This window comes from Ziziphus jujuba, chromosome 4, assembly GCF_031755915.1.
Source record: "Ziziphus jujuba cultivar Dongzao chromosome 4, ASM3175591v1".
In the NCBI taxonomy this organism is placed as follows: Eukaryota; Viridiplantae; Streptophyta; class Magnoliopsida; order Rosales; family Rhamnaceae; genus Ziziphus; species Ziziphus jujuba.
In genome coordinates, this window is record NC_083382.1 from 4,017,025 (window position 1) to 4,069,704 (window position 52,680).

General features: G+C 33.2%; 2 protein-coding genes across 3 annotated transcripts; both read right to left on the reverse strand.

Moving 5' to 3' along the window:
- Positions 1-17,472: 17,472 nt before the first annotated feature.
- On the reverse strand, positions 17,473-41,148 carry LOC125422180 (LEAF RUST 10 DISEASE-RESISTANCE LOCUS RECEPTOR-LIKE PROTEIN KINASE-like 2.8). Of its 2 annotated transcripts, none has more exons than XM_060816900.1 (3): positions 32,938-33,802; positions 18,977-19,006; positions 17,473-18,878 (listed from the first exon to the last, which is right to left on the reverse strand). In XM_060816900.1, exons 1-3 carry the CDS (start codon positions 33,707-33,709, stop codon positions 17,764-17,766), a joined length of 1,917 nt encoding a protein of 638 aa, XP_060672883.1. In that variant the 5' UTR covers positions 33,710-33,802; the 3' UTR covers positions 17,473-17,763. The 2 variants fall into 2 exon arrangements, with proteins under 2 accessions (XP_060672883.1, XP_060672882.1); XM_060816899.1 differs by lacking the exon at positions 32,938-33,802 and adding an exon at positions 40,157-41,148 and having other exon boundaries at positions 17,484-18,878.
- A 5,964-nt stretch (positions 41,149-47,112) lies between these two features.
- Positions 47,113-49,127, reverse strand: LOC107416038 (putative glutamine amidotransferase GAT1_2.1). Its single transcript, XM_016024486.4, has 4 exons — positions 48,860-49,127; positions 48,019-48,749; positions 47,704-47,910; positions 47,113-47,616 (listed from the first exon to the last, which is right to left on the reverse strand). The coding sequence occupies exons 1-4, from the start codon at positions 48,948-48,950 to the stop codon at positions 47,362-47,364; spliced, it is 1,284 nt and encodes a 427-aa protein (XP_015879972.3). The 5' UTR covers positions 48,951-49,127; the 3' UTR covers positions 47,113-47,361.
- Positions 49,128-52,680: the final 3,553 nt, after the last annotated feature.

Below are 52,680 nucleotides of genomic sequence, written 5' to 3' on the forward strand. Positions count from 1 at the left end.
TAAATAGTTGATTTTATTTCCACTTTAAATAACAAGTGAAAATGTTTAAATATTTGGGAAAATATTTTTTTGATATAAATGACGTATACACACTTTTATGCGTCGCCTATTAGGGTAATAAATTTTGTTTTTTTTGGTTTGTTTGTAAGTATTAAACAGTTGATTTTCTTGCAACTTTAAATAACAAGTGAAAATGTTTAAGCAGCATCACAGTGCTTTTTTTATTGTTTTTTCCAACAAAATTTTTGGACGACATATTAATGATATCAGGCGACACATAAGAATTATGCGTCGCCTATTAGTGTATTATTATATATTTTTTTATGATTTTTAGTAAGTATTAAACATTTGATTTCTTTCAAATTTAAATAACAAGTGAAAATGTTTAAGCTGCTTCAAAGTGCTTTTTTTTTTTGTTTTTCCAAAAAAGTTTTTGGAAAAAATTTTATTGATATAAGGTGACGCATAAACACTTTTATGCGTCGCCTATTAGTGTAACATTTTTTTTTTTTTGCATTTTTTGTAAGTATGTAATAGTTGATTTTCTTTCAACTTTAAATAACAAGTGAAAATGTTTAAATATTTGGGAAAATATTTTTTTGATATAAAGCGACGTATACACACTCTTATGCGTCGCCTATTAGGGTAATAATTTTTTTTTTTGTTTGTTTGTAAGTATTAAACAGTTGATTTTCTTTCAACTTTAAATAATAAGTGAAAATGTTTAAGCAGCATCACAGTGCTTTTTTTATTGTTTTTTCCAACAAAATTTTTGGACGACATATTAATGATATCACACGACACATAAGAATTATGCGTCGCCTATTAGTGTATTATTATATTTTTTTTTATGATTTTTCGTAAGTATTAAACAGTTGATTTCTTTCAAATTTAAATAACAAGTGAAAATGTTTAAGCTGCTTCAAAGTGTTTTTTTTTTTGTTTTTCCAAAAAATTTGTTGGAAAACATTTTATTGATATAAGGCGACCCATAAACACTGTTATGCGTCGCCTATTAGTATAAATTTTTTTTTTTGGCGTTTTTTGTAAGTATGTAACAGTTGATTTTCTTTCAACTTTAAATAACAAGTGAAAATGTTTAAGCAGCATCACAGTGCTTTTTTTTTTTGTTTTTTTGAAAAAAATTTTTTAGAAGACATATTAACGATATCAAGCGACATAGAAGCATTATTCGTCGCCTATTATTGTATTATTAATTTTTTTTTGGAATTTTTAGTAAGTATTAAACAGTTGAATTCTTTCAACTTTAAATAACAAGTGAAAACGTTTAAGCTGCTTCACAGTGCTTTTTTTTTTGTTTTTTTAAATAAATTTTTTGGAAAATATTTATTGATATACGGCGACGCATAAACAATATTATGTGTCGCCTATTAGTGTGAATTTTTTTTTTCCCTAAGTATTAGACAGTTGATTTTCTTTCAACTTTAAATAACAAGTGAAAATGTTTTAAACTGCTTCACAATGCTTTGTTTTTTGTTTTTTCAAAAAATTTTTTGGAAAACATTTTATTGATATAAGGCGACGCATAAACTCTATTATGCATCGCCTATTCGTGTAACAATTATTTTTTTTGGTTTTTTCCTAAGTATTAAACAGTTAATTTTCTTTCAACTTTAAATAACAAGTGAAAATGTTTTAAACTGCTTCACAATGCTTTTTTTTTTTTGTTTTTTCAAAAAATTTTTTGGAAAACATTTTATTGATATAAGGCGACGCATAAACACTTTTATGCGTCGCCTATTAGTGTAACAATTTTTTTTTTTGGTTTTTTTCTAAATATTAAATAGTTGATTTTCTTTCAACTTTAAATAACAAGTGAAAATGTATAAGCAGCATCACAGTGCATTTTTTTTTTTTTGTTTTTTCCAAAAAGTTTTTTGGAAGACATATTATTGATATCAGGTGACGCTGAATCATTAATGTATTGCCTATTAATGTATTATTATTATTTTGTTTTTGTGTTTTTAGTAAGTATTAAACAATTGATTTTCTTTCAACTTTAAATAACAAGTGAAAATGTTTAAGCAGATCACAGAGCTTTTTTTTTGTTTTTTTTTTCTTATTTGTATCAGGCGACCCTCAAGCATTTTGTGCATCGCCTGTTGACCTTTTATTTAAATATTTTTTTTTCCTTTGGTTTTGTGAAAATATTTATCAATCTGGTTTACTTTTGGCATCAAATAATCTGTTAAAATATTGAAGCACATAACTGTGATGGTTTTTGTTTTTTTTTTTTGCATTATTTGTATCAGGCGACTCTCAAGCATATTGTGCGTCGCCTGTTCATCGTTTATTTTAATTATTTTTAATATTGTTTGAAATTTTGTAAAATTGGTATGTTTAAAACCAAAGTTCATGCAAAACAAATACTACCTTATGAGCGATTTTCACAAATTTGTCTACGATATTTTATATGTACAAACAAAAGCTATTAACAAAAGCTAGCTATTTCACTACCATGCATATATATTCATTGGTTTGAGATACTTGTGATCATCGCTGTTGCCCATTCATCTCTAAATTCGTTGACATTTTCAGCTTGTAACCAAGTGACACCTTCGTACTGAACATGAGAAACTTATGTTAATACATATACAAATAATCATAAATATTAATTATTACATAATAAAATTATGATGAAATCATTAAATTAATAATCATTTACCATTCCTCTTAAGTCCCGGGAAGGAACTTTGCACCTAATGATATCTCGCATTATCATCATCATATAGTAACCGCATTCCGTATTCCCGGGCTGCATCGGTGTCTAAATTTGCAAACAGTAAATTATGTGTAATATTAGATATGAATATATACAAGTATTTAAATTAACTAACAACTAACAATGCTAAGTTTATATATAATAATTACCTTAGTATTTTGCCACCGAAGTTTCTTTTCAAATATCTTTCCTTGGTTCCATGCAACGAAGGAACTATATAGAAATATAAATATTGTATAAGATTATACAGTAGCTAGCTTCAAAAGTACATACAAATCCAATATAAGAACAATTAATTAAAAATATTAGAGTTATTAATTAACTTACTCGTCGATCAAAGATTTTAGATCCTTATCAATTATATTCTTATGAGTCTTCAAAGAATCAAAAAACCATGCTACTGCTTTGTATAAATCAACAACACATAGCATCCAATGATTCCTAAAAACACCAATAAATATTTTAGTTAATATGATGTTTCTCGAAATGAATATTTTCATAACATAATTCAATAAAACTAACACAATATTACCTTGCACAGTAGGGAAATAACCATAGTTGATTATTTCTTGCATCTTGCCATCTACTCAATATATTTAATATCCGTTCATGAGGGTTTTGATGACCAAAGCAATATTTCCCTTCGAAGGAGCCCGTCAATCCCTCACATAAATGCCTACATAATCCGATTACAAGTAATTATAGTGTTTAATTAATTAAATTATTGAATTAGTTATAAAGACATCCAAATTTAGTTTACCTTATGTAGAACAAGATGCATTCGGAAGATAATTCTTGCATATAACAAAAATCATTTATATCGCTACTCGCTATGCCCAACTGTTGTTCTTCCCCAAAGATCTCTTTTTTCATATTAAAAAACCATAAATGATCGCTATCGACATCCTTGATCCGACGTAGCAACTCTCGGATCGTTGGGTTAACGATTAAGGGATCAACATTATCATCTTGATCATTCTCAACATTTGACCTGTTCGAGCTTCCCTACAAAATATCAACAAACAACATTTAAAATAGAACAAAAATGAAATTATTTTAAACTTCATTAATATATAGCTGCATCGAACAATACCTCCTCAGATGGCAAGATAACAAGATCTCTTGGCCATGCAACAAATGCACCTTCAGCATCACCGACACGTATGATGTCAAATGACGGAATAGGCAAAGGTGAAAATCCATCAATAACGTCATCAACAGTGACCTTATAATTTGCTGCACCTAGCTTCACACCATGGCACATATCCGTTGGCAGCGAAGGTACCAAAGTGCCACGTGCTACTATATGGCCAACATTGCCTTGTGCAAGATTGCATTTTACACCCTGCAAAGTTTAAAAAAAAAAATAAAAAGATTAATATATGTTCACATGACAATATTCCTTCAACTTAAAGACTCGATCCCACGACTTCATGGCGCTAGGTAAGACTCTTCAACCATGGGAGCTATATAGATAGTAATAACCCACTTAAACATACATACATATATATATATATATGAAATAATTACCTCAGGATAGATCCGAGGAGCATCAATCCAAGATGTAGATTGGGTCCCATGAGCAGCAACATCATCGAATTGGGTGCCCGGAGCATCAACATCATCGGCTGGGGGGGTCCCATGAGCAGCAACATCATCAACTTGGGTCCCAAGAGCATTAACATCATCGGCTGGAGGGGTCCTTTGACCAGCAACATCATCGACTTGGGTCCCAGGAGCAGCAACAGTATCAGCTGGATGAGCGAGTGACGGAATCTGAATACCACATGCCGATATGAGCGCATCAACTTGGGCAGCGCTGCCGCTACTTGAATTTCTGACGATCGCCACCAGACCTTTGAGTAGCGTCTCATAGATTGAATTGTTTCCACTTCCCTCCAACTTGGTCTTTTTTTGTGAACTCGGCTTAGGAGTATGGAAAAAGTTATTCACCATGTATCCTTTGCCTCGACCCCTAAGCCTACCTCCATACTCCTCTTTTCCCAAAGCTTGTGTTAGGATATCCACAGGAGGTGAAGGCCGAATTTCTCCTTCTGTTGCCTTCTTCTTTAAGTCGTTCTACAATATATTGTTTAAATGATTGAATATATCAGTTTATATAATAATGAACTAAATAATAATATATGCAACAAATATTCATATAAAATACAATACTCACAATTTTTTCCGCTACATGTTCAGTTTCTTCATTTGCATATATTCCATCCTTCCCCATACGTGCCCGTATCCACAGGTCATCTCGGTCTACATAATCTTCAGTGCCTCTTTCAAGTTGCTTCAAAATTACAAATAAATTAATTTTAATAATGCATGCAAGTGATCAAGTAACAATGACAAAATTAATATGGTTAAATGTAAATAAAAATAAATTGCATACAATGGCTCTTTCTAATCTCGCGTAGCCCATTGCACCCATCCTATGCGGATACTTGTTTAATTGCCGTTTTTCCGAATAGTTTTTACTTAATGCCTACAAAAGTTATAAACAAACATATTAGAAAACCCAAATAACATAAGTCACCATAACAAATTTTAATTTTTATATAAATAATGGCAGCGCAATTTAATACAATAGTACCGTGCGTTAAATAAAACTATACCTGGAATTTATCCGACAACCTTTGTTGTACAAAATCATCCCACACCTCTTGGCTTATGAATTCATAAATTGAGGGTCGATGATTCAACTTTTCGGGTGTGTCAATATATGGTCGAACAAAAGATCTATATAAGTAATTCTTGAATTTTCTCCATTTGTCACAACAATCTTTTAAAGTTGCCTTCCTAAAACTATCATCTTTACCCGTATATTGCTGCAAAACTAAAATATATATATATATATATATTTAGTAACATTGATTGACAAGTAAATGCGGTAAGTTAGAAATGCAAGTAAAATGCATATATACAAGCTGCAAATGCAAAAAAAGAATTATAAAATCTCCATCAATTAAATATTATTCATAATAAACAATATCTAACAATAATGCACTCCGTACCTTTATTGATGCCCATAGGTTATCTTTTAACCTATCGGACACATCTCTCCAATTAGGTATATTAATTGGTATTGTGCTCCTAGCCAACGAGCCCTCCAAATTGTTTAGTCGAACGGCCTCAGAGTTAATAGCAACTCCAACCTCATTATATTGAGGTTCCAAGCTTTTGTTTCCTACCAAATGCTTCCTAAGGCCTTTCATTGTTGTGGCCCCTCGTTTTCTACGCCTTGGGGATGATGTATTCGGCCTTTCCATATCACTGGATGGTGATCCAGCGCCATCCCCATCCGAGAGGACATGTTCATTAAAAGGATCCATAATTCTACATACAAAAAACATAAACACAAATTAATATTACTAACAATATGAACATAGGGTGTAGTATAATGAATAAACCATTAATAACAATAATAAACGATAAATTCATGTAATTTATTTACCAAGTGATGCAGTAATAGTATCTTCTCTTAACATCTATCCTCTTTAACAGTCATTAACATTTTCAAACTTTGCATCCGGCGACTAAATCACTAATGGATTTTGAGTCGTACAAACGACGTCGTTTTAAGACCCACAATAGAGCACCACCTCTGACATTTCCCACGCAATTTATAAAGGCTAGATCTTGAATTTAACCATATAAAAACATAATACAAATAATAGCATATCATTTTGCTTTACATACAATCAAACCCCACTCAATAAATATAGCTATTTTTCCAAACAAAATTTAGCTAACCCATTGTCGACAACAAGCCATGATTTTGACAACATAAAACCCCACCAAAATTACAGTAATGAACAAATATTTAAAAAAAACAAAAAGACCAGCAAACAGAATTTTTTTTCCAGCAAACACATACACCACCGAACCCCAAAAGGGATGAAAAACAGCACACATACACCACCGAACCCCAAAAGGGATGAAAAACAGCACACAAAAACAGCACACCTTTACAACCCAATCCCGGCAACGAGACGGCAAAAATCCCAACCACCACAGCAGTGACGGCGACGGCACGGCAGAAACCCAGCAACCCAATCCCGGCGACGAGACGGCAAAAACCCCAGCCACCCAGTGCGACGGCGACGGCGATGACAAGAAGGTGAAGTTCTTCCAACCCAACCACCGGCAAGAAGGAAGAAGCAGAGGAAGAAGGAACTTTTAAATTTAGGAAAGAAACCCACAAAATCCTTCAAACCCTTGAAAGAAACAAGAATGCATAATGAGAGTGTGATCCTTCAAAATCTTCTCATACCCCCTAGATTGCTTCCAACTCTCAAGTTTCCGTACTTATGGTTAATTGTTGAAAAGAAAGCCCATAGATTAACGTGCCACCTTATTTCTAATATTTCATGAATATTGGGGAATAAAAAATGGTTATTAAAAACATTTTAGGGGCAAATAAAAATATTTAAAGACACTTACAAACGAAAAAATGGAAATACAAAAAAAAAAAAAAAAGAAATCAGAACGAGCGACGTATAAAGCATATAAATTTTAAGTGTTTTGAAATGTTAAATAAAAAATAAATATACTTGAAAGAAAATCAGACTGATTAAAAAATATAAAAAAAAAACTCATTCATGTTGTTTAAATATTTTCACTAGTTATTTGATGCTGAGAGAAAATCAGATTGATTAAAAAAATAAAAAAACAAAACTCATTTATGTTGTTTAAATATTTTCACTGGTTATTTCATGCTGAAAGAAAATCAAATTGATTAAACAGGAAGACAAAAAAAAAAAATATAACTTTGGATTATAGGCGACGCATAAGAGTGATTATATGTCGTCTATTACAATAATTTTAAAAAAAAAACTTTCTTTATCTTGTTTAAATATTTTCACTGGTTATTTTATGCTAAAATAAAATCAAATTGATTAAAAAGGAAGATAAAAAAAAAATAACTTTGGATTATAGGCGACTCATAAGGGTCATTATGCGTCGCCTATTACTATAATTTAAAAAAAAAAAATTTTCTTTATCTTATTTAAATATTTTCACTGGTTATTTAATGCTCAAAGAAAATCAAATTGTTAAAAATGAAAGTTTAAAAAAAAAAACTTTGGGCATTAGGCGACGCATAAACAGTCTTATGCGTCGCCTATTACTATAAATTAAAAAAAAAATGCTCTTGATCTTGTTTAAATATTTTCACTGGTTATTTGATGCTCCAAGAAAATCAAATAGTTAAAAAGGAAGGTTTTTTTTTAAAAAAAAACAAACTTTGGGTATTAGGCGACGCATAAGACTGTTTATGTGTCGCCTATTACTATAATTTAAAAAAAGAAAAAAAAACTCTCTTTATCTTGTTTAAATATTTTCACTGGTTATTTGATACTCCAAGAAAATCAAATAGTTAAAAGGAAAGGTTTTTTTCTTAAAAAAAAAAAAAACTTTGTGTATTAGGCAACGCATAAGACTTTTTATGCGTCGCCTATTATCATAATTTTAAAAAAAAAATGCTCTTGATCTTGTTTAAATATTTTCACTGGTTATTTGATGCTCCAAGAAAATCAAATAGTTAAAAAGGAAGGTTTTTGTAACAAAAAAAAAAAACTTTGGGTATTAGGCGACGCATAAGACTGTTTATGCATCGCCTATTACCATAATTAAAAAAAAAAAAAACTCTCTTTATCTTGTTTAAATATTTTCACTGGTTATTTGATGCTGGAAGAAAATTAAATTGTTAAACAGGAAGATTTAAAAAAAAAAAAAAAAACTTAGGTATTAGGCGACGCATAAGTCTGTTTATGCGTCGCATATTATCATAATTTAAAAAAAAAAAAACTCTATTTATCTTGTTTAAATATTTTCACTGGTTATTTGATGCTGGAAGAAAATGAAATCGTTAAACAGGAAGATTTAAAAAAAAAAAAAAAACTGTAGGTATTAGGCGATGCATAATACTGTGTATGCGTCGCCTATTATCATAATTTAAAAAAAAAAAAAAAACTCTCTTTATCTTGTTTAAATATTTTGATTGGTTATTTGGTGCTGGAAGAAAATCAAATTGTTAAACAGGAAGATTTAAAAAAAAAAAAAATTTAGGTATTAGGCGACGCATAAGTCTGTTTATGCGTCGCCTATTATCATAATTTAAAAAAAAAAAAAAAAACTCTCTTTATCTTCTTTCAATATTTTCACAGGTTATTTGATGCTGGAAGAAAATCAAATTGTTAAACAGGAAGATTTAAAAAAAAAAAAAACTGTAGGTATTAGGCGACGCATAATACTATGTATGCGTCGCCTATTATCATAATTTAAAAAAAAAAAAAAACTCTCTTTATCCTATTTAAATATTTTCACTGGTTATTTGATGCTGGAAAAAAATCAAATTGTTAAATAGGAAGATTTAAAAAAAAAAAATTTAGGTATTAGGCGACGCATAAGTCTGTTTATGCGTCGCCTATTATCATAATTTAAAAAAAAAAAAAAAACTCTCTTTATCTTGTTTAAATATTTTCACTGGTTATTTGATGCTGGAAGAAAATCAAATTGTTAAACAGGAAGATTTAAAAAAAAAAAAAAACTGTATGTATTAGGCGACGCATAATACTGTGTATGCGTCGCCTATTATCATAATTTAAAAAGAAAAAAAAACTCTCTTTATCTTGTTTAAATATTTTCACTGGTTATTTGATGCTGGAAGAAAATCAAATTGTTAAACAGGAAGATTTTTAAAAAAAAAAATTTAGGTATTAGGCGACGCATAATACTGTTTATGCGTCGCCTATTATCATAATTTTAAAAAAAAAAAACTCTCTTTATCTTGTTTAAATATTTTCACTGGTTATTTGATGTTGGAAGAAAATCAAATTGTTAAACAGGAAGATTTAAAAAAAAAAAAAAAAAACTTTAGGTATTAGGCGACGCATAAGACTGTTTATGCGTCGCCTATTATCATAATTTAAAAAAAAAAAAAACTCTCTTTATCTTGTTTAAATATTTTCACTGGTTATTTGATGCTGGAAGAAAATCAAATTGTTAAACAGGAAGATTTTTAAAAAAAAAAATTTAGGTATTAGGCGACGCATAATACTGTTTATGCGTCGCCTATTATCATAATTTAAAAAAAAAAAAAAACTCTCTTTATCTTGTTTAAATATTTTCACTGGTTATTTGATGTTGGAAGAAAATCAAATTGTTAAACAGGAAGATTTAAAAAAAAAAAAAAAAAACTTTAGGTATTAGGTGACGCATAAGACTGTTTATGCGTCGCCTATTATCATAATTTAAAAAAAAAAAAAAAACTCTCTTTATCTTGTTTAAATATTTTCACTGGTTATTTGATGCTGGAAGAAAATCAAATTGTTAAACAGGAAGATTTAAAAAAAAAAAAAAAAAACTGTAGGTATTAGGCGACGCATAATACTGTGTATGCGTCGCCTATTATCATAATTTTTTTTTAAAAAAAAAACTTTCTTTATCTTGTTTAACTATTTTCACTGGTTATTTGATGCTCCAAGAAAATCAAATAGTTAAAAAGGAAGGTTTTTTAACCAAAAAAAAAACTTTGGATATTAGGCGACGCATAAGACTGTTTATGCGTCTCCGATTACTGTAATTAAAAAAAAATAGCTTTCTTTATCTTATTTAAATATTTTCACTGGTTATTTGATGCTGAAATAATATCAGATTGATTGAACAGAAAGATCACAAACCCAAAAAACAAATTATTTGCTCATAAGCGACTCATAAATATTTTAATGCATCGCTTTTTATTTGAAATGTCCTTCCCAAATGTAATCTATTAGTTTATTTGGGTTCATATAAACTATCACTGATAGCCGAAAACATGAAAGTGCAACTCGTTGAACATACTTACTTCGAGCAATTGGACTATGGGTTCTTGCTTTAGACCAATTTACAATTGTTATATCCTATCTCAAATTATGTCGTGAGATGTGTTTTTGTGTTTGTGTATACTCATATATGAGAATAATTGAAAAGAGCATTGATAGAACTGTTTTATATTTTTAGATTAATTGACTTGGTGTTCATTGGAATGCTATGTGAAAATTTTTTTGGAATGTAATTTTATAAAAAGTAACACAAATTAAAAAATAAATTTTAATTACTATTGGATAAGGCGACCCTTTTATATGTAAATGCATCGCCTATTTATATCAATGAGTCGCTAGATCATCTACCTTTTTAAATGTAAAATTACAATTTTAGAGTTATTGCCAAAAGTTTAAGAAGGAAATAAACAGTACTTGGAGAAACTTATTTGTTTTAAAAGAATTAAAAAAAGAGCGTCTATGAAACTGTTTATCCTTTAGCGACACAGTTTATCTGAATACGTCGCCTGTTTATCCAATTTCTTAAAATTTTTGGCGCGTTTTCAAAATTTACGCGGGATTTTGAATACCATTTCTTTTCACAAAATATGTGTTAGTACACTTCATAATAGGTGTTAGAATTGGAAGCAATCTAAAAGAGACTTAAAGAGTGGGATATTTCATGTTTAATTTTCCATTTGCTTGCATTGCTATCTGGAAGTTGGATTTCTTTCTTTGTGGATTCTTCTTTCTTCGTCTCCCTCGTGGTTAGCTTGGATTCTTCTTTCTTCGTCTCCATGGTTTCAGTGAGTTTCTTTTCGCTTTATGATTGGCGGTGACATGTGGTGGATTGGGTTATTTTTTATTTATTTATTCATTATACCCGAAGGTTAGGTTCGCTGGGTTTTCTTAATCTTGTTTTTGTGGATAATTTGTTTCCGATGGGTTTTCTTAATCTTGCTTTTGTCGATAATTTGTTTGCAATGGGTTTTCTTAATCTTGCTTTTGTCGATAATTTGTTTGCGATGGGTTTTCTTAATCTTGCTTCGATGGGTTTCTTAATCTTGCTTTTGTCGATAATTTGTTTGAGATGGGTTTTCTTAATCTTGCTTTTGTCGATAATTTGTTTGCAATGGGTTTTCTTAACCTTGCTTCGATGGGTTTCTTAATCTTGCTTTTGTCGATAATTTGTTTGCGATGGGTTTTCTTAATCTTGCTTTTGTCTCAAATTTTTTTTTATGATATTGTTTGATATTGTTCTGTTTAGATTGGTAGGGAAATGGATAAATCGTGGATAACGAAGGATAGAACCTCAAGTGATTTTGCTAAGGGAGTGAGTGAATTTTTGAAATTTAGCATGGAGAATGCCAATGATTGTAATGCCATACGGTGTCCTCGCATGCAATGCGGGAATATGAAAATCCATACTATTTTGGATATTAAAGGCCATATATATTAGAATGGGTTTGATGTCAACTATCGGCGATGGATTTGGCATGGTGAGTCATGTGCTGATGGTATTAGACCATCTTCTCATTTTGGGAATATTAATGTAGAATATAATGAAAATGATAGTAGTAGTAAGGAAGACGTGGCTTTCAATAGCTTAGACATGACCCGTGCTGCATTAGAAACTTTTGATAATGATCCTAATGAATTTGCTACCTTATTGGAGGATGCGGAGAAACCTTTGTACCTAGGTTGTACCAAATTTACCAAGTTGTCGGCTTTGGTTAAATTGTACAACTTAAAGGTAAAATATGGATATTCTGATAAGAGCTTTGATGTACTGTTGCAATTGTTATCACAGATGTTGCCAAATGACAATGTGTTGCCAACCTCCATGTACAATGTTAAGAAGACTTTGAGTGCTTTGGGAATGGAGTACATCAAGATTCATGCATGTCCTAAAAGTTGTATTCTGTTTAGGAAGGAATATTTGGACCTTAATGAATGTCCTAAATGTGGATCTGCTAGATGGAAAATTGATAAGAATGGAGTTGCTAGCAATATTCCAAATAAAGTTTTATGGTACTTTCCTATTATTCTGCGTTTTAAACGAATGTTTCGTAGTGTTGAAACAGCTAAGAATTTGACATGGCATGCCAATGGGAGAAAGGTTAAGACAGGGGAAATGCAACACCCTGCGGATTCTCCATCTTGGAAGTTGGTTGATCGTTTATGGCCAAACTTTGCATCCGAAGATAGGAATTTGAGACTTGGGATCGCAACCGATGGAGTTAATCCACATAATATGTTGAGTAGTAGGTATAGTTGTTGGCCTGTGATGACGGTTGTGTATAATCTTCCTCCTTGGTTGTGTATGAAGCGGAAATTTATGATGTTAAGTCTTCTAATTTCTGGACCAAAGCAACCAGGAAATCAAATTGATGTATACATGGAGCCGTTAGTTGAAGACCTGCAGCGGTTGTGGAATGAGGGTGTTACGGTCTTCAATGCTTACCGTCAGGAGAAATTCACATTGAAGGCAGTGTTGCTATGGACAATAAATGATTTCCCAGCTTATGGTAACTTGTCCGGTCATGCGGTGAAGGGATATTATGCGTATCCAATTTGCAGTGAAAATACTTTTGCTACAAGGCTAAAGCATGGAAAAAAAAATGAGTTTTACCGGTCATAGAAGATTTCTTCCTCCAAATCATCAATATAGAAGGCAAAACAAGGCTTTCAATGGATTTCAAGAATTTGGAGTGCCTCCAAAACCGTTGACTGGAGAAGAAATCTTAGATAAGCTTAATGCAATGAGATTTGATAACTCACATAAGAGGAAAAGGACTGTTGATTCTGAAGAATGTTGGAAGAGGAAGTCCATTTTTTTTGAATTGGAATATTGGAAATTTCTCCATGTGCGACATAATTTAGATGTCATGCATATTGAGAAAAATGTTTGTGAGAGCATATATGGTACATTGCTCAATATTCCTGGTAAGACAAAGGACGGAGTTAATGCTCAGTTAGATTTACAAGAAATGGGTTTGCGGAAAGACTTGGCCCCTAAGCCTCAAGGAAATCAAACTTTCCTACCACCGGCCTACTATACATTATCAAAGTATGAGAAGAAATTGTTTTGTAAGTGTTTAGCGGACTTAAAGGTTCCAGATGGTTATTCTTCAAACTTTAGGAATCTTGTTTCAATGGAGGACTTAAAGATGGTAGGATTGAAATCTCATGATTGTCATACATTGATGCAACAACTCTTGCCTCTTGCAATTCGTGCAATCCTTCCTAAACATGTGAGACATGCAATTGCAAGACTTTGTTTTTTCTTCAAAGCAATTTGCAAGAAGTCTATCATTGTTGTTGAATTGGAAAATATTCAAAATGATCTTGTCACAACTTTGTGCCTTTTAGAGAAATTCTTTCCACCATCATTTTTTGATGTAATGGTTCATCTAACTGTACATTTGGTTCGAGAGGTAAGATTGTGTGGACCAATACATTTCAGGTGGATGTACCCGTTTGAGAGGTACATGAAAGTATTAAAAAGTTATGTTCGAAACAAAAATCGGCCAGAAGGTTGTATTGCCAAGGGTTACATATGTGAAGAAGTGATTGAGTTTTGTAGTGAATTTCAGAGAGGATTAGATGCAGTTGGAAACCCAATTGGTAGATATCAAAAGTTAAATGATAAGGATGATGTTGGCGCCCCATTTAAAGGTGGAAAAAATCAATCAGTTGATCAACAACTTTGGGAGCAAGTTCATAGATATATACTTTCGAATACACCAGAAGTGGAACCGTATGTCAGGTGCGTATAATATACATGTTAATGTATAAATTAGTTGATATTTTTAATATATATATATATATATATATCAACATGTATAATTTAATTGATATTTTGAATATATTAATAGCCATCGATTAGTTGATATGTTGGATATTTTTATTAATTACAACAACTTTTATTTGTTTTAGTATTCATTTTGAAGTCTTGAAGTCAAGCAAAAAAAATCGAGGAAAAAAAGCAAAATGGTTTCAAGACGAACACAAACGTACATTTACGTACTGGTTGCGTGATAAGGTATGGGAAAGTTAAATATTCAATATATAATATCATTGTTTTAGCTTTAATTTTTCATATTTTTCTATTGACTAGATTGCACAAGAGCGAAGTCAACCTAATCACACAGTGTCTGAAACATTACGATGGTTAGGCCATGGTCCGCAATGGGTGGTAACGAAACATGAAGGACATGTCATTAGAGGGGTTAGATTCAACACTATAAATATGGATAATAAGAGGGTCACCCAGAATAGTGGTGTCAAAGTTATTGCCAAAAGTGAGCATTTTGCTAGTGCTAAGGATAATAACCCAATTTTAGCCGAGATGACATACTATGGGATCATAAGAGAGATTTGGGACGTCGATTACACTATGTTTCAAATTCCAGTGTTCAAGTGTGATTGGGTTGACAGCAGTGGTGTGAAAGTTGATGAGATGGGGTTTACATGTGTTAACTTTAGTAAAATTGGATATAAATCTGACCCATTCATCATGGCTTCACAAGTTCAACAAATATTTTATGTTGAAGATCAACTTGACTCGAGATGGTCTGTTGTTTTAACTCCACCACGACATTGTACTTTTGTTGAAGAAGAATTGGTTGAAGAAGATGTTCTTGGCGATACTACAATGGCTCACAATCCATTTGCCATACAATTGCCAAGTGTTGATGAAAATGATCATGAGGATGAATGTGAGAGTGGCTATGTTCGTAATGACTGTGAGGGGATATGGATAAACAATATCTTCTAAATAAATTGGTACGTATATTTATTAACTTATATTTTAAGTAATATTTATTTATTCATTATGTGTTTTTTTCTTATGTGTTTTCCACTTTAATTAGGAGAAATGTGCCACGCCAAACCTTAAGAAGTAAATATTCATTAAATTTTCATTTGCCAAATTACAAATTAATTTATTAATTATGATTAAGTTTTTATTAATTTATTTTGCGTCAGTGCTAACAAATTTTTTCATTTTTCCATATGCAGTATGAGGGCGTAATATCGTCAACACGAGTACATCAACTTCCATCTCAATAAGTATGCATATGTAAAAATATGTCAATGATATGATATTTAATTATATTGATTATTGTTTTGTTATGAACAAGTATTTATTTTAAATTTTTATATTCTAATTATTTTGGACGAAGTTAGTTTGAGTTTTTTGGTATTATAATTAATTTTATATTTTAATAAATTTTTAAAAATTAAAAAAATAAATCTAAAAAAAATATAAAAGAAATGGCAATTTATGAAGATAACTAAAAGTCGCCTAAAATATATAACAACATATAATAAGATCAATTTGGCGACTCATAAATTTCGCGACTCTACACAAAATGTCGCTTAAAGAATTCTTCAATTTTTAGCGACATAAATATATTGCTGCATATGTCGCTAAATGGGTAAATGAGTCGCTAAAAATTAATAAATATGCGACTCTTATAATTTGTCGCTAAAACATGAACGTCGCTAATTTCGAGACACTAAAAACACCTCGCTAATTTATACGGGTCGTTAAAAAAGGGACATATAAAATTTGTCGCTAAAAAATAATGAGTCGCTAAATAGGCGACAAAAAAGCGTCGCTAAAAATTCATGAGACGCTAATTTGGAGACACTAAAAAATAGTCGCTAAAAATATATGGTCGTTAAAAGAGAGACTCACATAATTCGTTGCAAAAAATACTGCGTCGCTAAATAGGCGACAAACAAATGTGTCGCTAAACATGAATGAGTCGCTATTCAGGAAGTATTTTTAGCGACAGAATTATTTGGCAACGAATTATGTAAGTGTCGCTAAAAATTTATTAGCGACTTTATTATAAAGAGTCGCTATTTTATGAGTCGCTATAAGTACATTACTGTATGAGTCGCTAAAAATTAAATGTACGTCGCGAAAATTTTTTATTAGGCAACTGTTTTTATACGTCGCCTATTATCTTATATATTTCGCGACAGGATATTTGGCGACTCCGTCGCATGCGTCACTGTTTATTTAGTGCGATGCAGTACTTGTGTCGTGTATCAGCTCGATTCTAGTAGTGTAAGATAAATAAATTTCAAACAATTAGATTAAAAAAATAAAAATCAACTATGTTATCAAATGACATTAACTTTACAAATTGCCAAATGTCTTATGAAACTGATCTCCATATCTCTTACTTTCAATGAAACCAAAATCTTTTTTCCCAATTGAATGGAACTTGGGAAATAAATTTTATCATCTCAACTTTCCATCGGATGATCAGGCCAGGCGAGAAACTCTACATCGGGGTCAAATAGAGTAAAGACAAAAAAAATAAAAATAAAAATAATAATAATAATGAAAAAAAATCCCCTGCTACTTTAACCGTTACAACGGTGTTCAAACTATTTGATACTCCACCAAATTCATCAATATTGCTATTGCCAACTGCAATGCTGCTATTTGTTTCCATCTATCTTCCCCATATTTTGCATCAATATACACATTCACTCTTTTATTAACGGTAGCACAACCGCAAAATTGATTGTAGGATTAGGATGCTTCTTGGGCACAAGGAAATCCAAAATCATCTTAGAAGGAAGACTACTATTTGAATAAGACGATGACCTTAGAACGAAATAGAGAATCAGGTGTAGGACTCATATATACGTAGGCATATTATGTACCTTAAAGATAAACTTCTAGCCATCTTTAATCTACGTAATTTATAATTAATTAATAGATAAAGTTTTCATATGATTTTGTTGTACGAACTTCAGTTACTAAATTATTGCTCCTTGCTTAATTATTACTAGCTGAAACTATATTCCTTTTCTGAAATTAAACACACTAACTACTTTATGACTAATTTATATTCAAAGCATGCATACACTGTAAAAATTTTAAAAACAGAGTGAAAATAAAATTGATACAATAACATGTTGAACCATGAATATAAATTTAAGAAACAGAGTCAAAATAAAGTTGATACAAAAACATGTAGAGCCATGTTTTTTAATTATGAATCTTCTTCGAATCGATTGATGGATTACAACAATTGGAAAAAAAAATTAAAAAAAAAAGGTTCTTATACATCCCAACCCCATCCTTTGGAAAGAAGAAGGTAGCACCGAAGAAAGGAAAGAGCGAGATGGTGGTTAACATGTAGAAGTCGAACCATGAAAATGATCAGACATATGTTATATAATTTACCGTGGTTGGGATAGAACTGATGGCAACAATGAGGTTGCAACATCATCACGATTTTCTTCCCGGTGGCCAAATTGTGCTTCGGTGAAGTCATAGTCCATGTTATGTTCAATATCCATAACACCCTCCAACACCTTCACCACCATTGACATGGAAGGCCTTTTTACAAAATCACTTTGCAAACACCAAGCTGCAACTTTCATCATATTTACAACTTCTACTTCATGTGATCGCATATCCACACAACATTTATCAATCAGTCCCACCAGTTGGTTTTCTTCACATTTCTGCTTAAACAGAGCAAGTAAATGCATTGCTTCCTCAGGTTGAGAGCGATCCACATTTCTACGTCCACACACTATTTCCATTATCACAATTCCAAAGCTGTAGACATCTACTTTCTCTGTAATTGCTGAACCTAACCATTCAGGAGCCAAATAGCCCGGTGTGCCTCTCATGGTTGTCACAACTTGACTCTGGTCCCTTTCAATTAGCTTAGACAATCCGAAGTCAGAAAGTTTTCCGTTGAAATCTTCATCTAACAGAATGTTTTCCGGCTTGATATCTAAGTGAATTATCTTCTGCCTGCAATCTTCATGGAGATAGCTCAATCCCTTGGCTATGTCCAGAATGATTTTCTTCCTCTGCTGCCAACTTAATAAAAGTTCATAAGTTTTGTGGAAAATCCATTTATCCAAAGATCCATTACGCATGTATTGGTAAACAAGAAGCCTGTGTGATTTTTCAACACAAAATCCAATCATTCTCACCAAGTTAACATGGTGGATGCTGCCGATAGTTGCAACCTCGGCTAAAAATGACTTCTTGATTTGCCTTAAACCGTCGAGACGTTTCACCGCAACTTTCATGCCATTGCTCAGAGTCCCTTCAAACACTATTCCAAATCCACCCTCCCCCAACTTGTTATGGAAATTCTGAGTCATGGCTTTCAAATCCTCAAAGGAAAATCTCTCAGGCATCCCTGGTACATGATCTAAATAATCCTCCTCCTCCTCCTTAGCTACCATTGTACGCTTCTTCCTTCTTTGTAAGAAAAAGCAAATACATAATCCTATGATAATGACAGCAAGGCCTCCAGCTCCGACTGCAATGCCTGAAGATGAAACAGAAGATTGCTCAAAATTTTCTTTTCTTTCTGTGATATGATCTCATTGAAAACAATACACGTAACCATAAAAATTAAAATTTTACCTTCTCCAACTGAAAGTTTGTTGTTACTCCCTGAAACAATGATGAGATGAAAGAATGTTAGGGGAGTAAAAGTTTTCGATAAGTAAGATAAACACTTTAAAAACTTCCATATGATTAAACATTTTCTTGTTCAACAATAATTTTATTGAGAGATCAAAGAATGTTCTGATTAAAACTGAACATAGCACTTACAGTAGACAACAAGCACAGAGGCATAATTAACTTCTTATGTTTAACGTCAAACATGAAGTTGGACAATATGCGACCAAATTGAAAGAAGTCAAAACGAAAAAGAAAAGAAAGGGAAGCAAGATTCTGACCATCGAGTGTTTGCAGACTACCTTAAAAAAATAAAAAAATAAAAAGCAGAAAACCATGAAAGGTGAACTGTACGTAGTACGTGAGCAAACCAGGCCAGCAACAAAGTTACCCATTAATATTACCCAAAAAAAAAGAACAAGGTTACCCATTAGGGTAGCAAATTTGACAATTCCGCATTTTCAACTACTGAGATTTTTTCCAATCCCTATTACAGTTCCCAAGTAAAAAACCCCAATTCAGGTTCTCTAAAATCCTAATGGAAAAAAGCACAAAATACCAGGAACGGAACAAAGCAGAGTGCCACAAAGGCAACCGGTTTTATTGGAACCGGAGTCAAATGCACACCTGAGCCAATTCCATGCACTCAACGCACCGATCGAATTGGGGAATAATATAATCCACCTCGAAACCATTCATCAATGCCTCACATTGCTTGTAAGATTGGCAACCATGGATTGCAGAATTGGAACCCTAAGACTATCATTATAGTTCACTATATTGAGAATCGGGTCGTTCGAAACCGGACCCAGTAAGTAATAGCCCAAAGAACCCCTGTTTTCACAACGAAACCAATTATCGGCCTTTCTCGTGGTATCCGTAGCATTGCACGAGTAGAACATGGTCAAATCGGTGTTGTTCAGGCCGTACCGGAAAATTGCGGGATCAAATGTTGAATTTACCACTTTGTCCGGGCAGGTCTCGTTCTAGAGGTCTAAATCGGGCAAGGGTCATGGATTGCTGAACCGGGTCGAGTCGGAGGACCCGGTAAGTTAACAACATGATGGTAATCTCCGGCGATTCGTCGACGCAGGTGGGTCTGAATTCCGGTAGGCCGCAGTAGGACGGCCCGTCGCCGCCGGTGAAGGGGTAGGAGACATTCCGAAGAGCGCCGCAGTTGAAGGGACGGTTGCAGTTGGAGATATCTTAAGCATCGGAAGGAAACGACGCCGTAACGTCGATGGAGAAGTAGAAGTAGAAGAAGAAGAAGAAGAAGAAGAAGAAGAAGAAGAAGAGGAGGAGGAAGATAGTGTGAGAGAGAGGGATGGAGTGCATTGCGGAGGTGGTGGGAAGCTGAAGGAAGAGTATGACATGGCATTTGGCAACAGGATGGCGAGTGTAGGAAGAGAGTCAGAGAGGCTGGCTTTCGTTGACTTGGAATGTCATCATATAAATTGGATGGATATAGATTTTGAATATTTCTTTTCGGTGGATGCATGCATGTGTGTGAAAAATGACAACTTCTCAATGACTGTATGCTGGTCTTACGTTTTTTTTTTCTTTTTTTTTTTTTTTTTGGGGAAAAGAAGAGATTTCATATTTTACGACAAAATATTACACATATCAATATGAGGCAAATTAGTAAGCCATTGTGGGCCATCCTCAAGCCAAGACTCAAAACCAGAAAGATTTGTGGCATATTTTGCAAGACCATGGGCCACTTTATTTGATTCTCTGGACTCAAAAGCAACTATAAAACCTGGACAAGACGAGAACAGCTCTTGTAAGCTTTCTACTAAAAGCAGTGCTGGTCCAAATTAACACCTAGTGTTACATCATTTACAGCACGAACAGCCCTAATACAGTCACTTACAATTTCACCATGAGAGAAACCTGCCTCCATACAGAAATCTAGTGCCACATGAATGGCTGTGAGTTCCGAATATAGGACTGACCAGCAAGCTTCAAAAGGTTTTGCCAGGGCTCCCATTAACTCAGCAGAAGAATTCCGCACCATCACACCAATACCTACTCTGTTTGTACCATCCTTAACAGAGGCATCCACATTTATTTTAAAATTGCTTTCTTGAGGTGGATGCCAGTGTTCATTTACTCGGTTCGGACGTTGCATGCTCTCCCTCTGCATAGCTTCCTTAAACTCCACATGTAATCGTGAAATTGAATCCAGAATTTGAATATCAGATTTAACAAGATCACCATGTATGAAATCTTTTCTTCTACTCCAAAGACTCCAACACATCCATGAAAATTTCTCTCTTTGGAATTCAAAAAATTGTGTAAAAACATGAAAACACAAAGCAGTAAAAGAATCATAAATACCATTCTTAAGTTGCTTGTAGAATTCCAAGTGTTTCCATATTCGGCCTGCATGCACACGACTCAATAATGCATGTAATGTATTCTCCTCCCCTTGATGACACAATGGACACTCCTTATCATTGGTAATGTGACGTGAAGCCCGTAATGATAGACAAGGAATAGCATCATTACAAGCCCACCACAATAATAACTTCACTTTGTTTGGAATTGTTAACCGCCAGAGACCTCTCCACCAAGTATTAGAGTGAGAATCACTTGGTCCACTAATTTGGTTCCCAATTTTCCTAGCTTCCCAATAACCAGTCCTAACCGTATATACACCTGTTAGTGTAATGTCACTTTTGTTGCTGTCATAAGTTGTTTTGTAATGATTAATTACTGTACTTTTAGTTTTTGATAAAAACACTGTTGTATTAGGTAGCCAAAGTATGTTTTGTCTTTTGGAAATATGATTACTGCAGTAGTAGGTGAAAATTAGGTAGTTTACTGTTTCTGAAAACTTGTGGTTATATGCTATGTCCATAATGAACGAGGGTGTCGAAACCACACCAGTTTAAGCTTCTTTCTCTTTCATTTTTGCTGTGTTTTTTGTTCTAAAAATCTAACAAATGGTATCAGAGCTCTAATGATCTTAGAGGAGCTATTAGTGAAATAGCAAAAAATACAAGAAACCTTCATTCTGCCTTTTCTTCCTTTTAAATGGCTTCAATTCATTTTTCTGCTCCATCACCTCCTATATTTTCTGGAGAAAATTATGTCTATAAAAATGAAAACTTACCTTCAAGCTTTTGACTTGTGGAAAGTTGTAGAGACCAATAGAAATCGTCTCCCTTTGACAGCAAATCCCACTATCGCTCAAATAAAGCAACATAGTGAGGAGGTTGCAAAAAAGTTTAAGGCTTTATCTACTTTACATGCTGGTGTTTCAGAAGTGATGTTCACCAGAATTATGGCTTGCACTACAGCTAAAGAGGTCTGGGACAAGCTGAAAGAAGAATTCCAGGGAAGTGCAAGAACAAGACAGATGCAGGTATTGAACTTAAGGAGGGAGTTCGAAACTTTAAGAATGAAGGATTCTGAGTTGGTAAAAGACTTTATTGACAGACTTATGAAGGTTTTAAACCATATCAGAATTTTTGGAGAGAAGCTAGGAGATAAAAGAGTGGTGGAGAAAGTGCTGGTTAGCTTACCAAAAAAGTTCGAAGCAAAGATATCATCCTTGGAGGAGTCAAGAGACCTGAATCATATTTCTTTGTCAGAGCTTGTTAATGCTTTACAAGCAACTGAACAAAGAAGATCTATAAGACAAGAAGAAACCTCAGAAAGTGCTTTTTTAGCATTACAAAAAGGTAAGGCTCCAGCAAACAATAATCAAAGGAAGCAGCAAGGTGGAGGAAGTAATGTCAAAGGAAAATATGGTGCTGGTACAAGTAGAGAAGGTGAAAGAAAGAAGTTTACGAAGTGCTCTTATTGCAAAAAGGACCATCCTGAAAAATATTGTTGGTTTAGGCCAAATGTTCAATGTAGAGTTTGCAAACAACTGGGACATATTGAAAGAGTTTGCAAAAGAAAAGGAGGACCAGTGCAACAAGCACACCAAGTACAAGTTTTTGATGAAGCACGACAAAGTGAGGAAAGCCTGTTTGTTGTTACATGTTATATAGAAAATGGTAGCAAGGAAGCTTGGTTGGTGAATAGTGGCTGCACTCAACATATGACTCATGATGCTGATCTCTTCAAGACCTTGGATAGAAGCTTTGTTTCCAAAGTGCATATAGGAAATGGAGATTTTATTCAAGTTCAAGGCAAAGGAGAAGTGGCTGTGGAAACTTCAATAGGTACTAAACTCATTTCAAATGTGTTATATGTACCCGAAATTAATCAAAGCTTGTTAAGTGTGGGTCAAATGCTTGAAAATGGATATTCTTTGAATTTTCAAGATAAGTCTTGCATAATATATGATCAACATGGAAGTGAAATTCTAAATATTGGAATGAAAGATAAAAGCTATATGGTAGAGTGGAACAAGAAGGAAAATAATGTTTTTCATGCCAAAACTAGTGATGAATTTAAGTTGTGACATAAAAGACTTGGTCGTTTTAACTATGACTCCTTGAATCTAATACATGAAAAGAAATTGGCGGAGAATATGCCTATTGTTAGCAAAAACCTGGAAGTGTGTGAAGTGTGTCAGCTTGGTAAGCAACAAAGGCTGCCATTCCCTTCGCAAGGCACTTGGAGAGCCTCTGAAAAGCTTCAGTTAATTCATAGTGATGTATGTGGACCTATGAGTGAGAATTCTATCAACGGTAGTAGATATTTTCTCTCATAGACGATTTCTCCAGAATGTTTTGGGTGTATTTTCTAAAACAAAAATCTGAAGTTGCTAAGATTTTCACCAGCTTTAAAGCCATCGTAGAAAATCAAGCAAAATGTAGCATCAAGGTGATACGATCTGATAATGGGACTGAATATACAGCTCAAAAGTTTAAGTTGCAATGTACAGAAGCTGGAATTCAACATCAGCTGACCTCTTCCTATACTCCTCAGTAAAATGGGATTAGTGAGAGGAAGAACAGGACTATTATGGAGATGTGTAGATGCTTGTTGGTTGAGAAGCAATTACCAAAGAAGTTTTGGGGTGAAGCAGTAAATACCTCAGTATATTTGCTAAATAGATTACCAACTAAAGCATTGGAGTTTAAAACTCCATATGAGGTGTGGTATGGGGTTAAGCCTACTGTGGAGCATTTGAAGATATTTGGGAGCATTTGTTATATACATATTCCTGAAATTAAGAGAGACAAGTTGGATCAAAAAGCTGATATGGGAATTTTTGTTGATTACAGCAGCAACTCAAAAAGGTACAGAGGAATCATTTGAAAACTAACAAGCTAATTGTTAGTAGGAATATTAAAGTTGATGAAGCTGCTGTTTGGAATTGGGAAAAGAGTGAAGTTCAAGCCTTAGAAAAGAATTTTATCCAAGAACATGACGAGATTCAGGATGAGAATGATTCAAATGATGAAAATACTGTTGGAATCCGAGGTATAAGATTCTTGACTGATGTATATGAGATAAGCATCCGAGGTACAAGACCTCTAACTGATGCATCCGAGATAAGCATCCGAGGCACAAAACCCTTCACTGATGCATCTGAGAGAAGTGTCCGAGATACAAGACACCTATCTGATATTCGAGATACAAGATCCCTGTCTGATATCCGAGCTACAAGACCCCTGTCCGATGTCCGCGTTACAAGAATTCTGTCTGATGTCCGAGCTATAAGACCCCTGTCCGATATCCGAGATACAAGACCCCTGTCCGATGTCCGAGATACAAGATCCCTGTCCGATGTCCTAGATACAAGATCCATGTCTGATGTCCGAGGTACAAGATCCTTGACTGATGAATATGAAAGATGCAACCTAGCATTGTGTGATCCAATTACTTTCAATGATTCAAATCAGTTCGAGACATGGAGAGGGACCATGAAAGTGGAAATCAATATGATAAACAAAAACAAAACTTGGGAATTGGTGAACAAACCCCAAGACAAAAAGGCCGTTGGAGTGAAATGTGTCTTTAGCACCAAGGTCAATGTTGATGGTACAATAAATAAGAATAAAGCAAGATTGGTAGTTAAAGGTTATGTGTAGCAACCTGGTATTGATTATGGAGATACGTTTGCACCAGTTGCGAGACATAAAACAATCAGATTTTTACTAGCACTTGCCGCTCAAAAAGGCTGAAATGTTTACCATTTAGATGTGAAATCTGCATTTCTAAATGGTTACCTGCAGGAAGAAGTATATGTTGAACAACCTGAATGTCAGGACCCGTCCAAGATCCCTCATCGAAATCCTAGACAAGCCCTGATCCCAGGAAAACCCTACCGAACCTTCTAATGGAAAATCTGGCAGAACCTCCCCTAAGGGTTGGACTTACCACAAATTTACTGCACTGAAAACATACTTCTATAAACACCACCTTATTCCTCCCATCTTACTACAATTTGTTTCCACAAATTTACAGCACTCCAAAATGATAACAGGAAATTAATGCAGTATTTAATAAACTGTGTCCAATACAATATACATAGCATTATATAAATAAATATGAAATTAATACAATGTCAGATAAAGAAGCAATACAAGATGAAGAGGAAAAATGGAGGAAATGCTTCTTGGATTTTCGGCAATGAACGGAGACATCAAGCTCGTCTCGGACGATCAATGTTTCCCAATCCTTATATCTAGGGGAACGGAATTTAGAAATATGAGATGCTAGTCATCTCAGTGAGTGACCCTATCTACTGTACAATTATAATAGTAACGATAATTATAGCACATTTGATTAATTAAGAATAAATAAGTAAATAAATAATAATTAATTGAAAATAATATTTTCTCTCAAAACCCTCACCATTCACTCCATTGGAAAAGTTTCCCTTTTAAAACATTTTCGCAAAACCCAATCTTTTATGTCCCAAAAATCAAGGAATAATTAATCTAATAAATAATTAAATAATCCAAATACGAATAAAATGTAATGAAATATAATAAAATAAATTTAGAATACTTGCATGAAAGAAATATAACATAAAGGAAAAATTCAATATATAATTCATAAAATTTGATTTAATAAATCAAAATAAACAGTATCAAAAATATAATTTAAATAATTACAAACAATCATGTAAAATAAGTGGTAGAAAAATACTATAATATTCATTTTGAAATATTCAACCAATCTATATAATATTTTTATGGCAATATGCATTTTAAAAACATTAATTTAAAATAAGTGACATAAAATATGAATAAATACATTTTAGAAAATAGTAATTGGAAATAGATGATAAAACAAATTAAATACATTTAATTTAAATACGACTTTAAAACTTTAGGATTTAAAATTTATATCAGAAAAATAATACTTGACGCATCACACTATATACCAGTGATGCCCTATGATACCCAGCGTTCCGAGTACCATCTGGCGGAAGGTTAAAGAGAGAAACTTGCATACGGTGGCTTCGGCATCCCGACAGCGCCGTTGCTTAAACTGTCATCCCGGCCCATGGAGGGGGACGGCTTATGGCCAATATCAAACTTGCCTGTCCTTGGTCCGATGGCAACTCACGGGAGACATTATAACTTGCGCGCTTATCCACATATACAGTACAGAACACCAATACTGTATGAGAGCCTCTAAAACAAATAACCATATTATTTTTAAAAATATAATAATTTTTCCAAAACTCACCGTGGGAATCATACCATTTTTCAAATTCACAATCCCACATTTTTTCTTTAATATTTCCAGCATAAAACCATCAATAATAATATACAAATAACTTTTCCCAAATCATAAAATCAATCAAATAATATTTCAAGGGCATAATTATATAATTTGAAGGCACTAAACTTAAACCAATATTTTTCTTTAAATATTTAAAATTGAATCATGCCCAAAAATAATATTAAAAACCACATAAAATTCATATATACTTAAAATAATGTAAACGCATTTATTATGCATCATAAAATCAACATCAAACTCAACAATAATTAATTAAAAATCTTAAACCATAATTTCTTTAAAATCCCAAATACATTTTTCGCAACAACACATATATTAAAAACCATTATAAATTGGCATTGTAAAATTAAATGGAAATTCCTTCAAATATTAAACATCTATTAAAATTCACATGAAAACTTTCTAATTACACAATATTCCAACAATAAAATTTAACAATTATTAATAAAATTCCATATCCATAAAATTCTTAAAATCACAATATTTTTTGATGCACAAATAATTATAATTCATTCAAATTTGGCATTAAGATTCCAAATATAAACTTACTAAATATTCAACATATAAAACATATTCTTTAAATAACCAATTAACACAAAATATATATATTTTAACATCTCAAAATAATTTTGAAGGTGGATCACTCACCTTGAGCACGCAATTAACCCAAGATCCTCCATGAGATAAATTTCACGACGCACACGTGCTTCTAGAACAACAATATTACATAACTCAAATAAATTAATATTTTATTCGGGTAAATAATACCCGGTACCCGGGGGGACTAACACAAACGATAACAAAAATTTACGAGTAATATACCAAATCAAAGCTTGTGAAACGAGGATTACGAATCTAGTCTTACTTCCCGGAGATCGGACCCAAGGTGGCTGGAATCTCGCCGAAAAGCTTTCGGATTTCAAATCCTCGATTCTCTCAATCCGTCGCTAATTGAGGAAAACGACCTCGGATTTGGGTTCAAAGGTTTAGAATTAGTGGGAAAGGATGGGCGGTGCAACTGGAAACTCATCGGAAAGTCGATTTCCCGACGAGCTGCCATGGTCACCGGAATCCGCCACCGCCGGCAGCACGTCCGATGGCCACTGGCCGTGATTTTTGGTGGGAAGGTAGATCAGGGAATAGGTGACTCAACGGGATTGGCGGTGAGACAAACGAAGGTCGGAATAGGAAGAAATCTGGGTTTGAAGTAATCGGCACCGCCGCCGGAAAAAATCTCGATCGGGGCGCGTCGGCGGTCGATTGGCCGTGATTTTTGGCTGACCGAAAGGTTTTCAGGGGGACTTCAAGCTAGGGTGGTGCATTTACTGTTCTGGTGGCCGAAAATGGATGAACATCAGTTGGCCGGTTGGGTTTCTCTCTCTAGCTCTCTCTCTTTCTCTCTCTCTCTCTCTCTTTCTCTCTCTCTCCTCTTTCTCCTTCTCTCTCCTCCCTCCCCTTCTCAGCCAGTCAAAACGCCCGTGGGTGCCACTGTGCACTCACGGGTGGATCCATTTTTTTGACACATGGCACCACTGTTCACACACATACAGATCCATGAATAGTAAATGTTGTCTCGGAAAAACTTCACAGTTCCACAACTTTCAAACCACATGTACAAATCAGACATGCTACTAGTCTATAAACTCGTATCGATGAGTACTTCACAACCATGCATGAGTCAAAGCTCAACCTTGCATGAACAAAAAGTCAACTCGGGCACCCCTTAGACAGTTTGGACCTCAACTTGTTTTGCTCATAACTTTTAAACCGTAGCTTCGTTTTCGACGTGCTACTAGTCTATGAACTCGTGACAACGTGTACTTTTTAATGGTACCTCGATCAATGTGAAATTCCAGCAGGAACAAAAAGTCAATATTTGACCCATTCTCGGTCAATGATGGTCAAACCTGGTCAACCTTGGTCAAATTTTAGAAATTCCGATGTACTTCGGGATGGGATGTCACACTGAAGGCTTTGTTGTTCAAGAAAAGGAAGACAAGGTTTATAAATTGCATAAAGCTCTTTATGGCTTGAAACAAGCTCCTAGAGCTTGGTATAGCAGAATTGACTCGCACCTTATTGGAAAAGGATTTAAAAGGAGTGAGAATGAGCATATTTTGTACATGAAGTCAGGTTCAAATGATGAAAAATTGATTGTTTCTCTATATGTTGATGACTTGTTTGTTACAAGAGGAGATCCACAAAGTGTGTTGGAGTTTAAATCTGAAATGCAAAAAATGTTTGAAATGTCAGATTTAGGAGTGATAAACTACTTTCTTGGCATGGAGATATATCAATTTAGTCGTGGCATTTTTTTATCCCAAAAGAAGTATGCTGTGGAACTACTCAAAAAGTTTGATATGAAGAAGTGTAATCCAGTTGACACTCCAATGGTTTACAATAAAACATTTGAACTTGAAGATGGTGCTGCCAAGATTTAAGTTTCAACCTAGAGAAGCCTTATTGGAAGTTTGTTGTATTTATGTGCTTCTAGAACTGACATTATGTTTTCTGTGAGTCTGCTTTTCAGATTTATGCATGCTTCATCACATATGCATTATTCTGCAGCTAAAAGAGTGCTAAGGTACATTAAAAGCACCATAGACTATGGTGTTTTGTTTTTGAAGCAAGAAGAAGGCAAGTTGATGGGCTATGTTGATAGTGATGGGCTGGAAGTATGGAGGATTCAAAAAGTACTTCAGGGTACTTATTTTCTCTTAGTTCAGGTCCTTTTTCATGGAGCTCACAAAAACAGGGTTCAGTTGCTCAATCCACAGCTGAAGCTGAATATATTGCTGCTACAGCTGCTTCAAATCAAGCTTTATGGCTAAGGAAGTTGCTTGTTGATTTAAATGAGAGGCAAGAAGAAACTACCACAATATACTACGATAACAAGTCTGCAATTTCCATTGCTGAAAATCTAGGTCAACATAGACGAACAAAGCATATTCCAGTTAAATATCATGCTGTGAGAGAAGCTGAAAGAAATGGTGAAGTGAAGCTGGTTCATTGCAATTCTGAGGTCCAACGTGCTGATATTTTGACGAAAGCTTTGCCAAGAAACAGGTTTGAGACATTAAGAAATGATCTTAGTGTTTCCAGCAAAAACGCCAAGGAGGAGTGTTAATGTAATGTCACTTTTGTTGCTGTCATAAGTTGCTTTGTAATGATTAGTTATTGTACTTTCAGTTTTTGATAAAAATACTGTTGTATTAGGTAGCTAAAGTATGGCTTATCTTTTGGTAATATGATTACCGCAGTAGTAAGTGAAAATTAGGTGGTTTACTGTTTCTGAAAACTTGTGGTTATATGCTATGTCCATAATGAACGAGGGTGTCGAAACCACACCAGTTTAAGCTTCTTTCTCTTTCGTTTTTGCTGTGTTTTGTGTTCTACAAATCTAACAACACCACTGGGATTGAATTTCCATGCAAAATGATCCTCACGTCCTACTCCATCAACCGGAATATTTTTTATTATTTCAGCTTCATCAGCTGAAAAAACAGCATGTAAAACTCTTAAATTCCAAGTACCAGAAGCTGTAAGCAGACATTCAACTCGAGCATCTTCATCTAAGACTCTAGGAGACAAAATCCGAGAAGAACCCGAATCCTGTAGCCAAGAATCCTTGTAAATTTGAATTGATTTACCATCACCCACCCTCCAAATCCCACCCCTTTCCAGAACCCTTCTCCCCCATAAAAGACTACGCCAAGAATGTGACGGTCGTCTACCAACTCCTGCTTCCCATAAAGAACATCTTGGAAAATACGTTGCTTTCATAACTCTTGCAAGTAGGGAGTTTGGATATTGAATAATTCGCCAGCATTGTTTTGCACGTAGAGCACGGTTGAATTCATCTAGAGATCGAAAGCCCAGTCCACCTATTGAATTCATCAGGTCTTATGGATTTTATTTCCTTTTTTTATTATTATTTTAATTTTAATATTCTTAAATAATTTAATGTGGGTTTTAATAAATTAGTAGCTTTATTTTGACCTTTTTGGTCATTCCATGTGGGCAATTTGAAAAGTCGTTGGATAGTTTGGGCAGGTTAGGAAGGTCAATGTGGACTTGCCCGGAGTTTGAAGACTTATTAAAAAATAAAAAAAATAAAAAATAAAAAAGTAGAAAACCATGAAAGGTGAACTGTACTTGGTACGAAAGTAAACCAGGCCAGCAACAAAGTTACCCATTAATATTACCCAAAAAAAATTTTTGAAAAAAAGAACAAAGTTACCCATTAAAGTAGCAAATTTCATACTTCCGCATTTTCAACTACATGAGATTTTTTCCTATCCCTATTACAGTTCCCAGGTAAAAAACTCCAATTCAGGTTCTGTAAAATCCTGATGGAAAAAAAAGCACAAAAATACCTGGAACGGAAACGCACAAATCTGACCCAATTCTATGCACTTAACGCACCGATCGAATTGGGGAATACTATAATTCAGCTTGAAACCATTCATCAATGCCTCACCGAGCAAAGACCGATTATGTATTTTTTTTAGGTGAATATAATTAATTAGCTAGAAGGAGACACAATAAAAATATAATTAAGAAAAATGAATGACATATGGTAATATAGGAATCATTAGGGCATTTTAATCAACAATCAAATTGTTTTTAATGCCAGAATAGGATAGTTTTTGTGGTTGGGACTCACACCCGTATATATATATATATATATATATATCCTACATATGTTCGAGTCATATTGGGTGGGGCCTCAGGTAGATCTTTCTAGGTAATTAGACAAAAGAAAAGAAAAACTATTGTCTTTTATAAGATTTTTCGTTGAAAAACTATTCAGATTTCACAAAGTTTCTAGACTATTGACTTTCTCAAAATTCATGGCATTTTTTCACAGCCTTACAAAATAGAAAATTTAACTAGATTTCTGCAGACCTGTCAATTTGAGTAGATAAAATATCAAATTTGTTTTAATAGTCTTTAAGATGAAAGTTTGACTAGTTTACAATTTAATGGATTAAAAAAAATTATAAATTATAAATTCACAGACGAATTTATAAAAATTTAAATGAAAATTTTGAATAAAATAATATTCCATAATAAATTTTTTTTTCAGAATTTTATTTATTCAAAAACAATAAAATCTATTTTTTTTTATTTTTTTTAAGTTAATAACTTTTTAACTACCTATAAATTTTTAAAAACTTCTTCAAAATTCTAATTAAATACAACTAAATTTTGATAAAATCTATTAAAACCTAAATAAGATTATTTAATTTGTATGAACTTTTTTAAAATTTAAATTAAATATCTATATATTTTTAAATTCTTTTAAAATCATTTAACTTCTAAATTAAATACACCTTTTTAATTTCTAGCAACTTTTACAAAGAAGAATTTTTTTTCTTTATTTATTTATTTATTATTATTATTATTATTTTAATTCTTAAGTTTTTACTATAGCTAAAAGCATTTGATGCTAATTTAAAACCAACTCTATGCTTAATTTTTTACTCCTATAACTCATTTATGTTTATTTTCATAATTTTTAAAATAATTTTTTTCAACATTTATTAGCTCCTAATAATACCCTTAACTTTGTTCTGTTATGTGTATTCCTTCAAGAAATTCTCTGCACATGGGGACAGAATTTTTCCTAAGAAAAAACATGTAAATATTGTAATAGTATTGACCCAGCAGCCGCCTAGTTTGCTTAATGAATAAAGATAGCATATGGATTCGAAAAAAAAAAAAAATGTTTTTCTTAAAACTACTAGCTAAAAATTTAATTATTGCTATTAATGGAGACAAAGAAAAAGTAGAAGTGATTTTAAAATTCTGATTTTATATGTTAAAAGCAGCCAGACAAACAGGAATCGTAACTGTGAATTAGAATAAGTTGAATGATGGAATAAACAGACAAATAAAAGGCAGAAATGTGGGACCCAAATGATAATCATAGGTGGAATGGAAGAGGAGAAAATATAATATAGACTAAAAGAGGTGTCTGAAACCGAGGAATTGAATATGGCAAGGTAGACTAAATCAAAAAAAGCTTGGGGTTTAAAGTCAAGGCAAGGTAAAGGTCGGTTTGGCAAAATTCCTCCTAAAAACTTAACAATGAGTCGTATTGAATTCCTATTTTGATCTAAGTCACTCCCTCTAATCGGCAAGAGTCTTTAGTTCATCATCGATCGCAATGTTTCAGTTCTATCTTTCAATTAGCAACTTAAAATTTAAAAAAATAAAAAAATAAAAAAATAAATAATTGCAGGCATATGTACCTGTACTGTTTTGATTTTGATAGCAGACGAATTCTTCAGAGCCGCGGTTGTAGCCACACCGGTTACCATTGCTTTCACAGCCATCGCACAAAGAATCGTTGGCATTCCATACCAAACCAAACCCAGCATCCACCGCTTTTATGAGAGTCTCAGTCGACGCAGTCGCAGGGTTTCGTAAAGTGGTGGCTTGTGTTTGGGAAATATTGAGTACCACACTTCCCTCGCACGTTCCAAGTCCGCTAGGGATGTTGCCCGGTGTCTCGCTGAGGTTTTCGACAGAGCAGAAATTAACAGTATTTGATCCTCCGGACTCGCTGCAATTGAAATGGGGTAGAATACTGGTAGCAACGGAATCACATATATAGAACAGCGTCAGTGGTTGAGTATCTGAGGTGTAATTAAACACGGTGGTATCTAATAAGGTGGCGTTACGGAGCTCTGTTTTACAAACATCTCCAAAGTAATCAGCTCTAACAGCCAAAAGAGTACGCGTATCCTGATTGATTTCAAGCACTCGATAAGCTTCGGTATTTATTGAGATCTCTGTGACTCCGTCAGCGCAGCGTAATTCGAACTTTGGGTGGCCACACTGTTCTGGCCGATCGGAACCCCAAAATGGATAGCTTATATTCTGGATATTACTTCCACAGTTGAAGGGTTTGCCACAGTCGGCGTAATTGTCAGCGAACGAAGACGATGGACCATGGATTAATAAGACTAAAGTGACAATCAAGAGGAAGGCCAGATTTTGGTACAGATTATTGGGATCCATTTTTTTTTTTCTTTTTTCTTGAAGGTGGGGTTGAAGAGGGTGTGAGACGGTGATGAAAAAGGGACAAAAAAGTGGAGATGAAAATGCATATGATATTTTGTGATAGGATTAAAACATTGGTGGGGGGTTGGAAAACTGAGATAGAAAGCGTGGGTTGAGTAGGTTGTTTTTCTTTTCTAATGGAGGGCATGGCGGTCAAAACGAAACTTTATTGGGTCAAAACTAAACATTTATATTGTTATATATATATCATTCTATTTTTTTTTTTTTTTGGGTGAATATTATATATATCATTCTATGTTTCCACGAAATCCCCCGCCGTGGAGCTCAAGTGGCAGAGTTTCCGAAAGAAAAAGTCGCCGACTTTAGGGAAATGTCGGCGACAATATCGAATGTCGACGAGCTTCGACACCAATGGTGGGGGAAAAAATGTCGCCGATATCAGAGCCTCTCTCCTTTGTTTATTTGGGTTTTTTATTATGATTTTGTGGCCTTTAAATGGGTTTTGGAAGAAGAGGCTTCTAAAACTTACGGGTTTAGAAAATGCCAGCAAAAAACAAAGGAAACATCGAGAGAGAGAGAGAGAGAGAGAGAGGAAAAAAAAAAAAAAAGAGGATGAATGGGTGACCGGCGGTGACAATCTGAAGAAATGCCGCTGGTGTGACTCACAAACAGAAAACAAAGGAACCATAGAGAGAGAGAAAGAGAGAGAGAGAGGATGGACGAGTGGGTGACAGACGGTGCGCCAAAATGGTTTGCTTTGCATATTTTAATATCAAAATGTTATTATTTAAATTTTCAATTTTAAAATACATTATAATGAATATTTTATATTTTTAATTTAGTGCACATTATTAATTTAATGCATATTGATTTAGTTATTATCATAAAATTTTTCAATATTAATAAAAAAAATTATGATCTAGATGATTTCTATAATTTAATAAAGTACAGAACATTTAATTAAGTTTGGTGATAACTTATATTCTATTATTATATTAGAAATTAAAAATTATAACTATTACAATTATAAAAGGTTCAATTAATACCAAAATTAAAATTATAAAGCTTAATATGATGGAGTTATAAATTAAATATCTAAATTGCACAACTAAAAAAGGATATCAAAATATAATTAGCTTTTTAATCTAATAAAGTATAAGTGAAGCTTTCAATTATGTAAATCATCGTAATAATGTAACTAATAATTTATAATTAGATATGTATATAATACGGTTTAAAATATTTATTAGATGTATAATAAATATTGTATTTTTTTTATTTACAATCATTTTTAATATTTATAAATTATTTTATTTTTATTATATTTTAATTAATATATTTTTTTATATTAATTATCATATATGTAAAAATATATATTATAAATTAAATATTTATAATTTTTTTAATTTTATTGATATTTCCATTGATATCAATATTTTCATAAAATTATATATTCGATATTTCTATCTATATCAATATTTTTACCTTATATACATTGGAACTTGTGTGTGCTTGAGATCGAGTCTTTGGGAGGAGAGGAGTCTGGGCCAGCCACACTAGTACCAAAAAAAAAATAAAAATAAAAAATAAATAATCCCTCTTTTGTCATTTTCCTAAACCTTTCTTCTATGTTTTCCTATTGTTTCCATAACTCGACAGGAACACGTATCTTTTAACTTGGACTAATATTGGCGATCCCAACTCAGTCAAACAAATGAGCCTAAGCATAAATTTGAATAATATGGTTGTTGATCTACATAACCTCCATAATTTAACAATTAAAAATTTTACGGTTAAAATTGATTGTTGTCCACATAATAATTTAGAACTTCCTCACCACTATAATATTTTCATATATATATATATATATATATATATATATTAGACTAGAACCATATTCTAGTTGATTATTGTAATTTCAAATCACCGACATGCCCCGCAACACCATTATAAAATATATAAATAAAGCTGAGCAATGTGAATTTGAAAAAATAGTGGTTTTAAGCATTTAAAATGTACAATTAATATCAGAGGCCACTAGGAAACTCCAAGCATAAATAATTCAATAGCTCAAAATCTATTTCACCAAATAAGAATATCGGCACGTAGTAGGAAAGCGTGCAAACGAATTAATTTATATTTACATTTTGCAAATTAATTTATATTTACAATTTGCAAATTAAGATTGTGGAACTATACAAAAAAATTATAAATAATTGGATGTCTACATTAATGTGTAATTTGTAAATTAAAATGATTAGTTTATTCAAATGTGTGTTTCATAAATGCAGACTTTAGACTTCCTAGTACCTACTGATCTGATGGCACCTAATTACCCCCAGTTAGTTCTGTTGCAGCGACCAAAATAATTAAATTTTTACAAGTCATTTAGATTTACACATAAAACAGAAAAATGTTTATTAGCAGTAGAATTGTGAGACGAAAAAGAACCATATGCATCTTCATGAGTAAACCCAGATGAAAAAACAACTTTTATTTTTTGAAATTGATGAAGAAACAAATTAAAACAACCAAAATAAAAAATAAAAAAAAATCTTAAGGAATAACAAGAACAGTTCCGTGAAAATAAGTTCTCGAATATATATATATATATATATATGTATATATATAATTTTGTCAGGATTTATTAATTTGTGCTACGATACTATTTTAATTCTTCTTTGTTGTCCTTTTTGGGCAAATTTCGCTAGAGTTGTTCTAGAGAGATTCTCTATGCAAAGAAACCAATTACTTCCTTAAAAATAAAAATAAAAAAAGCATGTAAATTAATATTTTATTACGTTGACTCGTTGGCCGCCAAGCTAGTACTAACTAGATAGTAAGAGATGGCTTCTCATAAGAATACCATGTTAGGATCCGTCCAAAATTCTTCATCGGAACTCTAGACAAGCTCTGATCCCATAGAAACCCTATCAGACCCTCCAATGGAAAATCCGACAGAACCTCCCCTAAGGGTTGGACTTACACAAATTTCCTGCACTGAAAACACACTTCTATATTCATCCCCTTATTTCTCCCACAATACTACAATTTGATTCTACAAATTTACAGCATTCCAAATGAATAATAATAATCCAATACATAATTAATATATAAATGTCCGAGACCGTATACAGAGTTTCCTGAAATACTATTAAGTATAGAAATTACACAACAAGGATGAAAAGGAATATTACAATAAAATAAATGAAGACGAGGACTTCTCAATTTACGACAACGATGAAGATCAAGTTTGCTCCGGATGAACACTGACAAAACTTGGTACCTAGAGGAACGGAATTTAAAAAATATGAGATGCTAATCATCTCAGTGAGTGACTTTATCTATTGTACAATTATAATACCATGATAATTAAGTAGATAAATAATAATTACCTGGAAATAATATTTTATCTCAAAACCCTTACGATTCTCTCGGTTGGAAAAGTTCTCCTTTTAAAACATTTTCATAAAACCCTTTATTCGTATTCCCCGAAAACCAAGAAATCAATTTATTCAACTAAATATCAAATAAAATATAATAAATCAAGCATTCAAAATTCATAATTAAAAGAAATTAATTTATTGAATAATTAAGTAAAAGGAAAAATTAAATCAATTTAAAATCCCCATTCAAATAAATAATAAAAACAGCATTAATTATATTCTTAATTCCAATACAATTTCAAATATTTATTTTAAAATTCCAATTCTGAAAATCACTTGATGCACCCACTATATACCAGTGGCGCCAACAGTACCCAGCGTCCCAAGGTACCGCCAGACAGGAGGTTATAGAGAGAAACAGGCATACAGTCGCGTGGCGTCCCACCGCGCCATTGCAAACACGTGTCCCTGCCATGGAGGGGCGGCCTACCCTCATCCGATGGCAAACACAGGACAACCCCATAAATCATCTGCGCGCTACTCACACCCATCTGCGCGCTAATCACATCCATGTGCGCACTAATCACATCCATATACATAGAACACCAGTACGTGTATGGTGCATCTAAAAATCATAAATTAATACATCTCAAAATCTCAAATTTTCCATAAACATACCGGGTTTATTCCATCCAATTAAATCCGTAAATTTTCCACAATTCCTATATAATCATCTTCATAAATTCATCGCATAAATACCATGATTTTCAAATCCACTAGCTCTTAAATCCACCAATTTAAATATTCAAATTTTTCCAATGGCATAAATATTTTTGAAATATAATAAATTAGATCACATAATGTTCCATGGGCATAATTATAAAAATTGAAGCCACCAACTTAAACAAATATTTTCCTTGAAATATTTGAAAATCAAATCATGCCCAAAAATAATATTAAAATCCAAATATAATTAATTAATTGAAACCACCTTGCTCATACGTGATAAATACAATTAAATCACAATAAAAATCAGAAATTCATTTCTAACCCAAATTTTCATTTAGGAGCAATAAACAGATGTATACATATAAAATAATATTTTTTCCACAATTAAATTCAATTTCCATCACATGAGCATAATTCTGGATATCAAATTAATACAAAATAAATATAATTAATCACCCCAAAATAATTTAAAGGTGGGTCACTCACCTTAAGCACATATATCAATCAAGATCCTCCGCAGGATCGACTCCACTACCCACACGTGCACCTAAAACATCCACAATACACCAAACCAATTATATTAATATTTTAATCGGGTAACTCCCAAATGGGTACTCGGGGAGCGAACACAAACGACAACCAAAATTGACGAGTAATATACCGAATCGAAGCTTGAGCGACGAGGATTACAAATCCGGTCTTACTTCCTGGAGATCGGACCGGTGGTGGAGGGAATCTTGCCGGAAAGTTTTCGGGATTCAACTCTTTGATTCTCTTAAATAGTCGCGAATTGGAGGAAAAGGAGCCCGAATTTGGATTCAGGGGATCGGAATTAGTGGGAAGGGACCGGAGACGGGAATGGGTACTCGCCGGAATAGGGATTTCTCCGGTGAGCCGTCGCGGTCACAGGCAACCGTCGTCGCCGGCGGCGCGTGCGGTGGCTGATGGCTGAGATTTTTGGAGGTTTTGTAGCTTGAAGGGAGAGGGTCTCAATGGTACCGGCGGTGGCAAGAATGGAGGCCGGAATGTAGAGATCTCAGCAGTTGAAGGAATCGGCGCCGCCGTAGGAAAAAGCCCCGATTCGGGCGCGTCGCCGGTCGATTGGCCGTGAAATTTTGGGGTTTGGCCGGGAATGGGGAGGCGCTCCTGGTTGGCCGGCGCGTGTGGAAGAATCGGCCTGAAAATTTGACAACTCCGATGGCCGGCGATTTTCTCTCTCCCTCTCTCTCTCCTCCTTCTCTCTTTCTCTCTCCTCCCCCATCGTTTTACCAAATAAAAGCCACCGTGGGTGACACTGTTCACCCATGTGGACCACTCAGATGTCGACACATGGCGTCACAGTGCACTTAAGCCAGATATAATAAAATATTACGGTATTCGGAAAACTTCACATGTCCGTAACTTTTTAACCAGATGTCCAATTTAAGCGTGCCGCTAGTCTATGGACTCATAACAATGAGTACTTTACAACCATATGAGAGTCAAAACAAAATTTTACAACAATAAAAAGTCAACTTTTGGACAGTTTGCACCTCGACTTGTTTTGCCCATAACTTTCAAACCGTAACTCCGTTTTCGACGTGCTACTAGTCTACGAACTCGGGGCATCATGTATTTCGCCACGGCATCACGGTCAACTAGAAATTTCAATCGGAGCAAAAAGTCAACTTTTGACCCACTCGGTCAATGGTCAACCTCGGTCAATGTGCAAGAATTCCGATGTAGTTTGGAACGGGGTGTTACAACTAGCTGCCAAAGTTAATAATTGTTACAAACAAAGACAAGGAGTATAAAAGAAAAAAGAAAAAGAAACAAACAGGCAGTAGTTAGAACTGACTTTAAAAATAAGGTTTTAATCAGATTTTAAACAAGAGACTAAGAGGAGTTGTAATTTGGAATTAGTACCCAAAAAAAACAACTATTCAATTTCAAGCGCACAAAGGTAATCATAAAGAGAAAGAAGCAGCGGCGGGGGATCCACGATAGGAGGAATATAAGGAGAGCAGAAATTTCATAAATAGGTCTGAGAACATATATGTTTTAATTGTCAAAAAGAACTACTAATATGGACCAATTCAAAGAAAGTGAAAGCTGGCTTTTGCAGGCAAATGAAGGTAAAGGTGTGTTGGGCAATTCCCGGCCGGATTTCGCCTAATACCAAAGTTAGAATTAAAATCCTATTCCAAACCTAAGAGACCTGATCTCACTAGCTAGCGTTCAAAGTTGTACAAACAACCTAATTCCCTCTAATCGATTACTCTTGGATTAATTTCTAAATAATCCCCCTTTTTTTCCAACAGAAAAACAAGAAAGATAAGAAAAAGCATACCTGGGCTGCCGCCTAGAGCTTCATAGCAGGTGAGTTCATTTGAAGTAGTACTGAAGCCGCAGCGATTAGTACTGCTTTGGGTTAGGCAGCTATCACACTGAGCTCTAATAGTGGCATTCCACGACGACCGAAACCCAGTACTCACAGCCGTTATCACATCTGCTATTGGTAGAGCAGTCATATTCGCCGATTGTAAAATGGTGGCTTGTGTTTTGAAAATGGGGACTAAAACATTTTGTGCACAACTTCCAAGGAGACTCTCAATTACAGTAGGTCCAGTTCGAAGGTTACCCTGTGCGTTCTGTGTGGCTATCTGGGCTTGTGTGAAATAGTAATTAATAGATGAACTGCAATTGAAATGGTTTGGCCAAATTGCACCCAATTGGGAATTGCAGGAATAGAAAAGCCTCAGCTCTTCAGTATCTGAGTTATAGGTGAATAAACCGCTCTGTTGTATGGTGGTGTTTTTGGGCTGTGTTTGACCATCAAGACAAACATCGGTCCGGTATTCATTCCTCACAGCGTCCATGGTACCCGCATCTTCATCGATTTTAAGAACTCGATAATCCTCAGAAAAGATTGAGAGCAGTGTCACGTTGGCAGCGGGGCAGGTCAACTGGAAATCAGGGTAGCCACATTGTTTCGGTCGATTGGATCCCCAGAAGGGATAACCTACCCGGATACTTCCGCATTCAAAGAGATTGCCACAGTCGTCGTATTCGTTGGCGGACGAAGATGATGGACCGTGGATTAAAATTACAGCGACCATGAAGATTAAGAGGTTTTGGTAGAGATGGTGGAGATCCATTTTTTTTTTTTTTTTTTTTTTTTTTTTTTTTTTTTTTGTGAAACAGAGAGAGCGAGAGAGCAGAGATGGTGAAAAGCAGGGGACGAAGATAGGAGATGAATGGAAGTTAATAGTATTGGTTTTTTGTTGACTAATAAAATCCGTGGAGAGGTTGAAGAAAATGATAGAAAGCGTAGTAACTAGTAGTTTTCATGGAACATATTCAACTTTATATATCGAACTGGACTTATTTACGCGATCCCAACTAATCGGTCAGACAAGGCAGCCCCACTTTCCAGAAAAAAATTAGCCAAAAAGACTTTATTAAAATGGTATAGATATTGCTAGTGAAACTAGGGAAGAACCAGGTTCTTGATATTTCTTTTACAACTTCGAATCCTGGCATGCCAAAACAACATCATTTATAATAAATAAATAAAGTTGAGGCTTGAGAATTTGAAAACCAGATATGGTTTTAATTTAAATTTAATGGGACGGATGCAATAAAAAAAATATATATAACATTACTATATAAAATGTATTAGAGACCAATAGGAAACTCTAAACCACAAAAGGACAAAAAAAGAGCAATTGGAAACATTGACTACCAGACTAAAACTATTTGAAGAACCAATCAAAATTTTAAGAAACACTGACTACCAGATAAAAACAATCGTAAAAAATTCAAAATTTTAAGAATACACTGAGTTTTATTGTCTATTACAAGTTTTGAATTTTGCTTTCCATTTTAATATATAGTTTCTATATTTAATGCACAACATATAGGTTATGCATATAAAGCAAAAAATAAAAATAAAAATAAAAAAATAAAAAAAAACATATAGGTTATGCGTAAATGTTATCACAATATTGAAGGATTCGGTTGAGTGCATCTACAGCTAAACCTTGTACCAAAGAAGTACATGTTCTCTCGTGAACATCCACCGCTTTTTTAGTTTCTAATCTACTGTACTTCTACACATTAAGATAGCCTATATATATCTAGAATCTAGATATAGTGGCATCTTTTGCTAATTTTAAATGTGAACTCATATAACTTCAAGATGCTACAGACCTATTATAATGTTTACTGTAAACTTTGCTACCATCTACCTACCTATCTATACTGTTCATTAGGAGAGAGTCTTGTAACAAGATTACTGTTTTTTTTTTTTTTTTTTTTTTCAAACAATAATGAAATTATTGATAGTTACTAACTATCAATCTATAAATTTCACATTGGGACTCAATAATGCTAAATATTTAGGTATTGTAGACATATTGCCCTATCAAGTAAGCACGAAACCATAGGATATTGAGATTTTAATTCTACTTCCAATTACTGAAAGATTGAAAAGAATGGTTAATTGTATCGTAAATAAGTACCTTGTCTGGTTGAACATGGAGCATTTGGTTGATCAAAACAAAAGCAAACGAAGCGGCTCTCACTCGAATTAAACCCACAACCTCCACCTGATTTCTCACGTCCCTCACATTCAACCTGATAACCAGCAATTTGCCACCTCCATTCAAAACCTTCATCCAAGGCATCAGTGACAGTTTTATTCCTAACTTCAACACCCTGAGCCGCCGATTCGAACACGGGAACGAAAACGCTGCTATTACAACTCTCAACTCCCGGATCAATCCTAATCTCACTCGTGGCCACCAACACATTGCTCGTAGCGTTTATATCGCAAGCAATCAGACTAGATAACTCCGGAAGCACTACAGAGAAACTGCATCTGTTTAATAGACTCAAGTTTCGAAGGCCGGAACCAAAAGTGCAAAAAGAGAAGTCGACAGTTGTGTTGGCTAGATGCGAAGGACAAATGGTGTCCCAGAAGTCTTCCCTAGCAACTTTGAGAGTTCGGACATATTGGCTCATTTCTAGAACTCTGTATGTGTTCGACGAAATTGAGATTCGTGGAATTTTGTCTAGACAAGTGAGTTCGAACTCGGGACGACCGCAATGTTAAGCCTGCTTGATCCCTAAAATGGGTAGTTGAGATGTTTGAGGTTTCCACAGTTAAAAGGTAAACCACAGCTAATGTACCGTGGATCGTCAGCACAGGAAGAGAAAGAGAAATGAAGAGTGATGGAAAAGAAATGGAAACATTTCGTTGGTTTTGGGAAAAAAAATATTAAGGTGAATTTGCATTGTCTAAGTGGAAATTAAAGGAACCTAGCTCTTATGTATTTGTTTTCTTCTCTTCAATTTAAGGCTATTTTTGATCGATATGACCAGCAAGTGAAGATATCTAAGGAGTATGTATTAGAAAGACATTCCAAAAAATCGAAATCTTCACCAACATATAGAAAAATTATGTCAATTGACTCCTAGACATGGAATATATGATGCCAAAAGCTATAGCAAAGTAGTAGTAATGACAAAAAGACAATAAATCAATAAGGATCAAGGAAGAGAAGAACACGACGAGAGAAAAGGTACACAAAAGTTTATTCACATTTTTAGTACTCCAGGAAGGCTAATCTAATTGAAGTATATAAAAATTTTGTTTTGTAACTCCGGAAATATAGTCAAAATTCAAGAGACGTACGTAAGTCCAAATTAACACACGTACGAAAGATGAATTATGATCCTAACTTCAGTTCCAAATGCAAACAAATTTATGGTGTGTATAACACACACACACACACACACACACACACACAACACACACAGAGACAAATCAAACTCAAACTCAGGATGCAAAAGTAACAACTATTTATATATATGTATCGAATGCACTGTGCAATTTTGGATAATATAAAGGAAAAAAAAGAATTGTGTAATTAATTTTAAAGTTCATTAATATTTCACCAAATAAGAATATTTGGTACATTGTAGGAAAGCGCTAACAAATTAATTAATTTTTAATTTGCAAATTAAGATTGTAATGGATACTATACAGGCAAATTATAAATAATTGAATGTATTTATTAATAAGTAAATTGTAAATTAAAGCGATTAATAATTTAAATGTGTGGTTCATATATGTAGACTTGCATGCATTTCATACCTCGCTACTAATCTGAAGGGCCCAATTCACCCCCAATTAGTTCTGTTGCAGCGACCAAAATAACTAATTTTTTACAAGTCCTTTAGATTAACAAATAAGAGAGAAAAAATGTTTATTAGGAGTAGAATTGTGAGAGTGACTAGCGATCTCATAACCCCTAGAAGAAAATGGTAGTAGTTCTTTGACCCAAAATAGAAGGCCCGAGACATGATTGAAGGCTAACATCGATCATATATAGATACAAAGTTTATCATCGGCTGTCTCCCTATTAGTTTATAATTATAATGTTTTTTCTTCGACTAATTATTAATTCTTAATTTTCTCAGCAAAATTATTGATTCTCAATTTATGACAATGAATAAATTATGAATGTTGAAGGCGGCACGGGGTCCACATAATAATATCAAACATTAATTTTTTATTGAACAAATAATAAAAAATTAATAGCAATACTGTAAGTTGTAATTTTTTTCCTTCAGAGATGATACCTTTGGAAAATAAATAAATAAATAATACTAGAGAAAGGTTATCATGATTGCTCTAGACGAAAACTAATCTCTGCTTAGAATTTGACGTACAGTTTGACATGGACTAAATTATCGCTTGATTATCTAAGAACATTTATAGTTTTTTATTTATTTAAAAATTATTTATCACATTAAAAAAATAAATAAGATTTTATAAAAATTTTCTCTAATGATTTTATGTATTAATTCTGTTAAGCTGATATAATAGAAAAAAAAAATTATGAAGGATATTGTCTATTTGTTAGACATGCTGAATCAGCATTTTATTTATTTTTATTAATTTTTATTAAAAAAAAAAACTCCTGCATGAGTTTTTGATTTTTTTAATTATATATAATTTAAAAAAATTATACATTAGCATTTAGAATATTTTAAAAAGAATCTATTGAAGAAAAATTGTCTAAAATATTATCTATTAAATAAAAAAATATCATATCATTTTTAATTGAAAACGAAAGATAGGTAGGACGTATGCCGGTTTTTTTTTTTTTTTTTTTTTTGAGTTAGATATTTGGTCCTGTTAGTCAATCTACCGCTCCAAGTTGTTAGGGGAAACCTTTCTGGTTCTGTTAAGAGTTTTCATATCAATTCTCGATTTGGTGTAACCTATCGACTGGTGACATATGCTAAGTAAATAATCATGAATACGAGCATGTGACTGTTAGATAATCATGAATACGAGCAAATTCATCCTAATTAAGCTTTAGCAGTAAGCACACAAAAAAAGAAAAAGAAAAAAGAAAAAAGGTACGAATTGGAGTTAGAAAGTGTTAAAAAGTCGTCGTGATGTATCCCAAAGTACCAAATTATCCGCAATCTAAATGAAATTAAATCACTAATGGCGTGTCCATTTAATTTTTAGTAGATATATTCTTGATAATCTTTAAAAGAAAAGTTTAGACGAGGAACCAGCATAGTATGTCACCATTCAAAGAAAGTCGCTTCAAAAATTTAAAAATAAATAAATATTGTTAGGCGTAAAAACAAAACTTAATTAAAAATTTATTTTTTAATTCAAATTCTTTCAGAATTTATTTTATGTTTAGATTTTTTATGGAACAAAATTTATTATTAGAATGTTTTATTTGGATTGAACTAATTTGAGTTTTTTTATTATGTTTTATTTGGATTGAACTAATTTGAGTTTTTTTATCTAAAGGATATTTACACTATTAATTCCTAAATTATATTGTCATTTACATTTTAAATCCTTATTTATTATTTTTTTTTTTAACAAAACATTTCTCAATTTCAAACTCATAAAACAATGCAATGTAGATCTCTTTTCTAGTTGAGAGAGATCGAGTCAGTTAGAAAAATCTCTGACACAGGGCGAAAAGGAAAACTATTTTAAATTATAAAGAAAAAAAAAAAAAAAAACCCCTTTTCCTTCTTATTAATTAATTAATTATTTATTTATTTATCGTCTATTTTCTAACAGAAGTAGCACCGAAATGTTTTGGACCCAGAAATGAAGGTTAACAAGGTCTTTTCAGTTCTGTATCCCATTGCCCTTCGTTTCTCCCTTGTGTGGCTCATCAGAGTCATCAAATCTAATCCCATAAAGCACAATCTAGCAAAATAGCCATTTCTTCTTCCTCAACAAGCTTTGTTATTCAATAACCATTTTTAATAACCAGTTGAACATCAACAAGCTCATATCTTTTCAATGACAACAGAGCTTAGCCTAGAGTGGCTCAAATCAGTCTTATGTGTATGTATTTTGATTGATGAACACCATATGATCAATCTCACAAATGATGCAATTGACTGTGATTGAGGCTACGAAAATTTCCCCCAAAAAATAAAAGTTTACAAAAAATTTCATGGGCGGATCACGTGGCTCAGATTCTTAAAAGTTAAAACCAATAAGTGAGTTTTTGTAAAAGATAGTGGTTTGGCTTTCATACTAGACTCAAAACACAATTAACACGATTAACAATCACACACCGAGTATTTGCTCTTTTTTTTAACTCCATTGAGGAGTAAAAATCTTCACCAACTCTAATATATCAATAACGACAAGATCATATCGTTAGCATTACCAAAAATAAAATAAAATAAAATAAAAAATAGAAAACTATACTGTTTGCAATTGAAGAAGCCCAACAGATTTGGCCCTATTCATGAGGGATGTTTGCAACTAAAGAAGCCCAACAGATTTGGTACCTCATGAGGGATGTTAGAAATTTCCACTTATGAACCAAATTTGACCCAAGGAAAAAACGAAAAAGAGGCTATCAAACAATGTTAATTGTGACAACAACAAACGAACCTATTTATTTCTAGTTGAAAAAAAAAAAAAAAAAAGGGGCCCAACGCTAGTATAGATGATGTATGCATGATGTGGTGTAAAAAACAGAGTGCCACATAACGAATTCCATAAACCTTTCTTAAGTTTAACTTATCACTTTTACCATATAGTTAACTGCCATTCAACTGAAATTACATAAAACCTTTATTATTACTCATTTTATTTGGTAATTTTTATTTTTAGTTTTTTAATTTTTCATTAGTTGTGAATTTTCACGGTGAAAAGTTGGAGTAGAAGCATAGTATCTGTCAACTTCCTATCCCCATGTGAATAAAATTTCTTTTCAACTATCTGTGGAGTTGGAGTGAGCCATGAAACTACAACTTTCTTATTTCATGTTCAAGTTTACCAAACAGAAAAGTTTTACACCTTTTTCAATAACTACAAACTAAAGCAATAGATAAAATATAAAATAAAATAAAATAATCAAACAAAAGGAAAGATAGAGACATAGGTCCCATCAACCAAGATTCATGTGAATCTTTTTCAACAACAAAAGCAAAATGCTATGCCCCAAAAAACCAGATCATACACCAAAAATATGTTCAACAAGTTCAAGAACCAAGCTGCTCATGTACAATGCCATTTAGCTTTCTTTCCAAAACTTCAGAGCAAATCTGCTCCATCATGTGGTAGAAAGACATTAGATCAGACAACTGCTCCACTGACATTTTCCCCATCACATTCTTTGCTACTTTCTCTCTCTCCTCATTCATCTTCAATCTCTCTATGTATGAACCTCCATTTCTTACTGTTGCTCCCATTTGCTTCAACCTCTTCTCTTGCTGCAGACTCAATGCTGTATTTGACTGCAAATTACATTTCATACTATGGATGATTAACTTAGACTAATTAAGATAACTATCAAACACTTGGTTATCTGAAGGTTAATATACCTGAAGGAAATCTGCTCCTATTTCAAGCTCAGATTCATTAACCAGATGTGTGCCTCGGCCAGTGGTGTAAATATTCTTAGCAAGTGAGAAACTTCGGATAATTTTCTTTCTCTTCTTATCCATTTCTTGATCAAGCTTCAAAGCTTTTTGTACTGATATGGAGCTGTTTAGCTTCTTCTGATATCCAATCACTGCCTTTACAAATTCCTGTTCAAGAAAACCAATTTAACATCAATGGGGCCAATTTTTACTATGTTTTTACATTAAATTTCTAATAAAGGGAAAAAAAAAAAACAATTAGACATAGATTTATACCTGATAAGCAGATGGGCAACCAGGATAATCAAATTCCTCAGAATCTGGCTTCCTCATTCTCTCAGGATGAAATTGTAAACCCATTATAAACTTCCCCTCTTCAGGATTATAAGCATCAGGATCATAAAAACCTTCAATTAGCCCATCAGGAGCAAAAGCCATTGGAACAAATCTCTCTGCCAATCTTTTAACTCCTTGATGATGATAACTATTAACCCAAATATCCATTTTTTCTTCTTGCAAAGAATCCTTAAACCAATGATGCAAAGGGGTATTTTCCACCACCTTCACAACATGTCTATGACCATCATAATTATCATAATCAATGTGTTCAACTTTTTGTCCAACTAAGCAATTCTTGGAGAGCTCTTTCTCTACGTCCAAATAGAGTGAACCTCCGCATGCAACATTCAAAACCTGAGAGCCTCTGCAAATTCCCAAATAGGGTATGTTCCTTTCGAGGCAGAGCTTTGCAAGCCTCAATTCGATCGAGTCCTTTTCTTTGTCGATTGCGGTATCGCTCGCGTGAAGTCTCCTGATTTCTTCCAACTCTTCCGGTGAAAGACCTGAAACTTCGGCTTCGTAAAGAGACGGATCGATATCTTCTCCTTCACAGAGAAGAACTCCATGGATGGGTTCGAAGCTATCTAATAACATATGGACGCCTGAAACTCGGGGTACAATAACGGGTACTGCACCATAGCCCACTATAAGATCGAGATGATATTCGCCTGCAGATCATATATAGATTAGACTATTAAACACACATGAAAAAGAATAAATAAAATGTAACAAATATCAAAAAACTCTGTTTTGGTTTCATGGGAAAAAGAGAACGAACCCACGAAATCTACAAACTTGTTCTTGCGAACGCTACGCCTGGAGACTATGAGAACTCGAGGAAGGATCACGGAGAGATCGGAAGCCACCATGGCTGAGATTTGATTTAGTACGGAAGGTGGTGTTTTATGGATGTTTTGATTTTGGGTTTTTAGCTTTGATTCCTACTTTCAATCTATATTTATATATAGAGGAAGAAGAGGAAGTGTTTGTTTTTAATTGCAGATAAGAACTCTCTGATTAAACTAAGAAGGAATATTCAAAAAAAAAGAAAATGAAAAAAATTCATAGGCTGGCGCCGCGTATGCTTACCTATTTCCAATGGACATTGAAAATAGTCTTAAGAATTATTATAATTTAATGTTTTCCAAAAACGCAATTTTAAATTCTTTTATTTTATTTTTATTTTTATTTTGTCAAAAAGAAACAAATTCCAATTGAATACTTCCTTTACTAAACAATCCATCAACAACCCAATTATTATTTTTTTTCCCCCTTAAACAATCGTTTTTTGGCAGCTGATTGGACATCGCTTATCCTGATCCTACAACTTGTAATTAATCATAATTATATATATATGAAGGAATGTTTCATATGTCAAAAACTTTCTGACCAAAAACAAAAAATACATATACCAAAAACTTTGACAAATAGCCGATTCAATTTTCTTGCGGTGAATTAATGCTTATCCTTAATTAATTAAAGTTCCTTAAAGTTGCAACTTCAAAAACTTTTTAAAAATGAAACTTTTATGCACTATTGGATTAACTGCGTCTAATATGCAAGATAATGTTCGAAATGTACGGTTTCAATTGTATTATTTTGTTTTAATTTTAACATTTTCTTTCAGTTATATATATTAATAAATAAATAGAACAAAATAATTGGGATTTATCAAATTATATAATTAAAAAAAGCGTCTTTTTTATTATTATTATTTTTTTCTCTTGTGAAAAAGGGTACTTTCTTGACTCATGGTATGCAAATATAATTAGTAGAGTTCAATTTTAATTTGTGAATAAGGTACTTAATTTAATATGAAATTAGTTGGGAATCTACACACGTGGAATGCATGAAAATTAGAGCAGAGTTTGTTGACAAAGAACTGGGGGAGATTGACACATGTGGAGGTGGTGCTTACCTTGGACAAATTTATTATAACAGGTCGAAGCTGAGGGAGCAAATACGTGGAGTAGGTTCATTTGGATTGATATATATATATATATATATATGATGACGTGGGTGTTACATTACTTATCCAGCTGGGCAGAGTTTCCTAGAAGGAGAAACGCTTATCAAGAAAATCATGCTTTTAATACTTTTTTTTTTTGGGTGCTTTTAATACTTTATATATGCTTTGCAAATTTAATAATTATTAATTTATAATCTATCTTTTACATGACCAATCCCATTTATAATTGAAAAGTAAAAAAAAAAAATTGTAAATTAAAAAAAAAAAAAAGAAAAAAATTATCTTCTATATCTATAATCTATCTCACACTTCGTAATAAATATATATATATATATATATACATATAGATAGTCCGTCTATGATGCGGACGGTCCTAATGCGGACTACAGTATCGGTGACTGTTTTTCATAATATTGGTGATGATTTTCTAAAAAATCATCGTTAATACTATGAAAAACCGTCACTAATACTGCGGTTTTCATGCGGACCGTTCTCACCATAAAATTTTCATATATATAGATATATTGAGATAACTATTGTGTCGCTATCTCTTCTTCCCAGGATAGTTTATTACCTAATCTAAATTTGAATTCGAATTCTTGCATTTTAAATAAATAAAAATTAAAAATGTATCATTTAGCAACCATTAATTTTGCACGTTTGATCATCCATCTCTTGCCTCTAGCCTCCTAATTTCTTGGAGCATTATTCAAATATTTTAGGATTCCATATACAATATTCATATATTCTTCATTTGGTGCATGCATGAAGTGGCTTATTGCATATATTACATAAATTATATCCAACCTTTTGTATGATAAATAGAATAGTCTTTCAACAAATCTTTGATAATGACCTTTATTCATTAGATGTTAATTGGATATTCTCCAAAATTTGTAATTCATTTTTATGGAAGTCTCTACTTGCTTACAATCTAGCATTTCAGTTTTAGTTAGAAAATCTAACACATATTTTCTTTGTGACAAAGAAATGCCATGTTTTAATCTTGCAACTTAGATCCCTAAAAGATATTTTAGTTAACCAAGATTATTCATTTCAAATTTGCTGGCCAAATACTCTTGCATTTCCTTTATTTTATTTGGATCATTACCTATCAAAACCATATCATCCGCATACACAATTAAAGTTGCTACTTTTTTGATTTTATGTTTATAAACAAAATATGATCATAATTTATGTGTTTATAACTAAATGCCTTTATGGTCTTTGAGAATCTTCTAAACCAAGCTTTTATAACCAAATGCCTTTATTGTCTTTAAGAATCTTTTAAACCATACTTTGTTTCACTGTTTGAACCCATACAAAAACTTCTTCAATGTATAAAGTTTACCATTATCTAAAGGGTTCACATTTATTTTTGGATGACAAATCCATGTATACTTCCTTTTCTAAATCCCCATTAGAAAAAGTATTTTTAACGTCAAACTGTTTCAATGGCCAATTTCAAATGACTGTTATGGACATAAGAATCCGGATTGTATTGATTTTGACTACTGAGACAAATGTCTCTTGATAATTCACTCCATGCTTTTGCATATATCTTTTTGCAACAAACATTGCATTAAACCGAAGCCCAAGTTTAATACCCAAGCTTAAAGCTTAGTTCAATACTTAAGGGTTGGGTACCAAACTTGGATCATTGGTCCAGTCCGACTCAGAAAAAATTATCTTTCCATTTCAAAAAAGTCTAACCAAAGCCTGAATTTGGGGTCTTAAGCCATACTAGGCAATCCAAATTTACACCCTAACTATAATCTTATTCTTTAAAATGTGCCATGCATAAGCTGTGAATTTTCATGGTAACCGTTGGACAAGCATAGCCTTCCTATCCATGTGGAAAAAAAAAAAAAAGCTCTTTTCAACTTTGTGTGGAGTTGCAGTGAGCCAAGAAACTACAACTTTTCATTTTCAAGTTTACCAAACCGAAAAATTTTACATCAATAGGTAAAAGACAAATAAAGAAAAAAGGGAAAGATAGAGACAAAAGGCCCATAAACCGAAATTCATGTGATTCCTTTTCAACAACGAAAGCAAAATGGTTATGGTATCCCTAAAAAGTAAAGATACACCACTAATATTTTCAACATTTTGATGGACCAAGCTCATGTACAAAGCCATTCAACTTTCTTTCCAAAACTTCAGAACAAATCTTCTCTCCATCATGTGGTAAAAAGATATTAGATCAGACAACTGCTCTACTGACATTTTCCCTGTCACATTCTTCGCTACTTTCTCTCTCTCTCCTCGTTCAATTTCAATCTCTTTGTGTATCAACCTCCATTTCTTACCATTGCTCCCATTTGCTTCAACCTCTTCTCTTGTTGCAAGTTCAATGCTGTATTTGACTGCAAAATTACATTTTGATTAATTCATATTCATTCATAATTTGTTTAGAACTAATTAAGATTATTATTAGTAGCAAAAACTTGGGCCATCTATTTTCCTGAAGGAAATCTATGATACATTCCCTTTTACCAAAAGGAAAACAGCAGTTTAAGATAGAAAAGATAAAAAGAAATAGGTAGAAGAGAAAGAGATAAAAATAGAGTTTGAGTTTGATTATAAATAAATTTTATTCGAGATAAATACAGAGTTTGATTAGAAATGAG

Coding starts and splice junctions, on each gene's coding strand:
- LOC125422180 (XM_060816899.1), bottom strand. CDS start 40,964: ATGGATCTCCACCATCTCTACCAAAACCTCTTAATCTTCATGGTCGCT. Junction 19,007..40,156: donor AGCTCTAGGCGGCAGCCCAG/GTATGCTTTTTC, acceptor TCATTGTTTCAG/GGAGTAACAACAAACTTTCA. Junction 18,879..18,976: donor CAAACTTTCAGTTGGAGAAG/GTAAAATTTTAA, acceptor TTTCATCTTCAG/GCATTGCAGTCGGAGCTGGA.
- LOC107416038 (XM_016024486.4), bottom strand. CDS start 48,950: ATGGTGGCTTCCGATCTCTCCGTGATCCTTCCTCGAGTTCTCATAGTC. Junction 48,750..48,859: donor CAAGTTTGTAGATTTCGTGG/GTTCGTTCTCTT, acceptor TATGATCTGCAG/GCGAATATCATCTCGATCTT. Junction 47,911..48,018: donor GTTGCCCATCTGCTTATCAG/GTATAAATCTAT, acceptor TTTCTTGAACAG/GAATTTGTAAAGGCAGTGAT.